At 36.4% G+C, this 70,601-nt stretch overlaps 4 protein-coding genes, 1 long non-coding RNA gene and 4 other non-coding genes across 10 annotated transcripts; 1 reads left to right on the top strand and 8 right to left on the bottom strand.

Annotated features, from left to right (window-relative positions):
- Window positions 1–3,681: 3,681 nt before the first annotated feature.
- Window positions 3,682–7,712, bottom strand: LOC130185279 (keratin, type I cytoskeletal 13-like). Its single transcript, XM_056401654.1, has 7 exons — window positions 7,203–7,712; window positions 6,286–6,368; window positions 5,516–5,672; window positions 5,221–5,382; window positions 5,003–5,128; window positions 4,700–4,923; window positions 3,682–3,932 (listed from the first exon to the last, which is right to left on the bottom strand). The coding sequence occupies exons 1-7, from the start codon at window positions 7,653–7,655 to the stop codon at window positions 3,755–3,757; spliced, it is 1,383 nt and encodes a 460-aa protein (XP_056257629.1). The 5' UTR covers window positions 7,656–7,712; the 3' UTR covers window positions 3,682–3,754.
- Window positions 7,713–19,091: 11,379 nt separating this feature from the next.
- Window positions 19,092–20,756, bottom strand: LOC130185659 (keratin, type I cytoskeletal 9-like). Its single transcript, XM_056402244.1, has 2 exons — window positions 19,301–20,756; window positions 19,092–19,208 (listed from the first exon to the last, which is right to left on the bottom strand). The coding sequence occupies exons 1-2, from the start codon at window positions 20,673–20,675 to the stop codon at window positions 19,117–19,119; spliced, it is 1,467 nt and encodes a 488-aa protein (XP_056258219.1). The 5' UTR covers window positions 20,676–20,756; the 3' UTR covers window positions 19,092–19,116.
- Window positions 20,757–21,586: 830 nt separating this feature from the next.
- On the bottom strand, window positions 21,587–28,123 carry LOC130184784 (keratin, type I cytoskeletal 18-like). Its single transcript, XM_056400807.1, has 9 exons — window positions 27,917–28,123; window positions 26,675–26,803; window positions 26,460–26,542; window positions 26,212–26,371; window positions 25,980–26,135; window positions 25,748–25,870; window positions 22,993–23,216; window positions 21,723–22,815; window positions 21,587–21,595 (listed from the first exon to the last, which is right to left on the bottom strand). Exons 1-9 carry the CDS (start codon window positions 28,121–28,123, stop codon window positions 21,587–21,589), a joined length of 2,184 nt encoding a protein of 727 aa, XP_056256782.1.
- trnas-cga (transfer RNA serine (anticodon CGA)) lies at window positions 23,598–23,679 on the bottom strand. The gene has a single exon. It is a non-coding gene; the product is annotated as a tRNA-Ser (tRNA).
- trnas-uga (transfer RNA serine (anticodon UGA)) lies at window positions 23,950–24,031 on the bottom strand. Its single transcript has one exon. It is a non-coding gene; the product is annotated as a tRNA-Ser (tRNA).
- Window positions 24,416–24,497, bottom strand: trnas-uga (transfer RNA serine (anticodon UGA)). The gene has a single exon. It is a non-coding gene; the product is annotated as a tRNA-Ser (tRNA).
- trnas-uga (transfer RNA serine (anticodon UGA)) lies at window positions 24,857–24,938 on the bottom strand. The gene has a single exon. It is a non-coding gene; the product is annotated as a tRNA-Ser (tRNA).
- A 2,240-nt stretch (window positions 28,124–30,363) lies between the features above and the next one.
- Window positions 30,364–42,302, top strand: LOC130185537 (MBT domain-containing protein 1-like). Of its 2 annotated transcripts, XM_056402054.1 has the most exons (19): window positions 30,364–30,502; window positions 32,237–32,519; window positions 33,160–33,293; window positions 33,971–34,082; window positions 35,036–35,115; window positions 35,367–35,484; window positions 36,258–36,392; window positions 36,492–36,580; window positions 36,729–36,827; window positions 36,921–37,056; window positions 37,263–37,318; window positions 37,810–37,914; window positions 38,093–38,240; window positions 38,459–38,541; window positions 38,917–39,154; window positions 40,120–40,191; window positions 40,644–40,832; window positions 41,192–41,236; window positions 42,082–42,302. In XM_056402054.1, the coding sequence occupies exons 1-19, from the start codon at window positions 30,482–30,484 to the stop codon at window positions 42,189–42,191; spliced, it is 2,253 nt and encodes a 750-aa protein (XP_056258029.1). In that variant the 5' UTR covers window positions 30,364–30,481; the 3' UTR covers window positions 42,192–42,302. The 2 variants fall into 2 exon arrangements, with proteins under 2 accessions (XP_056258029.1, XP_056258031.1); XM_056402056.1 differs by lacking the exon at window positions 41,192–41,236.
- A 1,597-nt stretch (window positions 42,303–43,899) lies between these two features.
- LOC130185538 (uncharacterized) lies at window positions 43,900–49,048 on the bottom strand. The gene is made up of 2 exons (XR_008830172.1): window positions 47,996–49,048; window positions 43,900–47,953 (listed from the first exon to the last, which is right to left on the bottom strand). It is a non-coding gene; the product is annotated as an uncharacterized LOC130185538 (long non-coding RNA).
- Window positions 49,049–70,601: the final 21,553 nt, after the last annotated feature.

Below are 70,601 nucleotides of genomic sequence, written 5' to 3'. Positions count from 1 at the left end.
TTTTGAAAATTGTGCAAAATAAATAAAACTATAAATTAAAAAAAAATTACATGAAAATATAAATTGTCTGTATCATGGGAAAAAAAACACTTACACTTATAAAAGCTTTCTGATAAAAGTTTGAAAGACAGTAATGATGCAGACATTGGGGCCCGCTCACCTTTAGCCACCAACACATACAGGAATAATCAGCCCACATACATATATTGAATTTCCATTTATGAAATTTAAGGTTTTATTTTATATGTACATATATGTAAAGATATACATGGATCCCAGGGTTCGAATTAGGGGGGTTTTGGGGGGGGGGGTGACCACCACCGATTTAGACATGGATCCCCCCCCAAAGGAGGTAAAAGCAACAGAGGGGTTTGCAGCATCTATATATATTTCTTGCAGGTAATTATAACTATTACAATATATTTTCCGTATTCATGCTTGACAGAATCTTGTGATATGATTTCCGACACCCCCAAAGTGGACCGTACCATTTCCTGCGTTACGTCTTGTTTACGTTCCTGACTCGCGTCAGTGGCTCGTGCTGCGTCTATTCAAGTGACGGTAAATGAAAGTGTCAGTATCAAACTGTCCGGTTGGTTTAATACACTTCACTGTCTTACACACAGTTTCTCAGTCAGATTGTGTGAAGTATCTAAAGATGAACGCTGACGCCATCTTGTTTCTAACTTTAGCCTCGAGTTACAGGTTAGCTAACTAATGTTAGCTAGTTAGCTAACTAATGTTAGCTAGCTGAGCGCGCCAGTGTTAGCTTGTCATTTCATTACCAACATCTAATGTTAGCTAACACTGGTGCTCAGTCAGGAGCAGTGGGACGGTGAGGATTAGTTGTTGTAGAGAAGTTTTAACATCAATATAGAGTTTATTATTCATGTTAATAGTCTGTGGTGGTTTATTTAGTCTTTTACCTTTTTGCTTTTAGGTTTTGAAGAAACAGACTCTTTGTTTTCACTCAGGAATTCAGGAGTTTTATCTGGTTTGGTGATTGAAGAATATTAAAATACACATGAGATGAAGGCTCAGTAATTGTATCAGCAGTGGTGGAAAGTAATTAAATACATTTCAACTTCTTTGGCTCCTTACATCTTACAAAAAGCAGCGTTTGACTGGTGGTCACATGTCAGATATTTGAGTTGTTCACAGTCCAACAAATAGTGATGTTTCCCTCTAAACTTCTCACATGGTTTCATTTCCATAAATGTTGAAATTATCAAATATCTCACCACAAGTCAAAGATTATAGAATGAGAACTGAAAACAGACGTTTGTTTTTTCTTCGTTCCTTTCTGATGAATCATGTGATGACCCTTCAGATTCACCTGCTGACACGGTCAGTTGTTGTTTTTCTGTTATGGATTTGATTCGTCATCATCTACAGACTGTAGACATTAAGTTAAACACTACTGTACTTATCATTGTACAACTCTCACTCTGATGAAACATATACAAGCATATACATTTATGTATGTATTTTAGACATAGGTCACATAAATATATATCTATCCCTCCGCCTGAAATTCTTCACAGATATTTTTAATATATATACATATACTAATTTCACTATAGGTATTTCATATATGTTATAAACTTATATCTTCATATATCCAGAGGATGTATATATGTTATAATAATATGTCCTCTTATAGGTGACACATATGGCAACATCACTCTTGATATAGGGACATATATGTCATATAAAAATGAAACGCAGATATTAAAACTACAATCTTATTATCTTATTTAGCTTCGATATTCTTTGTATATTGATGCGTTTTCAATCTGCAGATTTTTTCCAGTGACAGTTTTTTTTATACTGTCATTATTTTTCAGTCTGACTGGTTTTCAGTTTCTGTCACTGTTTTTGGCGCAGAGAGGGAGGGGGAGGGGGAGGGGAAGAGCCAGGGGCATGTTACCTGTGGTTCAGGGGTCACAGGTGAACTTGTGTGTGCAGTGATAGGTATGTGGTCCTGTCAGGCGTCTGAAAGTAAATAAATCACGCACACTCGGCCTCTGTCTTTGTGTTTTTACGAGCTGCTGTTTCACACACACAACACAGGCAAATCTTCAGTGGCGTCGCCATGGTTACCTGTCCTCCTGTAATGTTGATGTAAAGCCTGTGGAAGATTAACTCCAACTGACTGCAGCTTCAGGACGGAAGAATTTTATAAGTCTGTGAAACCAGTTTTACACGTGGACAGAGAAACGAGAACAGGATATTCTTCGTAACTGACGCCGTTTTTGGGAAGTGAGAGATTTTTTTTTTTTTAAGTTGAGAAATTTTTTGAAACAAATCTAACAAGTCAACATTTTTGAAAAATTTAGACTTTTTTTTAAGTGAAGATATTTTTGAAAAATGAGAATAAATCAGAATCGGGAAGAAAGAAAAACTAATTTTTCCCGCCTCTCAAGGCTTCTTTATACAGATGAAAAAAAAACTATTGTTGAAAATCTGAATATTTTTAGAAAGTGAGGTAATTTTGGGAAAGTATTATTATTCCATATATGTTTGCTTCTCTCCTCCTCTCACCACCTTTTGGTCATTTTCATTTACATTTCATTAAATTTCCAGTTGTGTCCCGTTGAACTCGGTATGGTCCATGGTCACATTATAGCTAATTCATTTCAATTATTCATTTCAGAAACACTGAATTATGTAAATTTAAAAACAGTGCAGTCTCAGGATTAGAGGACGTGAGCTCAGTCTTGGTCCACAGTAACAACAGATACACTGCAGGCTCCTCCAGGATCTGATATTGTTTTGATGAATATTCATGGTTTTCATGCTTTCAGCTGTAAGTGAAGTTATGTGGGTGTGAACCAGCTGCAGGGGGCGAAACTGAATGTTGAGTTATTGTTTGGCATGTTTTAGGGTCAGAGGTGAAACCTGGGCTGTTCAGGTGACCCTCATGTGTAAAATCAGATTGAAAGTGCAGAGGAGCTTTTGGCAGCTGGGTCTTAGTGTCCTCTGTTTTTGGGTGTAAATCATTGAAAGCGACAAAGATCTTAGGAATTGATTCAGTATTGAGGAAGAACAGAATACAGCTGCTGCAGTGTAAACATCAGGGCAGCTGTTTGTGCCGCCGACAGGCTCTGGATTATAGTCAGATTCCTACAGTTTGTTTAACCAGCGACAGTCGTTATAATGCTGCCAGACTACAATGACAAAAACAGCAGTTTTACCTTGCAGACCACAGCCCACAGAGAAATGTGATATATGACATATGTCCCTATAACAAGAGTGATGTTGCCATATATGTCACCTATAAGAGGATATATTATTATCACATATACACATACATAAATGTATATATTTGTACAGGATAGATATATGTCAGTTTATGAAATTGTTCCTATTTCTAATAGGTTGTATATATAATTTTTACATATATGTACTTATAAAATAAAAATGTATTGTACATATATTTCATACCGCTGCCACGACGGGTTCGTTTGTGTCACGTTCAGCAGAAGAAGAAGTGTTCAGACACGTTTATTTCTATATAAATATATCTTCACTTACTCTGAATGAACCTCAGCTCATCAGATAAAGGGAAATTATCTGGGGAGATTTTAATGGTTAAAATAAACAGACTTTTTAATCTGTGGTGCAGCACCTAGTGGCCACTAGAGGAACTGCAGCCTCCTTGGATTTAAAAAAAACAACTGACAAGCTTTTATTTTGAAGCACCTCAGCAGACTTTTATTTTTTGTGAGAGTGCAGTGAGAGCAGTTGGTGCTCACTCGCTGGAGCTGACGGTCTCTGTGGAGCTCACCACCTTTCCGTCCACGATCTCCTCTATGACTGTGATGACTTTCTGTTTGGTGGTGGTGGTGGAGGAGGCGGAGTTGGAGGCGGAGTTGGAGGTGGAGTTGGAGGTGGCGGAGGAGGAGAAGGAGGAGGAGGAGGCGGAGATGCTGCAGGAGACAAACAGAACAGTCAGGTCTTTAATCAGATGTTCATCAGCTGTAACCCACTGATATTCTGTCACCGTTGTTAGGATCAATAATAATAATAATAATAATAATAATAATTTTGAGATGATTAAATAATGATCAGAAATAATCTGTAATCTTTGTAAAACTGTATGAGAAGTTGGAGTTGATTCATTTAATAAATAAATAAATAAAAATAAAATCAATAATGTTATAAAAATATTTTATATGATGGATCCAAACATTTTTTATTATTATTTAATTTGTGTTTTAATTCATTTCTTCACATATTTCAGACATTGATTCTCAGTTTTTTTCTGGAAATAATTCTAAACATCAATAAATAAATCTTCATTGGATGTTTCGGGGCATTTTTATGAATTATAAATTCAAATTCTGTATTTTCATTGACTATTTACAGTTCAGCCTCTGTCAGTCATTTCTGTCGTTATCAGATTAAAAAAGTTCAACTCACCCTGTTTTTAAAACAAACAAATGAATTTTCCTGTTTCAACACGAAACAGACCTGCATGTCCGTCAGTCAGTCTAATGTCAGGGTTTTCAAAATAATCAATACTTGTATTTACAGGTAAATAAAACCTGAGAGTTCTAGTTTCCTGTGATGCAGAAATGGCTCTTATAATGTGTTTATAGATATTTATATTATTATATGATATGAAATATGATTGTTTTTGCTCGTCTGGTCCCGGGCCAGTAGCGGCCTCCTGGACCTGGACCCGTCCTCTCACCTGCCGCCGCCCTCTCCGTCCAGCAGCCTCCTGTACTCGGCGATCTCCATCTCCAGTCTGGTCTTGATGTCCAGCAGCATCTGGTACTCCTGTCCCTGCCTCTCCAGGTCGGCCCTCAGCTGCACCAGCTGCTCCTCCAGCATGGCTACCTGGTTCTGGTAACCGGCCAGCTGCATGGCGTACCGGCTCTGAGTCTCAGCCAGGGTTCCCTCCAGACCGGCTTTCTGCAGGGGGACAGAGGAGACGGCTCAGCCGGCTTCAGAGAAACTGGAAGTGAAACGTGCTCTGAGATGTGATGCTCACCATGCTGAGCTGTGACTGCAGCTCGATCTCCAGGCCCTGCAGCGTCCGTTTGATCTCTGTGAGCTCTGACTTGGACGTCTGGATGGTTTCTGTGCTGGCGGCGACTTCTTTGTTTAGTGTTTCTGACTGGAGGGAAAACACAGCAGCAAGGTCACAACATGTCCCTCTACATCAGACATTAGAGTCTGGACACACTGACGGGACAGTCACTTCCTCACCTTGGCCTGGAACCAGGCCTCCAGGTCTTTGCGGCTCTTGGCGGTGACGGACTCGTAGTACTCTCTCATCTCCTCCAGGACTTTGTTGAGGTCCTCCTGAGGAGCGGCGTCCACCTCCACGTTCACCTGTCCGCTCATCTGAGCTCGCATGGCCAGCAGCTCCTGCAGAGAGACGAGACACCGGTGGAGGTGAGGATTCAGGACAGCAAACCTAGTTCCAGCGAGACCTTCCTAGAGTCTCGGCAGACTGGATTTATTTATCTATCCGTTCAAACGGATCTGACAGGCCTCTGACCTCCTCGTGGTTCTTCTTGAGGAAGATCAGCTCCTCCCTCAGACCCTCGATCTGCATCTCCAGGTCGGTCCTGGCCAGAGTCAGCTCGTCCAGAACCCTCCTCAGCCCGGCGATGTCGGCCTCCACCGACTGACGCATGGCCAGCTCGTTCTCGAACCTGAACAACGAACATGAGCTTCATCTCTACATCTGTTTCATAACAATGAATGTCGTCAATGAGAAGAAGGTCGCTGCCACTGATCATAAAATCCTGAAATGATTGAATATTTGGTCGTTATGATCAGGACTGATGTTGGTTAAAGATCCAACTCTGTGAAAGTGGAAAATAATATTAATATGTGATATTTTTATTGCAGTCTTTTGAGGACATTCTTGTCCTTAAGGTCACGAGTGTGAGTTTTGCTTTTAAAAAATAATAATGCATCAAAATATCAGTTTCACATCTCCTCTCAGGTTTCTCTCTGGAGCTCGAGTAACAACAGGTTGGTGAGCCAATCAGAAGAGAGGAGGCTCTGAGCCTCAGCCAATCAAAAGAGAGGAGGCTCTGAGCCTCAGCCAATCAGAAGAGAGGAGGCTCTGAACCACAGCCAATCAGAAGAGAGGAGGCTCTGAGCCTCAGCCAATCAGAAGAGAGGAGGCTCTGAACCACAGCCAATCAGAAGAGAGCAGGCTCTGAGCCTCAGCCAATCAAAAGAGAGGAGGCTCTGAGCCTCAGCCAATCAGAAGAGAGGAGGCTCTGAGCCTGTCACCTAATGAACGAATTCACTCACTTGAGCCTGAAGTCGTCGGCGGCCAGCTTGGCGTTGTCAATGGCGAGGTAGATGCCACCGTTGACTTTGGTGGCGTCCTGGATCTGGAGGATGAGAGAGATTTTCATGATCAGTGTTTTTTACTGATATGTAGGAAGATGGAGAAATAACCAGGACGCCATCATGAGACTAAAGCATATGAAATATTCATTTCTCCCTTTTGAATTCTGCTCTTATTTACAGAGCAGACATGTACGGTGTCCTGGAGCAGACAAATAACAACCTTTGATTTCAGCTGGACTTAAAGAGTCAAGGTTAAAGGTGCTGACAGTAGATCTGCATCGTTACACTCGACTCGTTTTTATTGGTTTCACGTTCAATTCACATCCTGCCCTTTAAAGTCTGCTCCGTTCTACTCTGCTGCTTCCTGCTCAACACGCTCTGAAAGACAGACAGTCAGACAGACAGTCAGACAGACAGACAGTCAGACAGACAGACAGTCAGACAGACGGTCAGACAGACAGTCAGACAGACAGTCAGACAGACAGACAGACGGTCAGACAGACAGACAGACGGTCAGACAGACAGTCAACAGTTCATCAGTCACAGTTACTCTGACAATGAAGGATCAAGAAACATGCTGATGTTAACAGGTAAATACTTTCACCTGTGGAGGCGGTGACAGTGCTACAGATGATCCGTCACTTAATCACAGTTTAATATTTATAAACTCTGATCTTAAAAGTGTTGCTACCATCACCTGTCGACAGCAGCAGAAGTGAAGCTGCAGGTAAGAAACTGAACCTGTGAATACTGAAGACAGAATAATAAACTAACTCATCAGCAGTTTCTCTGTATAGATGATTCTTTGTGTTTACACTGACAGGTATGTCCACACCTTCATGACCATGATGTCATGTGACTAAACGTGTGCCTACCTTTCCCTGCAGCTCTGCGATGGTGACGTAGAAGACGCTGTAGTCTCTGGAGGAGGGGGCGGTCTTGCTCTCCAGGAACTGCCTGATCTTCAGCTCCAGCTCGGCGTTGGCCGCCTCCAGCTTGCGGACCTTCTCCAGGTACGTGGCCAGACGGTCGTTCAGGTTCTGCATGGTGGCCTTCTCGTTGGCCGAGATGTCCATGCTGTCGGCGCCGCCGCCGCCGCCAGCGCCGAACCCGCCAAACCCGCCGCCGCCACCACCTCCACCGCCGTAGCTGAAGCTGTAGGACGCTCCACCGCTTCCACCGCCGCCGCCACCATACATGGACATGGAGGAGCCGCCAGAGGAGATACGGACACTGCTGCCACCAGCACCTCCGTGCATGGAGCCGGCGCTGGCCCTGTAGGCGCCGCCACCCATGGACCTGGAGCTTCGCATCATCATGGACGTCATGATGTCTGGTGATGAGGGTGAAGAAGACTGTCTTTCTGCTTCAGCTGGAGGAGAAAGTGGAGAGCTCAGAGAGACGCTGGTGTTTTATACTGTTAGATGAGTTTGTGAGGAGGAGGAGGGGGAGGAGGGGGAGGAGGAGGGGGAGGAGGGGGAGGAGGAGGGGGAGGGGGAGGGGGAGGGAAGGATGGAGAACTGGTGCCAAGGCTGGGAGGAGACTCTTCACTCACCAACAGCCTCTCGGGCTTGTAGCATGGAGGTTAATGGGTCGTGGGTGTGTGTGAGAAATGTGGACTCCACCCATCACCTGTACAACCACCTGCTGGTCCATGCCAGCTCTCTCTTCACATTAAAGAGGGCGAGTTCAGACCTGGATGACATTTAATTGAAACCTCTAACTCCCAGCCTGAAGAATCACGTCCAATCAATCACACAGCCAAACTCTGAGCGCAGTGCTGGAGAACGGCTGGCAGCGAGCGGAGACTTAAAGACTCTGTGAAGGGTTTAAAGCATATAAAATCATCAGCAGGTCCAGGTACAGAGAAGGATGGATGGTAACGGTGTTTCTGTTTCTAAGTCCAGTGCGTTGATCTGAGGCGGACTGGGGGCGTTTGAACCGATGAGCCCCCTGATTAAGACTTGGACCCAGTAACTAGTTTAACACACTTTGTCAAGAATCTATGGATGAACGCTAATTTTAGCTAGTTTCTAGCTTTAGCCTTAAGTTACAGTTTAGCTTTGTTAGCTAGCTGATAGCGCTCCCTTTCATCTCCAGTGTTAGCTTGTCATTTCATGATGCTAATGTTACAAACACTGGAGCTCAGTCAGGAGCAGTGAAGGATCAGTTGTTTTTACATCATTATAGAGTTTATTATTTCATGTTAATAGTCTCTGTGTGTCTGTGGTGGGTTATTTTTACCTTTTTTCTAGCTTCTATAATAGACACCATCTTTATTTTCACTCAGCAGGAGTTTTATGCTTCTTTATACTTCGACTCAACTACATGTATTTGACAGTTTTAGTTAAACAAGCAAGATACTGTAAGGACTGCAACACGTCAGTTCACTGATGTACTGCACTGAAAAGTTCACCCCCCCTGATTGTTACTGTATAATTTGCAGTCTGAGTGAAAAGCATCTGAGTATTAAGAAATTACTCAAGCACTGTACTTCAGTACAATTTAAGGTAGATGGTTCTTGCGTCTTTATACTAAAACATATCATAACACGTACTTAAATATAAAACCAACTATTCATTGTCTCTATTTCCTGTCCAAACTCATCACATGTTCATTTCAACAACTCAAAAACAAACGATCCAAAGCCAAAAGTCCAGAAACTGAATCCAGATCAACGAATCTGAACTTCTTGTTTTTTCTTCTCTCTTCTCTGATGACCCTGTAGATTTGCCTGGCGACTCTTTGGAGGGGCCCGACCCATATTTTGAGAACCAGTGAACTGAACTATGGAAGTGTATCAGTCTGTGACGGTTGTATCTCCTGCTTCAAACAGCAGAACAAAGACAAATACATGAGTGAGAAAACATCTGCTTCTTTGATTAAAGGTCAAAGCTACAAGAAGATGTGAACATGAAAACTGAGGGGGGGGGCTCAGCTACTACTCCCAGGGTGCATTTCACTGCCAACATTTCGCACGGTCTGCAGCATCTCATTCACTTGGAGTCAGTTTTTTATGAGTCGTGGTCTTTAGTCGTAGCTGAAGACACTTTAACTGTCTTTAAAAAGCACAGCTGTCATTTCCAAATAAGCATCAGTGTAAAAGTGTCACCAGATGTAACGTCAGTGATTGAATGAGAAGCACTAACTGGGACAGCTGCCTCAGCGAGTTCACTCATTTATTTTTAATAGTTTTCCTGTGAAGGTTTTTCTTTCTGTGCAGCGTGGGCGTAGCTGCTTCTGTGCTGCAGGCGTGTTCCCATCACCTGCAGCTGCCGCAGGGGAAACCGACAGGTATGTACAACACCCATAAACTCATTAAAGGCAATCGTTTGATTTCAGCTTGATGTCGTAAATGTTTGCTTAAGAGGCGTATAAACTTTTGTTTGGTTTTGACAGGAGGAAAAATGATTGTTGGAGAAGATAAAGATGAAGGGAATGTTTTAACTGTGACGACCTCCCGCAGGTTAACGGACGCTGCAGTCGTGAGAATAACAGGTGACTCTATCTACATCCTCACCGTACTGCAACTGAAGAAAAACATGTAAATACAAACAACACAAGCAAATATGTCTATTTCATTGTGTTTTTATCAACCTTGTGCGTTGTGTTACTGCACATTTACAATTTCAACGCACTAGAAACTTAAGAAAACACAAGCAGAAATGCTCTGCAAGTAGCACATCCATTGTCGTGTGTGCTACTTGCAGCCTGTTTCTTTATTTCATCATGCTTTTATAAACTTTGTGACTTGTGTGACTTCACGTTCACATGTTCAACGCACTGCAGCTTAAGAAAACACACAAACACACACAACACAATCAAATACTGAAAGTAGCACAGGCGTCTGTTGTCGTTTGTGCTACTTACAGCGTTTTGATTGTGTGTTGTGTTACTTCACATTTCCATCTTCAACTCACTGCAGCTTAAGAAAACACATGCAGAGAAACACGCTGCAAGTAGCACCGTGTGCCTTTATTTTCTTGTGCTGTGTGTTCTCAAGTTGCAATGCATCGAGCCTTCAGGGCCACCGTAGGAAGGCAGCGTTACTTTGTGCAGGTATGAACACAAAGTAGAACAGAATCAACTGTGCTCACTCAGTTTAAACAGTCGGCCAGTGAAGGCTGTCATTAGCGGCGAGTCTGTTCCTCTGAAGAAGTGAGTTTCTATCATGAACTAAAGAAAATATGTTTTGTAGGAAACATGTTTGTTGTTAATGTTGTTAATTTATCTGACAAGTCACAGACACTTTGATACTGAATGTCTCAGTTTTCCAGCTCAGTGTCTGATCGGTCAGTTAACGCTCCACCTGTACCGACTCCAACTTCATTAAAGTGTGTCGTGGTTCTGTTCACACTCTCAGATCCTGCTTCAGGTTCAGGAAAGATCCTGGTCTGGTTTAATACTGAAGTGGTTCTCAACCTGTCTATTTGCATTTAACCTGAACCTCCATCTTCCACTGACCTGAACCACAGACCGGACTCCGGAAGTATGAGAATGTTTCCTAGGCAACGGAGTCACATATTCACACAAACATTCATTCATTCATTTATTCTTTCACATTTTCTCTGTGTCTGGATGAAACCTGACGCAGAAGCATCAACACTGTGTGGAGACCAGGCCGGGACACATGGACGCATGGACACATGGACACATGGAGACATGGAGACATGGACGCTTGGAGACATGGAGACATGGAGACGTGGAGACATGGAGACATGGACGCTTGGAGACATGGAGACATGGAGACATGGACGCTTGGAGACATGGAGACATGGAGACATGGAGACATGGACGCTTGGAGACATGGAGACATGGACACGTGGACACATGGACGCATTGGACACATGGACACATGGAGACATGGAGACATGGACACGTGGAGACGTGGACATGAACCCGTCCTGCAGAGCTGCTTGTTCAGAAAACATTCAGAGTCACATCGTATGTAGCAGCTCCAGAGGTTGAACACACAGTGACAGGCAGCTATCTGCCACACACACACACACACACACACCACACACACACACACACACACACACACACACACACACACACACACACACACACACACACACACGCACACACCCACACCTTGCCTCAGGCCCACTGAAACTGCTTCAGCTCGCCTCATCAACCTGTCAGCCTTCACCTGAATCCTCCGCCTGCAGCTCCAACCTTACATAACACAGGTAACCCGATTCTGGGGGCGGGGCTTACATAAGCCGCTGTCGCCTGCAGGCACATACAGGTGTGTCTCTCTGACACTCTGCAAGTTAAATTTAAAAGAAATGCAGGTCAACACATGAGAAGCAGAAGAACGTGATGAAAAGTTTTATTTTTGGTAAATTTTTGCTCCATGATTCTAAAACTTGAGTTTGTCGTTTCATGACGTCTGTTAAAGCTTGTTCCTGTTTGTGTCTCTCACTCAGACAGAAACCACGTTAACATTCATCACAACTCACTGAATTTCAAATTGCAAACTAAACACGGACCGTTCACTGTTGTTTTACAATAAAAAATGCTTCTGTTTTGTGCTGAACTGCAACAGAAACACGTCTACAGGTTTATTTTTCCCCTCCGCACAACAGAAAAATCATCATCATCATCATCATCATCATCATCATCATCGTCATTATTTCTGATGCAAGACTGTGGATTTCACTAAAGAATGAAAACACATGGCGTGACACATGCAGGAACATAAGGGACATAATGATCATCACATTCACTCCATCATCAGGAACATCAAGTTTTCTCTCACATGACATTTAAATCTGTTTACATAATAAATTCATGAGGCAGAATGTGTCAGTGAACTTCAAAATAAAAGTATCAATATAAGAAATTATGAAAATAAAAATAATGGAAATAAGAGGATATAAAAAACAACTACAGTACAATAAAACTGACATATCTATTTACCCTATTATTCCTCTTAAAACAGCTCATTATAAAGTTTGACAATTAAGTCGAGAGTTTTGATTTATTCTTTAAATTCCATTAAAATCCAATAAAATTGGGGGTAAATTTTGTTACTCTTAAATTTACCATAAATATGTTCATAATATGTCATGATATTTCTATATTTGATATTGAAATCACATTATATTTCAGAATGAGTCGAGGGAACAGCGTGTGAAAATGTTTCAAAGATTCTGGTTCATTATTACAAAAGAAAAATTTGTTGGATCTTTATTGTGTAAATTTTCACGTTAGTGTTTGTTCAGTGTGACGGCTTCAGTGGAGGACCTGGTTCCTGCTGCAGGTGGAGGTGATGGAGGAGGTGGTGGAGGTGATGGAGATGATGGAGGAGGTGATGGAGGTGATGGAGGAGGTGATGGAGGAGGAGGTGATGGAGGTGATGGAGGAGGTGATGGAGGAGGTGATGGAGGAGGAGGTGATGGAGGAGGTGATGGTGGAGGTGATGGAGGTGATGGAGGAGGTGATGGAGGAGGAGGTGATGGAGGTGGAGGTGATGGTGGAGGTGGTGGAGGTGATGGAGGAGGTGGTGGAGGTGATGGAGATGATGGAGGAGGAGGTGATGGAGGAGGTGATGGAGGAGGTGATGGAGGTGATGGAGATGATGGAGGAGGTGATGGAGGAGGTGATGGAGGAGGAGGTGATGGAGGTGGAGGTGATGGTGGAGGTGGTGGAGGTGATGGAGATGATGGAGGAGGTGATGGAGGAGGTGATGGAGGAGGTGATGGAGGTGATGGAGGAGGTGATGGAGGAGGTGGTGGAGGTGGAGGTGATGGTGGAGGTGATGGAGGAGGAGGTGATGGAGGTGATGGAGGAGGTGATGGAGGAAGTGATGGAGGAGGTGATGGAGGAGGAGGTGATGGAGGAGGTGATGGTGGAGGTGATGGAGGTGATGGAGGAGGTGATGGAGGAGGAGGTGAGCTACATTTTGACAGGAGGCCTCTGAAGAAGAGTTTGTGGTGTGAACTTCCTGTGTCCGAGCAGGTGCTCGTTGTATCGTTGCATCGCAGTTTGGCTTCATTTCATGTTTCTTCATAAATAAAGACATGAAGCGCTGCAGTCGGATCATTCAGCCCACATCAGGAAGTCAAACCTTCACATATCAGGATGTGAAACCTGTAGATTAAAACCTGTTGTGTCTGAGCCATGCAGGTGTACACACCGTGGTGGGCGTGGTCTCCCCAGGTGAAAGCTGCTGTTGGTGGATAAACTTCTTCTTCTCAGTAAAACCTGATGTTTACTGTTTGAAGTTTTGCTCTTTAAAGCAAGTTTTCATTTTCTGGACGTAATTTCTTGAAGAATCTGAAGATTCTCAGGGAACGTATAGATTTACTTTCCTGATTTATATATAACATAACCAGATTCCTCCTCCTCCTCCTCAGGGTGTGACCCAACCTGAATTCTTCCTCCACTCACCTCTGGGCTTTCTCGTAAATTATCCGACCGTCAATCATTCGCTCACCTGTCATTGCTCATTCTCGTCAATCTGTCCGTCAGCACTCTGCAGAGAAACCCTGCTGCTGCTGCTCAGCTTCCCTTCAGCTCTGCAGACACACAGCTGCAGTTCACACGTGAATCCAGTTTTTGTTGATAAAGCTCAGTATGTAAAACATTCTTCAGTCTTCATTAAGCCTTGATTTGCATCAGTTTTAACCGACTTCATCATGTTTTCTTTCATTTTGCGTGTTGAACTCAGATGTTTTAAATGTCACTTAGTCTGTGTGCAGCTCTGACACTCGACACTCGACATCCTGCAGATGAACTTGTTCCAGCCTGCCGTCTGCTCCGACCTCCTGATGCACATCTTTACTATAAAAGGAAATGTCGAGCTGATTCTTACCTGTGACTGGTGCTTTTCTTTGGCCTCGAGCTCAGATCCAAAGTCTTTAAGGTGCTGTGTGCATTACTAAACCAGATGATCGTTGTAATTATGTTGAAAACTGCACTTTATTCTTTTCTATCTGTTTATTTGTTATTCATCTTATTGTAGCTTTTTCCATCTATTTTATTGTATTTCACCCTCGGCTTTCTCACTTGATTTGTCCTTTTGCTTTTTAGCTCATCAGTGTGTGAAGCTCTTTGACCTGCACTCACCTGTATGAAAAGTGCTGTACGAATAAAGTTTGATAGATTGATTAATTAAGTAACCAAGCACAAATTGGAACTCTTATGCTAACCGTTCCTACAATCACTTAGTTAAATAACCTAGCATAATGTAGTAACTGTTATGCTAACTAACCGTTTGTAGTTACTGACATGCTAACTAACTGTAGTAACTGATATGCTAACTAACTGTAGTTACTGATATGCTAACTAACCGTTTGTAGTAACTGATATGCTAACTAACTGTAGTAACTGATATGCTAACTAACTGTAGTAACTGACATGTTAACTAACTGTAGTAACTGACATGCTAACTAACTGTAGTAACTGATATGCTAACTAACTGTAGTAACTGACATGTTAACTAACTGTAGTTACTGACATGCTAACTAACTGTAGTAACTGACATGTTAACTAACTGTAGTTACTGACATGCTAACTAACTGTAGTAACTGACATGTTAACTAACTGTAGTAACTGACATGCTAACTAACTGTAGTAACTGATATGCTAACTAACTGTAGTAACTGACATGTTAACTAACTGTAGTTACTGACATGCTAACTAACTGTAGTAACTGACATGTTAACTAACTGTAGTAACTGACATGCTAACTAACTGTAGTAACTGATATGCTAACTAACTGTAGTAACTGACATGTTAACTAACTGTAGTTACTGACATGTTAACTAACTGTAGTAACTGATATGCTAACTAACTGTAGTAACTGATATGCTAACTAACTGTTTGTAGTAACTGATATGCTAACTAACTGTAGTAACTGACATGCTAACTAACCGTTTGTAGTTACTGACATGCTAACTAACTGTAGTAACTGATATGCTAACTAACTGTAGTAACTGATATGCTAACTAACTGTAGTAACTGACATGCTAACTAACCGTTTGTAGTTACTGACATGCTAACTAACCGTTTGTAGTTACTGACATGCTAACTAACTGTAGTAACTGATATGCTAACTAACTGTAGTAACTGACATGCTAACTAACCGTTTGTAGTTACTGACATGCTAACTAACCGTTTGTAGTTACTGACATGCTAACTAACTGTAGTAACTGATATGCTAACTAACTGTAGTAACTGATATGTTAACTAACTGTAGTAACTGATATGCTAACTAACTGTAGTTACTGACATGCTAACTAACCGTTTGTAGTTACTGACATGCTAACTAACTGTAGTAACTGATATGCTAACTAACTGTAGTAACTGATATGTTAACTAACTGTAGTAACTGATATGCTAACTAACTGTAGTTACTGACATGCTAACTAACTGTAGTAACTGACATGCTAACTAACTGTAGTAACTGATATGCTAACAGTTCCTCCGTCACTCGTCAGGCTTCGTATATTATACAACATTCAGAAGAAGAATATTGAAAAAAATGTGTAGGAAAGTACAATTGGTAAATGTTGCACCATCAAACACTTCTACACCTGACACACACACACACACACACACACACACACACACACACGAGTGAATCTTCCGTTTTGTTTCTGATGCTGAAAACAATTCAATATTATACTCAGGTTTCAGGAAAGTTGTTCAGGTGTAACTGTTTTACAACTGGTTATGGTTGTCAGCGTGAGGTGTGTCGTTGGCACGGCAACAGCCTCCTTCTGCCAAGATTAAAACAAACGGTGAAGCAATTCACTGGAATCAGATCAGTGCAGAGATTAAAGACAGATACGAGATTTATTGTTTCATGATAACGTGTGTGTGTGTGTGTGTGTGTGTGTGTGTGTGTGTGTGTTCATTCATGTGTTCAGCATGTATGAACCTGACTGTGTGTTGTCGTTGGTATTTCCCAGAGGCCTGTTGGAACAGAGCCTTCGATATGTGAGGTATGGAGGGAAACAACAAGAACATACTTTCCTTTGCACACACACACACACACACACACACACACACACACACACACACACACACACACACACACACACACACACACACACACACACACACACACACACACACACACACACACACACACACACACACACACACACACACAGATATAGTATATGGTTTAACCTCCACTTTGTATTATGTTGGTAGAGCAGGTAAACGACCACATTTCAGTTTGTTTCCATCAGTGTCTGAACTGGACGTTTCACTCAGCTGTTGCCAGTGTTGAAATTATGGGATGTCGAGGCTAAGCTGCAAATCAGGAGTGAAGAAGTTCGACACAGTAACTCGAACTTGTTAAACTATAATTATTACACAATATAATAATGTATATTATATATTACAATATAAAGTGTTTAGAACTATTATTAACTATAATTATTATTATATACATAATATATACTCATACTACCACCACACTATTATCATATTATTATACAATTTCAGTTTTATAATATCATACTAGCATATTCAGCAGATCGGTTTCCTGCTGTGATAATGAAGTTAAACAAACACATGTCCACATACTTTTTACCACATAGTGAGTTCTGTGTTAAAGACAGACACACATTGTTTCTGTTGATGTGTTTATCTCAGCAGACTGTGTGTGACCTTTGACCTTTACATGTCTAAGGAAGGAGAGGCTGCAGCCGAGGGTCGTAAATCATTGATCGGTGATTGATTGATCCATTGTGACAGGTTTAACATGGGTGGAGCCTGGTTTGTGATCATTTAAATTCCAGCTGTGAAACATGTGTCAGATGAATTTAAAGATGTGATAACCATCTTGTGGAAGCTTGTTTTAGCACCATGTAAATCATTTCTTCTTCCAGTGAAACACTGTTCATGTGTAAAACACTAGTGTAAGTCCAGCTGCACGTCTGCTTCCTGCTAACACCAGAACCTGCTCTCCTTATCCTGGAAACATGGAGCTCACATAAAGACACTGTGCTTTACTGCCCCCTGCAGACCGTCTGTAGAAGGCACACGTCCTGTTTATTATCACTTCAGATCAACTGAACCCTGATCGATGTAACAACAACATTTATGTGGTTTTATTCATTGTTTTGTTGCGGCCTGTAATTTTGTCTTAATCTCAGACTAGAGGAATGAAAACACCAGTGATGTCACAGGAAAAGTAATCAAGCACTTCTTTAATTTCATATTTTAAAAGGTATTAAAAACAGGAATTGTAAAAAGATTTTACAAATTAATGAATTAATGAATCAATAAATACTTATAAAAAGAATTGATTAATGAACGAATAATCCATCAATAAATACTTCGGATTTTAAAATGGATTTACAAAAACAGCATAAAACTCTCATTAAATAAACCAGTTATAAATACATTAATTAATTATTTCTGTTATTTATTCTATTCTATTTTTATGCTGCTTTTTGTAAATGCATTTTTAAATCTGAAGTATTTATTGATGGATTATTCGTTCATTAATCAATTCTTTTTACAATTCCTGTTTTTAATGCCTATTAAAATATGAAATTGAGGAATTGCTTTATAGCTTTTCTTGTGACGTCCCTGGTCCTCCACACATTTGACCTTTTGTCTTTTTAATCAATCACAGGAATGATTGGTGGCCTAATATTGGCTTTATCAGCTGCTGCCCCCTGCTGGTCAAACAGTCCTCCTTTAAAAACACACACCATGATGTTTTTCAGATATTTATCAAACATTTTCAGAATCTCAGTTTTCTTGCATTGAACAAAAGAATTATTTAATGAAGTTTGGTTTCACTGACACAGCTGCTGGTTTTATAGGAGGTTGATGTGAGAGCGTAACTGGTGAGGATGATGACTTCATGACTGAAGAGTTTTTAAGGTTGTTCTCATTCCTTCACTGAAACAGATCTTTAGGCCTTTTATCATTTTAAAATGAAAAATGTGGCAAACAGGTTTATTTATCAGCTTTATTATCAGTTTAAAATTCACATATCAGATATGATATTTAAGACAGAGACCGACAGCACAATGAGGGAAGCAGATAATCATATTTGAACCTACATGACCAGATATATATATACGTGAACATTTCCAACAAAAGTAAATCTCCTGACCTGTGTAATATAAACTGGAATATCAGTCAAACAGAAGGATATAAACCACCTATACAACCAGGAACATTTTAACCCTCTTAGGCCCACGATTCCACTCTTTTATTTTTTAATACCCTTGTGTTTTTCCAAATAAAATTGTTTTTTTTAAAGGTTTCACCAAGTACTGCACATATTCAGAATCTGCACAACCTCAGCTAATAATAAATGTAACTTCTGTACAGTATAATAGAGGTTAATAGCCCAGAAAAGAAACAAACAAACAACTAAAGACAACGTGATATTTGGAAGTGTATATAGCTCCTAGGCCTAAACCATATAAGTTGTCAACATATGTAGACACCTCAGAAATACTTTGAATGAAACCTGAATATTTGTAAAACATTTTATCTTCAAATACAACATTGATTCCTAAAATTTAAAGTAAAACTGAATATAACCAGCTCTCAGCACGATAATGTTCTACTGTATTTACTGTCTGTTTATTCAAAAGAAGGTGTTTGGGGATTAATCTGCTTCTCCTTGTTGTTGCTTGTGTGTGTGTGTGTGTGTGTGTGTGTGTGTGTGTGTGTGTGTGTGTGTGTGTGTGTGTTGTGTGTGTGTATTGTGTGTGTGTGTGTGTGTGTGTGTGTGTGTGTGTGTGCGGGTGTTTTTAAGGCCTTTTAAGGCAGTTTTAAAGCATGATGTCAGTTAGCCAATCAGAGATGCATGATGTCATCAACGCTATCAGGCTCGGTGCTTGTGACCCCGATGCCTGTGGTCAACCAACGCTGGACGAGAGGAGAGGCACCTGCAAGGGAAGACGGAGAGCCGATTAAACCAAAACCCAAACTGTATGTACTGATTGGTTTTGTTGTTGTTGTTATTGTTGTTTGTCCTCACCTGCAGCCTCTTGTTGATGTTGTTGTCTTTGAGCTTGTGTTTGTCTATCCTGACTTCTCTCCCTTCCTGCCGCTGATATCGACAGCGCTGCCATCTTACAAACACTGATTCGCTGCTTGTTGCCTCCAGTTCCGCTGCCGGTGCTCCTGATTGGCCGGTCGCTGCTGCTGATGACCCTCCCCCCCATGCTATTGGTTCTTCCTGACCCAGAGGAGCTGCTGATCCTTCCTCCAGCTCGGCCACTGATTTTGTCGCTGCTACCTGGGCCACTGAGTTTAGACCCACTCCCAGCACTGCTAATGCGATTCCCACCCGCTGTTGAGGTGTTCAGCCATCCACCGCTGCCCCCGCTGAGATTCATCCTCCCCCCTGGGCTCGGGGCTCTTTGGCTGCTTGTTGTCCTCCCTCCAACTGTTCGTCCTATGCTCCCTGCACTGCTCCTCCGTCCGCTAGCTGAGCTGTAAACAGGTTTCCATTCACCACTACCAGTGCTAGTCGGTCTTCCAGAGCTGCTAATCCGGCTGCCAGGTGAGCTACTGAGTTTGCCACCGCTACCTGAGCTACTTAACTTCCCACCACTTCCTACACTGTTACTGCGCCTAACAACACTACTTGAGCTGAGCCTGCCGCCACTCCCGGCACTACTAAGTCTTGGCCCACTACTTGTGTAGCTACTTGGTGGACTGATCACTAGGCCATCATTAGTGCTGGCTCTGTCTTTGCTACCAACACTACTCAAACGTCCACTACTCCCACCATAAACTCTCCACTCCCCACTCCCTCCACTGCCAAACCTTCCTCCTTGAGCAACTGGTGGGCTTGTGGCTAGATGTGTGACCACTGACGGGCTATCTTTGCTCTCTGCATTGGGTAAGCTGACAGCTATACTGCTCATATGTCCAGTATTCCCACCATAAAATTTCCACTCCCCACTTCCTCTGCTGCCAAACCGCCCAGCCCCTGGTTGACTTTTTGCAGGGAGCATAGCCACTGAGTGGCTTTCTTCACTCCTTGTGCTGGGTAAGCTAACACGGTTATCCACACTGCTCTTATGTTCAAGACTGCCTCCATAAACCACCCGCTCTCCGCTCCCTCTGCTGCCGAATCTTCCTGTTTCTGGTGGGCTTGTCACAGAGTCTGTGGCCACTGATGGGCTATCTTTGTTCCCTTCACTGGGTAAGGTAGTGCCAGCATCTACACTACTTTTACGTCTAAGACTACCTCCATAAATTGTCCACTCTCCACTCCCTCTACTACCAAACCTCCCTGTTTTTGCTTGGCTTGTCACGGGGTCTGTGGCCACTGACGAGCTTTCTTCACTCCCTGTGCTGGATAAGCTCAGTCTTCTATGTCCAAAGCTGCTGCCATAAACCATCCAATCTCCACTGCCATGCCTAAATCTTCCCTGTACTCCTGCTGTAGCAGCTTCAGCAGTAGTGCTGACTGTACCTGATGAATTCGGAGCTGTGCCACTAAAACTAGCTGCAACATCACTAGCCATACCACTGTTGCTAGCAACCATACCTCCTGAATTACTAGCCACAGTGCTACCTGTACTTGCAGTCCCTTTTTGGTCTTCTGAGCCAGCTGGACTGACATTTGAACTCTGAATATCCTTGTTATCTGCAATGCTGCTCATATCTTTGCACATGTCTCTGGGACTTCTTGCATCTCTTACACTTTTCTGATACAGGCCTCCAAAACCAAGCTGCTCTTCTTTATCTGCTATGATACTACTATGAAACTCCAACCTTCCAGTACTGTTGCTCAGCTGAAGGTCACTACCAGTACTAGCAAGAGTATCTGTACTTCCTTCTTTACCTTTAAATGATCCACAAGACAAACTCTCCCCATCTTTCATTGAGATGGTGACTGTTCTATTTCTGTCCTCGTCTAGCAAAGCTTGCTCTCCACTGAATGACAAGGACTGGCCTTCCTCTTTTGTTGAAAGGATGTATTTCTCGACTGGTCTTATGTGTGTATTTGCCTCAGTTAGACTCAGGCATGAGTCCTCGTCATCTTCTTCGTCATTTGGACTCAGGCACCCCTTAGTCTCGGCTGGACTCAAACATGTGTCTGACTCATTTGGGCTGAGATACATTTCTGGGTCGTTTGGACTCAGAAGTGAATCAGGACTTTTAATGCGGTCTTCGATATCAACTGGGCAAAATACATGGCCTGACATGCTCATTAACACCTCTGTCTCGACTGGACTTAGACATACTTCTGGACTCAAGCATGCAACTGTATTTGTTGGACTCAGGAATACATCTGTTATTGTTGGACTTAGAAGCTCTTCAGGGTCAGATGAGCTCAAAGCCACACCAGAATCTGTTAGACTTGCAGATATTTTTGACTCTGTGGTACTCAACAATGCTTCTTGAATTTCTAGATTCAGTGACTCAGTAGGAGCCACCTTTACCTCATTGGTATCGGTATTAGTATCATGGAAACTGTTGACTACCTTCTCCTTATTCATTTCTAACTCTATTGTCTTCAAAATATCTGTACTTGCAGTTTTACTCTCAAGGTTGTTGTTGCTGACTGGGCTACTTAATGAAGCAGTTGCAATGGTGGACCCTGTATCTGCATCCTCCTTGACTTTGTCTTGTTTGTTGTTCGACGTATTGGACAATGCCGAATTCTCGACAGGCAAAGCACCTTCTTCTATTATTTCTTTGTCTTCCTTCTTTACTTGCCCTTGTACATCCTTGTCATTCATCAGCGTGACTTCACTGGAGACCTCCTCCTGAACCCCCTTGAGGGCAACTTCATCACTATCCCTGTCATTTTCGGATGTAGTCTCCAACATTAAAGGCATAACCTGTACAGAATCTGGTTTCTTAGCTTGGATGTAGTCATCTGTTTGAGGTAAGATCATTGTTTCTTCTGTTTTCTTGCTGGGATCAGATGCAGCTGTCTGCTTTATTTCTGTTTCTGCAACAGGAATGGTTTTGGTGATCTCTGTTTGAATATGTGTACCTGTTTTATTAACCTGTGAACTTGCTTCTTTGGTAGATTGATTGGAAGTAAATGTCTCTGGTTTAGTTTGAACACCAGCTCTCATGGTGGATTGTATATCAGGAACCATTGTGATTCCTGTTGTTGCCGGATTTATCTCCACTTTAGAAATCTTGACAACAGCTCCTTTGTCTGAATCTTGGCTAATCTGACCCACATTGATGGATTTCCTAGTGGTTATTTCAGGAACAGCTCCTGTTCTCAGGTTTTCAGGGTTGTAGAATGTATTGGCCAGATTTGAAGTGTTGATCGATGTCAGTGGTGAGTTCTTTGCATCTTTACTGTGGACCCTGATTGACTGGTTTGTGATCACTGTTTCTGAAAGCGGGGTACCTACAGGCATTTGTCTGACAGTCCAGGTGTCTGTCATCTGAAGATTTCCTCCCTGAACACTGACTACTCTGCTTGGCATGACTTTTCCAGAGGTGGTGGGGCTTGTTGAAGCATACGATGACATGATGGTAGATTTGGAGTTTAAGTGAAGACTTGAGACTCTGTCGCGAAATATAAAGACAAGAAGGAAGGTGAGAACAGAGTGGAAACTATTGTTCAAACCACAAAAGCATGAAACAAATCTGGGTAATGATTCAATTTATGGGTCCTTTTATAATTTCATAGGAAGTTTTCTAGAAAGGAAAGGAAAGTGTCAGACACTGAAAAGGTCTTCGTACCCCTCTCGACCCAGTCCATCCAGCAGCCTCTTGTAGTCTAGTATCTCAGTCTCCAGCTTGTTCTTGATATCCAGCAGGACGTGATGGTCTGCAGCCTGTTGAGCTGCAGCCTGTAGCGCTGAGTCCAAGTCTCCGCACAGACTGTCTGCTCTCTGCTGCAGGACCACCAGCTGCAGGACGAAGGACTCAGCCTGCTCCTGACCAGAGTCCTCCAACAGGATGTTCTACACAGGCAGAAAGATATATGATGCTGCATGTTAATGTTGTATGGAGGATAGTCTGTCTGTCACAGCTTTATTGAGAACTTTAAAACATCAAGATCTGTATTTAAGAAGTAGATTTGCACCGGTACACCAGCTTCCTCCCAAAGTCCAAATAACACTTGCCGGTTAAGGTTAAATGACGACTCTAAATTGCCCGTACATGTGAGCATTAACGATTATGTGTCTCCATATGTCAACCCTGTGATAGACTGGCGATCTGTTCGGGGTTCACCCCGCCCCCACCCAAAGTCAGCTGGGATTGGCTACAGCAGGATAAGCGCTGTGGATAATGAATGAATGGTGGATATAACTGCACAATAATGAGTCTTCTGTGTGAACAGTCGCTGTGAGCAGGGTTTGAACCTGCGCGGGGAAACCCCATTGGATTTCGAGTCCAACGCCTTAACCACTCGGCCATCACAGCCCACACCCTGTAGTTTAGTCAAGACAATATCACATTGAATTATGAACTCCCCTTTCACATAAACATTTTCAAAAATTTTATCTGAGTTGCTGAGTAAATGTCTGACTTATGTTTTTAAATCCAGAATCTGTAGAAGTAGTTTATCCTTACTTTGGCACCATCTGGTGGTAGAATCAAGGAATGGCCGAATATAAGCATGTAGCAGCATTAATTTAGAGGTCTGTAGAAATATAAGAGGGGGGGAAGTAAAGGACACTAAGATCACTTGTACGCTGCGAGCAGGGTTCGAACCTGCGCGGGGAAACCCCATTGGATTTCAAGTCCAACGCCTTAACCACTCGGCCATCACAGCTCTCTCCATGTGCATTAGAAAATGATTGGTCCTCGACTTTAGACCTGGACTGGGCCGTCAAATTTATATCTTTATATATTTTTAAGTTTTAAACCAATCATAATCAGTAGTGAACATTATTGGACACTCAGGTCCTTCAGTGTATAAATTACATTAAAACAGACAATATCAGCGAAAGTAGGAGTTCAAGTCTGGACTAAATAAATCCTACGTGGGTTGGTGAGAATGACTGTAATATTCCTTCATTTTTGATCCAATCCAATGGTACATAGGAATGCATGCACCTGTTGAACATACACAGCATTGGTTTATGAATAATAAACAGCCTGTTGAGTAATCTGCATGGAAGATCGGCTCCACTGGGACATCTAAACATCAGCTGAGCGCTGTGAGCAGGGTTCGAACCTGCGCGGGGAAACCCCATTGGATTTCAAGTCCAACGCCTTAACCACTCGGCCATCACAGCTCCATCCATAGGCTGTGGAAAATGATTGGTCCTGGACTTTAGACCTGGACCGGCCCATCAAAGAGCTCCCAGCAAAAAAACCTATTATTATCAATTCTTTAATTTATTTGTTTTAAACCAATCATTAACAGTAGTGAACATTAATGGTCCTTCGCCTATCAGGTCTTTTTCTTAAAATAGACAATAACAGCTTTTCAAGAAATAAAATCCAAGGAGTTCAAGTCTGGACTGAATAAATCCAATGTTAAATATTTGGTGCCATCTAGTGGTAAATAGCCACTTGGAATGACAAACATTGGTTTGCAGATATTTAAATGCCTGTTCAGAATCCTGGATGAAACCAAAGGATGAAGATGTGACGCTGCGAGCAGGGTTCGAACCTGCGCGGGGAAACCCCATTGGATTTCAAGTCCAACGCCTTAACCACTCGGCCATCACAGCTGCTCCTGCTCCTGCTACATCAGGTCAGCAAAATCAAACCAGCAACTACAGTTTGGGGAATAATAATCATGGTTAATATACTACAGTGTCAGACGGAAAGAAGCAACCATACCAACGCTGACATCTTTCCATGAGCTCAGCATGAAGTTTCTCATCTAATGCTCTGCCTCTTACTAAAAAGACTCTTAGGACTCTCAGCTGTTTTTCATTTGAATGTGAAATAATTCATGAAAAACTTCAAACTTGCAGCCAAAAACAGATCATTTGTTCTTTGGCTCAGTACCTAACGTACCACATAACTAAATCTCAGTGAATCGATACCAAGGATCATACAGCAGCTGTTTTTCATGCATTTAAAGTTTATTTATTTCAGTTTTGGACATTTTTATTTTATTTATTTATTAGTGGATATTGTAGGATTACTTAGGGTTGTAGAAGAACCAAGTACCAGATCCCCAGCATGCACTGGGTCCTCATAAAGCCTGAGTTTAATCTGCAATTGGTTTATGAAATGTTTAAAAGATGAAGATGCATCACAGACTTCAAGGAGACGTCTTCAAATGTCTCGTTTAGTCCAATCAACACCTGAAGATATTCACACATCCTGATGTTTGAGAAGCTGAAACCTGAGAAATTGTACATTTTTCTTTCACTGTTTTTTTTTCTTTCACGTTTTTGCTTTAAAAAAAAAAATCTGAATATGTGCCAATAATTTTTGTGTTTAACGAATGTTTGTGTTTGTTGTAAAGTGTGTTGTTCATTCAGGACAGTAATAATAAAGTTGAAGTGCAGCAGTAGTTGTATCTAACCAAGGTCTGCAGCTGTGTCAGCTCTTCCTCCAGACCGGCTGCTGTTCTCCTCAGCTCCACCAGCTCGGCCTGGACGACTCCTGCAGGGTCAAAGGTCACCTCCGGAGAACCCAACACAGACACCTGAACACAACACACCTAATGAAATGCTGTTTTACTTTGTAAAAATCCACTTCTATAATTTCCTCTCTTTCCTTTATTTCAAAATAAGAGCGTGCTGATGTTCTTCTACCTGGGAGTTGAACCAGCGCTCGTTCTGGTTCTTGTCGAGCACCATCACGCTTGCCTGTCTCAGGTCGTCCAGCTGCTGGATCAAGTCTGATGATTCAGCTCTCTGCATCTCTACAGTGACGGCCCCTGAGACCTGGGCCAGGAGACCCTGCCGATCCTGTACAGGTAGACAGGAAACATGACGTAGCTACAGGTGCTTTGAGTAATCCAGGTGAGTGGTTTTATTGTTTTACCTGTTGGTGTTGTCTCTGCAGCTCCATCAGTTGTCCTGTTTGATCCCTCAGCAGACTCTGCAGCTCCGGCAGTTTGTGGACACTTAGCTCCTCCTCCAGCAGCCTCAGGTTGCTGAGCTCCGCCTCCAGGCGGCCACGATGCTCATGCTCCTTTTCACACCTGTTCACACAGCAGGGGGTGATGGGATATGTCTGCACATGCTCTGTAAGAATGTTGCTCTGTCTGTTAAAGCTGTTTGTGGATCTACCTGGTGTTGAAGTCAAAGATGGTGAGCTCTGCACCGAGCAGCAGCAGCTTCACCTGAGCCTGGGCCGAGAGACAGTCATTGATCTGTGAGTGAGAGAGAGAGAGAGCGAGAGAGAGAGACTTTTATATTGTTTCATTTTGTTGTATTTATTTAATCATTCACATTTTGTTTACTGTATCAGAAGTCTCTGTGGTCTCTGGTGTCAGTGAGCTCACCTGGTCCTGCAGCAGGGACACTGTCCTCAGGTGTCCGTCCAGCTCTCTCAGGTCTCTGGGACACTTTCTGTCCAGCTCCTCCTGGATCTGACGCTCCAGCCTCTGATTGGCTGCTTCAAGACACTGAACCTGCATCCACCAATCAAAGGAGACGGGCAATACATTTGATTGCTTAATGTCTAGGCCTCTTAATGCCAGTGAGGGGAAACTTTAATGCTTAAAGCATCTTAAAATTAAACAGTGTCAAGTTGTAAATCCCTCGTTGTTGTTTTCTTTTTGTATTTTTATTTATTAAAATTAGTACCACATAATTTCTTTACAGGAAATTACCAAGGAATTTACCAGAAAATAAAAGTCCATTATTATTTGTTAATTTAAAGGAGGTATTTTTGAGTTTTGCTATTGCTACATAGCTAACGTTAGCATTAGCAGCAGTTTACTTCCAGTGTAGAAGAAATGAAATTTCTTAACACAACAAATGCTAAAGCTTTCAGCAGAACTGGTAAGTAAATAGCTGTTGATGCTAATGTAAGCTATATAGCAATAGCAAAAGTTAATAGGTCCTTTAAAGTGTTGACATAAGAATAGTGAACTTAAAGTAAGACTAAGAAATACTGGAATCAGCCAAGAACAACTGTAAAACTGTAACTGTAGATTATATATCTCCTCACAGGTACTGAATCAGATCAAATGCAGATGACATGTCGTCAGTGTCTCTAACCCTCTCCACTGGGAAAACTGCTGTTATGTCCTCTTGCTCTTTAAACAATAATTACATATCATGTGTTGCAGGATCATCACAGAATAAAAAGGAGATTAGAAAATTAACCCTGTACTTGATTCAGTAGATACAACTCCACTGAGAAATCTGCATCAGTAAATAATCTCTGTCTCAGTCTAATCTTTGATTCATAAAACCAACATTGTTCTCAGTCAAGGCAAAACTTTATGGAGAAATCTGATAACTAATATTTCAGTCTCTTTTTTGTGCTGCTGCTGGATTCATAGGAGAGTAAGAAGGTTTTCACGTTGTCTTGCATCAAAGGATTAAAAACACAAGTACAAGTACAAACAGGAAGTGGAATCCTAAAACACTTCTCAGTCCATACAAAACTCCATTGGAACAAGTGCTACTTTTATGTCCTCTTGCTCTTTTCACAATAATTAATCATCATTCTAAAATCTCATTTTGATTTTGGAATCATGTAACAAACACTGTGCTATAACTCATGCACGTCCTACCTGCTGCAGGTACGACGCCAGCCTCCCGTTCAGCTGCTGCAGGGTGAGTTTCTCTCTGGACAAACAGAAGCTCCTGCTGCCGTCTGCAGCTGCATGAGCTGCAGCAGCTGTGCTGTAATGCACCGAGACCCCGGGTCCATGATGAAAACGGTAACCCAGAGCCACCTGGGAAGCTCTGCCTGAACGAAGAACTTGCCACGGAGTCATCTCATCCTCTACAGTTTGACTTTCTTCAAACAATAAAATACAAATTCAGCTTTTTCTGTCTTATTCTGCTGCTGCATGTCTTAATCCCTTCATTCAACTCCCTGCTGTGGAGCTGAAGCCTTCAGATGTCCCAGAGGGAGCTTCCATCATAGGTGTGTCAGGACTTGATGGAGCTCATGTTTAATCTGCATTAACCTTTAAATCATGATTTCCAGAGCAAGTTTCGACAGGACGGCCCTGCCCTGTAGAGAGATTTAGTGTAGAGTTCACAGAGCACATTAAAATCAGGTTTTCACTTGTTCTGCATTCTGGATCACTGAGTTCTGTGACCGGAGGCCAAGTGACAAGGGTTCAATTAGAAAAGCTGACGATCAGTTGGAAAATAAAAGCTTTTGTGTGACTTAATGCCCATGAATGTCAGAGGTGAGTTTAGTAGCATAAGTAAAGTACATCCAGGACATAGTGACGCATGGATGGATTACTGTACGGGCTGAGAGGTCAGGGGCCCCGGGGGCCACAGCCTGTTAACGAAGTGACTGTCAAGATTTCTTGTTTGACAGCAACTGAACTCAGTTAAAAGACACAAAGTGAAGATTATGTTGTTGTAGATTTGTAGCCTGTTTGAGCCTCGTTCAGTCTGGGGTCTTGTCAAAGTGGGGCCCATTTATACAGAAATCCATACACACACACATATATATATATATGTATATATATATATATATATATGTGTGTGTGTGTTTTTTCACACGGAAGTGGAATGTAAATAATACAAAGTAAATTTAAGGTTCTTGTGCTTTACTTGAGTACTTTCTTTTCAAGCAGCTTTATACTTCTCCTCTTTTAGATTTCAGAGAAATATTTATTCCATATATTATTTCCGCTACATTTACTTGACAGCTGTAGTTAAGTTAGTTTAGTAATTAAGAGTTTCACACATAGAATCACCTTTGAACTTATGATGTATTTGTTCCTGCAAAAGAAAGAAAAACAAAAAAACAAAACAAAACAAAACAAAACAAAACAAAACAAAACAAAACAAAACAAACAAAAAACATATCAAGTCATTTTAATCATATAAAATATTAACTAATTGCTGTGAAGTCTTGAGTTTTGGCTAAAAAGTGCTTTGTGAGGTCACACTGACCTTGACCTTTGACCTTTGACCACCAAAGTCTAATCAGTTCATCCTGGAGTCCAGGTGAAGATGTGTACCGAATGTGAAGGGATTTCTTTGAGGAGTTCTGGAGATATCACATTCACAAGGCCAAAACCATGTTTTGTGAGGTCACCGAGACCTTGACCTTTGACCTTTGACCACCAAAGTCTAATCAATTCATCATTGAGTCCTAGTGAATGTTTGTGACAAATTTGAAGAAGTTCCATCAAGGTTTTACTGAGATATCAGACAGATAGATAGATAGATAGATAGATAGATAGATAGATAGATAGATAGATAGATAGATAGATAGATAGATAGATAGATAGATAGATAGATAGATAGATAGATCAATCGATAGATATCAGATAGATAGATAGATAGATAGATAGATAGATAGATAGATAGATGGATAGATAGATAGATAGATGATAGATAGATAGATAGATAGATAGATGATAGATAGATAGATCAATCGATAGATATCAGATAGATAGATAGATAGATAGATAGATAGATAGAACAATCGATAGATATCAGATAGGTAGATAGATAGATAGATAGATAGATACGTAGATCAATCGATAGATAGATAGATAGATAGATAGATAGATAGATAGATAGATAGATAGATAGATAGATAGATACATAGATACATAGATAAATAGATAAATCGATAGATAGATCAATCGATAGATATCAGATAGATAGATATCAGATAGATAGATAGATAGATAGATAGATCAATCGATAGATCAATCGATAGATAGATAGATAGATAGATAGATAGATAGATAGATAGATAGATAGATAGATAGATAGATAGATAGATAGATAGATAGATAGATAGATAGATAGATAGATAGATAGATAGATAGATAGATAGATAGATAGATAGATAGATAGATAGATAGATAGATACTTTATTTATCCACTAGAATGAGACGGATCAGATAACCAGCTCATTTATCATCGCTGAGGTTCCCGCTCTGTCCAGCAGGGGTCGATGGAGGGCTCACCGTCTCATCTGGACTCAACACACGAAGCAGAACCATCAGCCAATGAGAGGTCCGTGTTTGCCGTCCTCGCGCCTGCGCACTGCAGCTATGATAATTTTGTTGATATGTCTGCCGCTGGGTTTTAATGATTATTTCTGCGGGTTTTAGTGTTTCAGAGAGACTGTCCTCCCGCGGTCCGGCCTGATGGAAAACCCCAGAGACCTGGTGAGTGCTGAGGCGTGTCTGTGTGGCGGGAATCCGCATTTGACTTCTTTGTTGTGGTTGTGATAGCGGTTCACAGCGGCGTTAAAGGTTGCTTCAGAGACAGAAAATCAACACCAAACTCCATTGAGAAATCTGGTATTTTTAGGTTCTCTTGCTGTTCGATTAAAATTGTATCCCAAATTAAATATACATTTTAACTGTTCATTAAACCGTCCGTGGTACGTCTTTATTCGGCATATACATGTTGTCCATAGTAGCTTTTAAATCAGTCAAAACTTAGACATTTATAACAGTCTCCTTCCGAAACTCCACTGAAAAATCCTGCGATATTTTCTTGCTTGTTGACAAAGGCACATTTCTCACTGAGCAGCTTTTTTTAATCGTTTACGGAAAAAAGACAATTTTATTCGGCACGTACGAACTTCACCAAGCAACTTTTCATTCAGTGAAATTTCACTTTTGTTATCGTTCCGCTGCTTTCCCTCTATATCCTCATCTCCGGTCACCACGGTGCCCGGTGCAGAGCTGCGCCCGGCGAGGTGAACCCGCCACTCAGCTGTTGTTCCGCCAACGGACCGTGTTGCTAGGTGCATTTAAAATTAGCCGAATTGAACGGAGGCGTGAGCCGGTCCACAAACACCCTCGGGTTGTGTTCTGTGGACTTCGTGTCGTTGTCTGCAAGCGAAGAAACTTTAAATGGACAGATTCCTGGAGGGCATCTGGTGTCTCTTGTTGTGGCCGCTGAGTCTCTCTCTCTCTCCGTGTTCACTGTCAGCCTCTCTCTCTCACCGCACTGCAGTGGTGCTGACAGCAGGTTACACGGCTCCAAACTCACTCATACTCAACAGTGCAACAGCTGACAGGTTGTGTGTGTGTGTGTGTGTGCGTGCGTGTGTGTGCGCGCGTGTGTGTGTGTTTATAAGGATACAGGTGATTCTGTTGAAGGATAAACTACATGTTAGCATATGCACGGTCATGTATGTATGAGATGAGGACAGAAACACCTGAGGAGCTGCAAAGAAACTCCATGCACCTGCACCTGGAGGCGTTCTTGTTTCAAGAATTTGACCCAGTTCTTTCTAAAGCCCGAGTCCAGATGAACTGGGACCTGTGTGGACCAGTTCATCCTGGTCCTGTTGGAGGGAATGTGGATCAGAGATACTGGACTTTGATATTGATGTGTCATCCCTCTATTTGTACTAATATTGTCGTTTTATTAAGTAAAGAGGACGGGAGCCACAGTCCATCAGATGGAGCCTGTGGGGGAAGTTGTTGACCTTTGACCTCTGAATTGTAATTGATTGATTAGGTGAAATCGTGAACGATCGATTTCATTATTGATTAACCTGCAAATATTCACATTGAAAAAGCTACAACTAGTGAATATTTTTCACATTTACTTCATAAAAGACTCAGTTCAGAAACTTTAGTTCCTTTAGCTCCAGTTTAATTTTCACGCTGCAACTTGAAATCGTTCACTTATCAATAGACTGCAGAAAAATTATTTTGTTCAAGCTGTTAATTATTTGATTAATAAAATGTCAGGTAATAGTGAACAGTGTTTTTGACTGATCAATCTAAACTCATTGATTTACTGTCTGATGAGATGAAGAAAAGCAACAGATTACAACTTGAGAAATAAACAGTAGAATAGTTCCTGATTTATTATCTGTTGATTATTTGTCATCTACAAACTATACTGATGTTGAGACTCCGCCCCTCCTCCGCCCTCAGGTGGAGCGTCCGTCCAGGAAGCGCCGGGACTCCTTTGGGATGTTGGACGGTTTGGAGGAGGACCGGAGCAGCTGCAGCACCGAGTCCAGCGGGGGGAGCGGAGCCTCCAGTCCAGAGGACAGCGAGGATGAAGAGTTAGGAGGAGGGGGAGGAGGAGGAGGAGGAGGAGGAGGGGGAGGGGGAGGGGTGACTCAACTCACCCCCACCTCCTCCTCCTCCTCCTTGACACTCATCAAGACGAATGGACAGGTGTACACCTATCCTGACGGGAAGGCGGGCATGGGTCAGTATGAGAGTCACAGTTTCAGAGACGGCTCAGGGTTGTGAGGATGGATAAATCAAACGCACACACAGTTCAACAGATCAGCTCAGGAAAAATTATACTTTAAATCTTTGTGTACAGATGAAAGTTAGATTCTCACAGCTCACACAAAATGTTTTTAAATCTGTGAACTTGTGATGTGTTGAGTCTCTGTCATCTTTTGTGTCTCTCTGTCGTTGTTTCGTTGACTTTCCAACAGGAAATATTGAACGTCACATGGTACCGAGACTCTGTTCAGTCTGTTCAGTAATCCGTCCGTTATGATCGAGGGTCAAAGCTTGGACTTTCTTTTCTATTTTTGTTTTATCGTGTAAAATCACACATTTTTTTTATCTGCTGCTGCTTCACAATAAAAGTCCCTCTGCTTCCTGCCTTTCTGTCATCAGACGTTTTACTGTGAATCAGCTTCAGGTTGTTTCTGCATCTCTTTGACTCTGCTGCTGTGATGGGATTTATTTATGCACCATGTAAAAGAGAAAACAACATAAAACTAAACATTATGATCCAGACGCAAACAAGAATTCACCACTACTGAAATAAAGAGCAGCCACAGTTTGCACCTTGTGTCTCAGTTTCCTCGTCTCTCTCTGTGTTTCATCAGCGACCTGTGAGATGTGTGGTATGGTGGGAGTCAGAGATGCTTTCTACAGTAAAACCAAACGTTTCTGCAGCGTCTCCTGCTCCAGGAGTTACTCCTCCAACTCCAAGAAGGCCAGCATCCTCGCCAGACTGCAGGTACAAACTCCAACCATCATGTGTTGTTACTGTAAACCTGTAGAACTGAGGCCATGACCTGTGTCTGTACATGAAAAAGCTTGGTGACGTCCAGTGGTTTAACCTTTCAGGTGTCAATCAGCTGATCCAGATGTGTGTTTGATGTGTGAACAGATATCTGAAATGAAAACCAGGGACAATATATCCAAAAAGAAAAGGTTGGACAGTCTTGGTTTCACGTATTTTGACCATGGAAACTGTTGTACTGTAATAAACTATGGTGAAGGCTGACTGATCAAAAGACAACTCCCTACCTTTGCAGCAGTCGTGAAGTCCTGTTGTCTGTCTGTTCCTCAATTATTTATATTCTTTTAGTTTGTAAGAATCCACAGATCAAAAGAATGAAAGGCATTTTTCATAAAAAGGTCATGATTGTCGTGTGAAGTCTATCGCAGAGGGTTGGGCAACTTCTTCTTCTTATTATCCTTCCAACATAAAATCTGTTTTTGTTAGTTTACTCCGCGGTTATGATCTCCTAACCAATGAGTGAGCCGGCTGACCTTTCCTCTGCCTAGAGTCAACAAATAAAAGGGGACAGGCCACCGAAAACAGGGACGTCTGGTCACTCTATTAAAGAGTGCGTGTGTGTGTGTGTGTGTGTGCTTGTGTGTGTGTGTGTGTGCGTGTGTGTGTTGAAGGGGAAGCCTCCCACTAAAAAGGCCAAGGTTCTTCAGAAACAGCCTCTGATGACTAAGCTGGCGGCCTACGCTCAGCATCAAGCCAACCAGCACAGCGGCGTGAAGAAGAGCGGTGAGTCCGGTTCCGCCGGTTCTCTCCAGACTTTTATTGAATTAAATTCACTTTTTCTATTTTTTTTTAAATCTGTTTTTATTGAGAATGATTTTCACATGTCACATATCGTCTCTTATACATTTTCCTGTATTCATATTAAAGGTAAAAGTGAAACTCACACCTGTGACTGATTAAACAAACAACTAAAACTCTACATACGTCATCACTCATAGTCATCTGTACACCACCATCCATTCCCCTGTGTACATGTACACAAGTACTTCAGTCTTTGGTAATCAAAATATTAAAAATGTATAATTATTATACTAATAGATGAACTAATAATGAATAAAGAATAAAGTGAAATTACAATAAAGTTGATTAATTAAGTAAATAAGAAAAGAAGGAAATAATAATAACAACAATAGAAATAATACCAATAATAAAAAGGACCAAACTCACTCTTAAAGCTCCATGTTTCTTCTTCTTCTGTGTTTTATTTGAAGTGTTGATCCATCAGAAGATATAAAAACCATCTCAGTGTAGTTTCACATCTCCTCTCTCAGGCTTCTCTCTGCAGCTCTAGTAACAACAGGTCCGGGAGGAAATGACTGAAGCTTTTAATGAAACTTAATGTTTGTCAATGATTTTTATTTAAATTCTTTTACTTCTTTATGTGTTGAACTAAAGGTTTGGTGGTTGACTTCACAGCAGCAGCAATAAAGTGTGATCCTCTCTGTAGAAGTCACGTGTGTGTGTGTGTGTGTGTGTGTGTGTGTGTGTGTGTGTGTGTGTGTGTGTGTGTGTGTGTGTGTGTGTGTGTGTGTGTGTGTGTGTGTTGTGTGTGTGTGTGTTGTGTTGTGTTGTGTTGTGTTGTGTGTGTGTGTGTGTGTGTGTGTGTGTGTGTGTGTGTGTGTGTGTGTGTGTGTGTGTGTGTTGTGTTGTGTTGTGTTGTGTTGTGTTTGCTGTAGTTCCCGTGGAGATGTTTGACTGGGGTCGTTACCTTGGAGATGGAGATGTGATGGGAGCGCCAGTCAGCTGCTTCAAACATGTGAGTGACAGACACACACACACACACACAGGTGTGTTGTGTTCGCTCCTGCTCCTACAGGCTGGTTGTGAGGTCAAAGGTTATAAGCTCAAAAAAAATCAATATGTGAGTTTGTAATAAACATTATTAAATAACTGAAGGTATAAAAATGATCAGAAAATAATGAAGCATAAAAAGTACCGATGAGGATTCTGACCAACCAGGTCGTCAGTCGTGTTGTTTGGTTGAAACGTGGTTTCTCTGTCGTCGAGGTCCCGATGGGGAGGTCGTGGGGTGACATCAGCGAAGGCGTTAGGGTCGAAGTCCCAAACACTGACAGTGGTCTGCCCATGAAGGTTTACTGGATCGCTGGCATCATTAAACTGGCTGGTACACACACACACACACACACACACACACACACACACACACACACACACACACACACACACTCCTACACCTCCTGAGTCTCAGCCTCACTGTACTAATGAAATGTTATTGACACAGACCGTAAATAAAGATGGACGTCACCCACAGGTTTCTGAAGCTGCACCGTCGCCATCTTGGCCAGTGTCTGGCTCCACCCCTAACTCTCAAGTAATCCAAATATGGTCAAAGAGGAGGGGCTTGTGTGGAGCTGAGACTTTGGTGCATGTTGGTTTGTGTCAAGCATACGGTCACCCACCTGTCACTCCAAGAGGCCACGCCCTCAATCCTCTATAACTGTAGTCCTTAATAAAATGTAAACAGGTGAGTTATATAAACAGGTGAGTTATATGAACAGGTGAGTTCTATAAACAGGTGAGTTATATAAACAGGTGTCATGAAGGAGGAAATTAGCTCTAGAGACCAGAACAGTTTTTGTACCAGGCTGTAAACATGTTTATTTCTGCTGTAAAGTTGGACATTTTAACATGGGAGTCTGTGGGGACTGACTCACTGCTGGAGCCAGACTCTAGTGGTCGTTAGAGGAACTGCAGGTTCTGGTTCTTCATGTTGATGCTTCATTATTGATCATTGACAATACTTGAGAACAAAAGGCAAGTCTGCAGTTTTTTTTGAAACAAAACAAGACTGTGTGTGTGTGTGTGTGTGTGTGTGTGTGTGTGTGTGTGTGTGTGTGTGTGGTGTGTGTGTGTGTGTGTGTGTGTGTGTGTGTGTAGGTTTTAAAGCTCTGCTGCGATACGAAGGTTTCGACAGCGACTCCAACAGAGACTTCTGGTTGAACCTGTGCGTGCCGGACATCCACCCGGTGGGCTGGTGTGCAGCTGGAGGAAAACCTCTGGTCCCCCCCCAGAGTAAGTTCAGTATCAGAGCAGACAGGCTGTGAGGTACCAGTCAGTGGGGGTGGGGAGGGGTGTCTTCTGATTGGCTGATGGCGTCCGTCTGTGTTGCAGCTATCCTTCACAGGTTCACCAACTGGAAAACCTTCTTGATTAAAAGACTGACGGGATCCAAAACACTGCCGCCAGACTTCTCCTCCAAGGTCACACACGCACGCACACACACACACACACACATATGATTATCAATTTCAATTCTAATTTCAATTTCTTCTAGTCTGATCACTTTATGACAGCACAATACCAGCATGAGAAGCCTGTTCATACTGTCACTGTCTCCTCGTGCTCCAGGTGCAGGAGAGCATGCAGTTTCCCTTTAAGAAGCAGATGAGGGTGGAGGTGGTGGATAAGACTCACCTGTGTCGGACTCGGGTCGCTCTGGTGGAACAGGTGGGACACGCTGCGCTGCAGGGGTCAGAGGTCGCCGTCCTCAGCCCAGAGAGCGGAAATGACATCATAACCTCTGTGTGTGTGTCTGTGCAGGTGATCGGCGGCCGTCTCCGACTGGTGTACGAGGAGTGCGACGACGGGACGGACGACTTCTGGTGTCACATGTACAGTCCTCTGATCCACAGCATCGGCTGGTCTCGATCCATCGGACACCGCTTCAAACGCTCTGGTGAGTCAGCTGATTGATGAGTCACAGCTGATCTGTGAGTCAGCTGATCTGTGAGTCAGCTGATCAGTGAGTCACAGCTGATCTGTTAGTCACAGCTGATCAGTGAGTCACAGCTGATCGGCTCGGACTGAACCAGACAGGAAATGTTTGACCCATAAAGTTTAAAGCAGCTGCAGGTGACTCAGTGTCTGTGTGTTCCTTTCCAGATGTGTCGAAGAAGCTGGATGGGCAGCTGGACGCTCCTGGACAGCTGTTTGCCAAGGTGAGAACGACACACAGCTGGACTTTGAGTTTTTAGTTTTATTACCAGCACAACTACACAGACCTGAGATCAGGTGTGATCAGCCAGAACAGGTGAGAACACCTGGAGCATGGAGGTCCATCCATCCAGACGTCCCTCTCCCCAGCAACGTTTTCCGGCTCCTCCTGAGGCGTTCCCAGACCAGATGAGATAATAATCTCTCCAGCGTGTTCTGGTTCTGTCCTGGGACTTGGACCCAGTTGGATCAGATCCTGAACCACCTCAACTGGCGTCTTTCCAGATGTCTGTCTCCTCAGCCTCCGAGACTGAGCTCAGACATCTTACAGAGGAAACTCATTTCAGCCAGTCGTACTCACAATCCCACTGTTTCAGTCACCGCCCACAGGTGAGGAGTGAAACACAGACTGACCAATCAGAAGCAGCGATCCGCCCGTCAGTGCTGGAGGTGTCGAGCTTTATTGGTTTGAATGCTGATAGCTTCTGTGTTTCAGGTGAAGGAGGTGGATCAGACCGGCTCGTGGTTCGAGGACGGGATGAAGCTGGAGGCCATCGACCCTCTGAACCTGTCGGCCATCTGTGTGGCCACGGTCAGGAAGGTGAGGACCCGCCTCTGTGGACAGCTGTCAGCCAATCAAATCAAAGCAGCCTGAAACTGTCACGCTGTCATTAAATAACAAATACTCTGCTACTCCTTTAGCTCATCATGCTAATAGCCATTACAGTTGCAGAAACCTTCTTCCTCAGTGATGAAGACTCCTCCTCCTCCTCCCGCAGGTCCTGGCTGACGGGTATCTGATGATCGGCATCGATGGTTCAGAGGCGGCGGACGGTTCAGACTGGTTCTGTTATCACTCCATGTCTCCCTCCATCTTCCCCGCCGGCTTTTGTGAGATCAACAACATCGAGCTGACTCCCCCCAGAGGTGACAGCTGTAGACACACCACTCCTCCATCTACAGAAAAACATATAAACTGATTTAAAAAACTCTTAAAGCTCCTCCAGTGTAAAGGTCTGTGTCCATGTGTAGTGTGATTATAGATCAGCTCTAGCTTCTATATTAATACTGTGAAAGTATCAAAGCCTCAGTCCACAGAGAAATGCACACAGCCTGTATTCAGAAACTGACTCCCTGTCTCTCAGGTTACACCAACCTCCCCTTCAGATGGTTTGAGTATCTGAAGGAAACCAAGTCTGTGGCTGCTCCGGTGACCCTCTTCAACAAGGTGAGACCGAACACGAGAGGCGAGGCAGTCCGTTAATCCGTTAGTCAGTCAGGACAGGACGTTAGTTTCACCAATATTAATACTTCCAGCCCAGTCTTCAAAGTTCACGGCAGGTTTACAGCCCCAGACTTCATAAGATGTTTTCATTGGGGCTGAACGATAAGCACAAAGAATCATATTGTGATTATTTTGGCAGATGTGAGAGTCGTGCTTCAGTTGTTGTGACGTATTCTACCTTTATCAGAGAAATTGCAGCTCCTTTGATTTTGATATTGAACTTAATGAGATTTTGATAATATTTTGATTAATTGTTCAGCTCTAGTTTAAAGTACTTTAAAATGTAAATATTCAAGCCCCCCCCCCTTCCTCCATCAGGACGTCCCCAACCACGGTTTCTGCCCCGGTATGAAGCTGGAGGCTGTGGACCTCATGGAGCCCCGGCTGGTGTGCGTCGCCACGGTGACCCGCATCGTCCACCGGTTGCTACGGATACACTTTGACGGCTGGGAGGACGAGTACGACCAGTGGGTGGACTGCGAGTCACCCGACCTGTATCCGGTCGGCTGGTGTCAGCTGACTGGATACCAGCTGCAGCCTCCTGCTGTTAACGCAGGTAAAACACACACGCAGTACGACTCAGCTCGGGTCAGACCAGACGCATCTTCATGGCGTCATGTGACAGGAAGTGTTAAAGGAACACTTCAGCCTTTTAGGAACAACTCTTATTTGCTTTCTTGAAGATTGACATTGACCTGCAGAAAGACGCTGAGGCAGCGGGTCATCAGCTGTTTCCTCATTTGTCCTCCTGGCGTCACCGTTTATAGAAACCGCAAACTCTCCGAGACTGAACATACTTCAGCCGAGATAAGTTTCCTGGACTCCCGTCCGCCTGCTCGTCTCACCCTCACATTCCTTCTGACACCAGAAGCTCATGAGCTTCATGGAAACTCTGCTGTAACGTTCATGAAAATCCAAACTGAAGCTGCTGAGACCAAGTCTGTTAATGAGAAGAATCAAATCTAAACGACCTCTCAGAGCCATGATGATGATGATGATGATGATGATGATATGACTGATTTGAATTTGAATTTCAGTATGTTTAATTTTAAATTCATTCAGATTAAGCCGCTATAATGAAAGAGTGTTTTCCACCTGTGAAGAGAAGCCAGAACTAAACAGTAAACATGATAAGAATCCACCTTCAGAGACTCTGCATGAGTTATATGAGGCTGGACAGAACAGGGATGGATTCCTGTGTAAGCCTCTGTTTTAGAGCAGAGAATGGATGAACTGATTTTTTATCCGGGTGTGAAGATATAAAATGTATAAATAAATCACGTGGTGTCGGATTGTGCAGAGACTTGCGTACCTGCCGATACCCGACACTGTTTTTTAGGCAGCATCAGAGACATTTCCGATTCTTTATCGGAACAACTCCAATTCTAGTTCTAAAAGTCATTAAGAGGATGTTTTCCACTGGTCACCTACACAGAAATGTAATATATGACATAAATGTCCCCATGTCAACAGTGATGTTTCCATATATCTAGCTAAAATAAATTGTATGTGTTTGTTCAGGTTCCAGAGAACTGCAGTCAGCAGCGTCCAAACAGAGGAAGAAGTCCCAACAGTACAAGGGGCAAAAGAAAAGTGAGTCTCTGTGTCTGAAACTGAACATTTCTGGGTTTGAGACTGTTGGTCAGAAAAAATAAGACATTTAATTTCCTGACACTCTAGGAAATGATATATATAAATATTTGACTGTTTTCTGATGTTTTATAGACCAATTGATTAATTGAGAAAATAATTGGCAGATTAGTTGATTTTAAGAATATTTGTCAGTTGCAGCTGTAAAGTTATATATTTGGTAGACGATGTAATGATTCAAAGTCCTGGAAACATGTTTTGCTTCCTCTGAATAAAATCATTTCTAGTGTTTTTTATGGATATATTTGGTTTCTTTACAAAAAGCAGCGAAACTGACATTTGTAAGAAAACATCACATATTATAACTTTCAGAAAGAGCCACAGCTGAATATCTCCAGCTGTCAGAAACCAGAAACTGAAAACGCTGTTTAACCGAATTTACCTCTGTCTCTCAGAGAGGAAGTTGCCCGTCGCCAAGCGACCTGTCAGTCTCTCTGGTGCCGTGGTGACAGGCGTCCCCAGGAACCTATCAGGAGATGAGAACGAGACTCCGCCAGATTACCCATCACCCCCTACTCCTGCTTCAGCAGCCCAACCCCTCTCTGCAGACCTAGAGAGCAGCCCTAATACGGAGGGGGGGGCAGGTATTTATATATGTGTTATATATGTTTATATTGTTGTGAGGACCCTCATTCACATGAACCTTAACCAACTCAAAGCCTGAACTCAACCTGATTCTAACCTGAACCATAAAACCTTCAGACAGATCTGAAATAGTAGGAACTGCCCAAAATGTTCTCAATGCAGAAAGGTAGAAAACTAATATAGAATTTAGCATGTTAGCATGTTGCAGTGGGCGATATATGGAATATACTCCATGTGTGGGATGTAGTAAATCACAATATCACAAACATCGATTTATAAATTGTCACATAACTGTTTTAAGATGCTGGCATGAAATAATTTTTGGCGTTTTGCTCTTTCCGCTCTCTCGCTCTCACAGACACACTCCCTCGCCCATCCAGAAAACTCTCCATGTGTGACGTAGGTGAGGAGGCATGTCGGTTTGTATCTGGAGTGGAGGGCGCCACAGAGAGTTTATCTGGGTTTAGAAACTGTAACTGAAGATGGAGGCAGAGCAGCTGGTTCAGAGACGGCATCAGACACACCGTCTGCCTTACGGGTGCGCGGCAGCTGCGTCGCGCTTGTGCGGCAGCTGCGTCGCGCTTGTGCGGCAGCTGCGTCGCGCTTGTGCGGCAGCTGCGTCGCTAAAATGCTGCCCTACACATGTTAAATCATTAGCCAGTTATAACCAACATTAAGTTCCTGCTGTGACCATCTAGTTCATGTGTCTCCTCTGTCTCTACATGCAGCTGCTAAAATGGTTAAAAACATAAGTTATATATTTTTTGTGTCGTATTCACATAAAGTGCAGACGTTGAAACAGTCGTATATAATGTGGCTGGTCTCATATCAGTGCGACTCTCTGTTCTGTCGCTCGTCACAGTGAGAAACGGGCGAGATGTTGAATCTGTAGATCACTCAGAGCAGCAGCATGAGAGTCAGTCTCTTTATGCATCAAAGGGTTAAATCATCATTTATAAGGTTCTATAGAGGAGAATTTAAAATAATGCGACATATCGTGTATCGCGATATAGCCTAAAAATATTGCAATATTATAGTAGTTTTGGCATCAGCATGAGATCGCCTTTTTTGGATGGAACTGAATTCAGTGTTTTATTGTAAAGATTTTCTGTTTTTTGTCGTTGTGTCACAGAATTACATTTTGAACGGTGTATATTTTAACATGTGGTTGATTTATGGAAACACTGTTCACAGGTCAATGAAAGTGAGATCTCAGCAGCACTCCTGATGTCCTCTCTGTTTCTGCAGGTTCACAGATTAAAGAGGAGAACGCTGAAGGGACAGATTTATGTTCTGAAAGGACTGAAACAGAAACCAACGGATCCTCTGGAGATTTCTTCACCAACCAGGACCAGTAGTAGGCCTCATCCATCCCTCACCGCCTTTTACACTCCAGCCATCCATCCCTCTTTTCTAGAGTTTCAACCCTCGTGAAATCATCTGCTGTGATTAAATCAGTTATTTATTTATTTCTTGGACACACTTTAAACACATCACACCTTCTGATGTTGTCAGCAGTAACAACTTCAGCTGACCGCCCTCCTCACACTGTAGAGATACCACTTCTCTTTAGTCAGAAACCCACTTGTAGCCTGTATGAACACGAGTGTCCAGTCCTACCGACCGTTCTCCATCTGTCCATCCACAGTTTTTAATCCTCAGTGTTTCCCTCTTTCTCTTGGTGCCCGGTCAGATTGAAATTCATCCGCACACATTCACGAAATTCTAGGTTGTGTTGGAAACTTGCTGATGTTAGTGTAGCTACCAGTTAGGACAATGAGCCCTTTACAACCGTGCTAGGGGGATTGGGTCAATGATATCTTGTGTTTTTTATTTATTCTTTATTTTAAGGCCAGCAATATTTCTAAAAAACTGAATCAGTTCAAAAAATCTGTTTAATCAGAGCTACAGGACTCTACCTGGGAACATGCTAGTGCTATCCAGCCAAAATAGTCTACTAGCTAGCTAGCTGCCTTGCTAAGTTCCAGTTAAAGCTAGTTAGCTCTAAACTCCAGAGGATTAACACCAGCCAAAATTAATAAAAGTTGGCTTAAGGTGTTATATTAAAATATCTTACTCTACTTAAGCCTCTGTTTAGCCACATGACTGTATAAATTGACAGTAAATATTGAAAATCTACAGTCCAAGGTGACGTCTCCAGATGTCTCGTTTTCTCCGACCGGCAGTCCAAATCCTATAGATATTCAGTTTACCAGCGTAACAAAGAAAAACATCAAACCGTCACATGAGAAGTTAGAAACGGCAAATACTTGACATCCGGTTAACATCTATTTAATCAGAGCTACACAGCTGTAGCTGGGAACATGCTAGCTCTAACCAGCCAACTAATTAGCTAATCAGGCTAATCAGGATGCTAGCTCACTAACAGCATGAAATGTAAATACTGTTTATTCAAGAAATAATGTTTTTATAAAGATTATTTATGAGCAATTAAAAAAAAAAATAATAATGAATTGATGTTGAGCTGAAGATTCACTCATTAATTTGACTGAGCCATCATTCTCATTTCAAAAACTGTCCTGTCATCTCCCTGGTTTTGGTTTTCCCAGGAACAAAGTAACTTTACTACACTGATTTCATTGGCATGTGGGGGAAAATGGCGCTACTGCCGTCTGAAGTATCACTACTCACACTTACACGCTTCTGGTTGAGCAAACTGGGCAAAGAAGACCAGAATACAGAAGCAAATGAAGTAGAAAAAGAATGTAAAGGAGGACAGGTGCAGTAGCATTACTCATCAGGACAAAAGGGATCAATGGAGGAAAAAAAGAACACAATGGTAAAACTTTTGTATAATGATTTTTTCACCGCCAAGATCTTTGTTGTTTGTACGTGTTCGTGTGGTGTGTTCGAGGGTCACGACTCCTGACGTAATAGTAATGATACCGGATGCTTCGTAACGTCATGTTGAGATTAGCAGTCATTTAAAAACAGTGTAGGAGTGTGTTAAAGTGTGTGTGAATGCTGGGGTTTGGATTCTGGATCGACGAGCTGTCAGGGCGCCGCAAAACAAGAAACCAGCCAACAAGGACTCGTGGTAGCTACTGGTTTTTTTTTATCACTGCCAAAAGTCTGCAGCAATCAACATTCAATGACATAATCAATCAGATACAGTATATTGTGACTGTTCAGCATCAGTCCGGCTGAAAGTTTAAAACCAGTTAAATGTGTTTTGTCTATAGAAACATCATCTTTATTGGGAAAATACTTTTTTTTCCTTCCAAAAATCACTTTGACTTCAGCCACGTGACTATAGTATATGCAATAAGTCAATTAACCAATAATCAAATAAATAATTTTCAATACTGGTGCCAATTTGATAAGCTACCTTCCAGGATTAATACCAAAATGTTCTAACTGCTAACAGGCTAACTGCTAGCCGGATCATGCTTCACTCCCCCCTCTGGTTAAAAAGGTAACTGTCAGTAAGCTAGCTTGTTAGCTCAGTTACTAACAGAGAAATAAATTCACAGATTATTCAGGAGACATGTTTCTACCGTGTGCGTCCTAACTGCGTGTGAATCGTGTCTTGGTTGTGCAGCAGTTTATTTTCCGACAGAGGAGAGTTTTAAAACTGATCTTAGCAACACAGCTAAGTTACGTTAGCTTCCATATCTGCGTCACCAAAGCTGAAAATAACAGAAAAGTTTAACCAGGATTTAATCTACCTACCCCTAACCCTAACTACTGGCACCACCACATTAAACTAGAAAGCTGCTGTGAACAACAGCTTTTGTTTACACAACATTTATTTGGCTGTTTTTTGTAAAATAATCAAAGGGATTGATTAAAAAACTGATCCGCTGAAACTTATTGATTTTATCTTTACTAATATGAAAAAATAAAAGTAAAAGTCATGCTCAAATCCAACACAATCACTTACCACTCAAATAATGTATGTTTTTATTTGACTTTTTATGTTCAAACGTGGGTCACATTTAAAATCCCTGTACAATTTATTTTAATGAATGAAACAAGAATCAAACAGATAATATCTGCTCAGTGACCAGCAGAGGAGGAATGTGGTTATACTGGGACATTCCCAGTATCTCCAGTATAAACACCAGTGTTTTTATACTGGGTGTCTTGGTGGTGGAAGGTGGAGAGCTGTGTGAATGTGAAGCAGGGTCCGACTTCCCTCGATACAGAAAAACAGTTCCTACGAGTTAACAGTAGACGAGCAGCTAAAAAAGTTTTATATCGACTTCACTCACTAACTAATAATACCTCACAAAGATTAAAGATTAAATAGGGATTAAAATAATCTTTAGCATTTAAAAGATGGTAAACAAAAGGATATAATAGAGATTATTTCAAAAACACAGATTGTAAGAGTATATTTGATTAAAAGAAAATGATCACATTCTAAAATACTTGATGGTAAACGTATAACACAAAATATAATTTAACAAAAAATATGTGTAACAAAGAAATAGTTAATTTGATTAACTGTTTTTATCCAAGGTTCTGTACCTGGTAGCATCATTGAGCTGTAGGTTCACAAAGAAAAGAGAAATGTATTTCAAATGCTACTACAATGTTAGTATACAAACAAATACTTTGTTTTATTAAATCATTTATGATCTATGAAAGGGCACTGCATTCACCAAAAGCAGTAATTTTGTAATTATAATTATAATTATTTTAACGTGCTAAAGTTATAAAGTTGACATGAATCGTAAACAAATGTTAGATGTTAATGTGCTCACCTAACATATCAGGATGCAAATCACAATTATTTTGATTATAGATTAAGCTGCAGAAGATGAAAATAAAAAGAAAAGATGCATTTTAAAGATTTTTATTTGTGTGGCTGAAGAAAGAGCCATAAAATAAACATGACCGACCCAAATTCTATTCTGTTGTTGGTGCTGACAGTGAGAGCTCAGTTTCACATGATGAGTTTAACTTTTTCTCTCGTTCAGTGTTAGTTTTGTCTCTTTGTGTAAATCTGAATGTGTCAAAAAGAATGTGTAGAGACAGTAAGATGGCAGTAATGTAATTCATAAATGCTGTGAGTGATTTTTTTTATAACAAATTTGAATGTGAATATTCCCTAGTTTATGTGCATTTGATTCAAATCACAGCCCCATCCTTTGTGTGTCTGTGGACAACTTGTCAGTATTCTGTAGTAATGTTAACCACAATCAAAGTCCAACATCATATGTAGTCAAAAAAGGTCCAAGAGCCAAGGGGGTCCATGAAGGTCCCCTTAAGTTTAGCTAATGCCTTTGCTAGTTGATATAGAGTAATGCAGATACATAAAACTGAAGCAACTACAGTGTAAGCGACAATCTAATTTAATTAGTAGTGCTAATTTCGTCAATGAAATCTTTGACAAAAAATCTTTTTCCACAAAAAAACAAATCTGAAACTGAATAAAAACCTTCAACAAAAAGAGCTGATGAAATTTATACAAACAAAAACTAAATCATTATGTGAAAGACAGACAAGTGGACAAATTAACTAATTAGTTATAATGCATTAAGTAAGTATTTTTTAAATACATCCATCTGTGAAAACACATAAAAAAATGTCTTTTAGTTTTTGATTAAAATGAAAAATAACTAAATAACTAAAATGTGAATAAATCTTTCTGACAGTAATTTAAAAATACTTAAATTAATAGAAATAGAAATGCCAAAATTAACACTGCTAATTAGTTTGCAATGTAAACTTAATCTGTTTTAATCTAGTTAAATCTAATTTAATCTATGGACGCCCATTTCTGCCAGGAAAAGAAAAAAAAAGATAAAAATCTAGACAGGATGAATATGAAAATAAGTCAAAACTTTGACTCATGTCACATTATTCTTAGATGGTAAATACAATTTTTACTTGTATCTCATAATTTTGACCTAATGTCTTATTAATTTATTAATGTTTTATTTTGATGTCCACGTTTTTATTTATTTATTTTCTCTGGTGGAAATGGGCCTCCATACTTATCTAATCTTGGTGTATGTTCTCTAGGAGAGAAAGGCTTTATGCCAACGCACAAATCAAGTGTTATAGGGCTCTTAGTGAAAAACATAAGCAACTTGTGAGTCTGTGTGAGCATGTATCGGTCTCAGCATCTTGCACACTAAACTAGTAGCTGTTTTTTAAATTCATTACTTGTTAGTCGCACTACTGTGTGTATGTTGTCCGTTGGTGTTTGTTGCCTTTTTGTACGTGAATCTCCAATAACGTCAAACTGTCTCATTTGTATTATGGTGCTATCTATAGATGATATATACACATTTGATAATGTTTCTATGGAATGATTTTGACAAACCGTCTTGTGACCCTGGTGAAGAAGTTGTTCCTGTATTTTGAACGCAGCTGTTTGCAATAGATTTTTGTACAAGGAGAAAATGATTGATGTGTGTTTAAAGGGGAAAACTGTTCAATTTAAAGGATTAAAGGTGATAGATTGAATCCTTAAATTCAGCGGTCTTCTCTGTCAGTTTGAAATGTTTTATGTGTGTGTCAGCAGCAGGAAGGAGGATTTTATGGGTTTTATAGGATTTTTGTGGGGTTCAAAATGACTTATTAAATGGCAGCGTTTTCTTAGACCCTGGTTTGGGACCCAAAGACAAAAATGTTTTCAACAGTCGAGAAGCCGAGACTGTCAGTGGTTGCTTTTTTTCATACTTGTTAATCTTGTGACAGTTTTTTTTATTACAACCGAAAACATATCTGATGATTGAATTAGAAAGTGTATGAGAGTTAAAGAAGTATATTTTTCAAACATAGTTTAGTGGTGATCAGGAGGCTGTTATCATGGAGTCGTTCCACCAAGTCTAGAGAAGATTTGTTATCTCCAGATGATGAGATACTTAGATTATAATCAGGACTTAATCACTTGAAGCTTGGAGATCTTGAATTGGGTTGGAGGTTCCAACCCTTTGGAGATATTTTAATTTTGCACCCAAACCAAGACTAAAACCAAGACTGGTCACAAAATTGGCTTGGGAACAAAATTTTGGACCTGAACCATGACTGAAACCAAAATGGAATCAGACTCAAAATTGGAATGGGCACAAATTCCAAAATTCCTAGACCGGATCAGGTACAAAATTTTGAAGACTCAGGGTCATGAGTTGTCTTGAAGTAACTGGTACAAAATTTTGTACCCGAACCAAAACTGAGACAGGACCTGGTACAAAATTTTGTAAAGTTCCAAGATTGAATTGGGTACAAGATTTTGAAGATAATTTACTTTATTATCTTTAGTTTAGAGGTCTTGGATCAGGTTCTAATAGACCCATGGAAAACCTACTGAGTCTGACAAAAAGACAGATAAAAGACCTGATATGACAGAGACCTGAGGATATTCAGATACTGTAAAGACATAACACAGTTTTCAAGAATCATCCAATGTCAAAGTTTTTATCTTATAGTACGATTGTGTCACACTGACCACAGACCTGCAGCAATAGATCAGAACTGTACCAGACCTGTTCAGACTAAATATGATTCAGACCCTGACATAAATCAGGTCCTGAATTGTTCCCTATTCCTAGGAACTAAGTAGACCTGTACATTTTCGAGTAAAAAACAAGATTTTTCATCTCAGGAATACAAAATATTGAAACTTTTAAGATGAGATAACAAGGTAAATAACAGGCCTGAAAAAACTATTAGCAACCCCAGATGCTCCCGACTTCAGATGGCGACCTGGGCTGCTTTTACAAAGACTTCTTCCTTGTGATATACAACTCACTTCAAAACAGACAAATAAGCTTTTGTCTTGTTCTCTTTCCCTGCAAAACCTTCAGGACAGAGCCAGAAACCAGAAGAGAGATTTTCTTAAAGCTGAAGTCTGCAGACCCAAAACAAGACTGACAGATTTTTTACAATGGATAAAAATGTGACATTTGAATAATCTGTGTGTGTCCCAAACTGATGAGGTTTATGAAAACCTGTCGAAACTGTTAATGTCCATGTTGTTCACATGTTCATGCTGGGAACATGACGTTTACCGAGCTGTTATTAAAACATGCAAATGATTTAAAAATATATATAGATATAGATCTATATACTGTAAATGTATCACAAAAAATGTAGTTATGTACTGATGTTAACTTTCATGAAGCTTTTTTTAATACATTGTGCAATTTTTTGGCAGCATGATTGTGAAGAAATTATTACATTTAGATGTAAAATGAACGACTCACTTTACATTTTTTATGCAATAAAAAGAAACAGAAAATAATGGTTTGAAGTTATTTGTTCTTCATCTGAAAGTAATAATGTTCAATTATGAATAATTTACTTGTTGGTTAAACAAATTAAAAATTAGTTTTTATTCAAACCAAGTTTTTTTTAATGTAACAAAAGTAATATTTTTTCTGTGATGTTTGTTTTTTCCAGATGTAGTCCTCTTGTTTTTTTTCTGGGTTTTTTTTGTATTTCAACACTAAATGCAGCAGAGAATGATGCGTGAAAGATGTTTGCTGAACACTTTAGCCAAGTTTGTGAAGTTTTTCCCTCTATAACAGCTTTAACTGTCAGCTTGATAAATGTGAAAATAGTATATTAAGGAAAAAAGTCATACTATAGTAAGGCATAAAAGTCAAATTATAATATGGTATAAAAAGACATAGTATAGTAGGCATAAAAAGTCGTAAATTAAGTCATAAAACATCAGAGTATCATAAGGCATGGAAATACGTAGTATAGTAAGGTATAAAAAGTCATATATTAAGTCATAAAAAGTCAGAGTATACTTAGGCAAAAAAGTCATAGTACAATAAGGTATAAAAAGTAATAGTATACTAACGCATAAAAAATTATAGTATTGTAAGTTATAAAACGTCATAGTATAAGAAGGCAAAAAAGTCATAGTATAGTAAGGTACAGAAAGTCATGGTATAGTAAGGCATAAAAAGTCATAGTATAGTAAGACGTAAAAAGTCATAGTATACTAAGTCAAAAAAGTCATAGTATAGTAGGGGCATAAAAAGTCATTGAAAGTCATAGTATAGTAGGAATAAAAAGTCATAGTATAGTATGGCATAAAAAATTATAGTATAGTAAGTTACAAAAAGTCATATTATAGGAAGGCAATAAAAGTCATAGTATATTAAGGCAAAAAGAATTATAGTATAGTAAGGTATAAAAAGTCATAGTGTAGTATGGCATAAAAAATTATAGTATAGTAAGTTACAAAAAGTAATATTATAGGAAGGCAAAAAAGTCATAGTATATTAGGGCGTAAAAAGTAATAGTATACTAAGGCAAAAAAGTCATAAAATAGTCATTGTATACTACGGCATAAAAAGTCATACGATAATAAGGCATGAAAAGTCATAAAAAAGTAATTGTTTACTAAGGCATGAAAAGTCATAAAGTCATAGTATAGTAAGGCATAAAACGTCATAAAAAAGTCATAGTATAATAAGGCAAAAAAAGTCATAAAAAAGTCATAGTATAGTAAGGCATAAAAAGTCATAAAAAAAGTCATAATATAGTAAGCCATAAAAAGTCATAAAAAGTCAAAATATAGTAAGGCATAAAAAGTTATAATATAGTAAGGCATAAAAAGTCATAAAAAAGTCATAGTATAGTAAGGCATAAAAAGTCAATATAGTGAGGCATAAAAAGTCATAAAAAAGTCATAATATAGTAAGGCATAAAAAGTCATAAAAAGTCATCGTATAGTAAGGCATAAAAAGTCATAAAAAAGTCATAGTATAGTAAGGCATAAAAAGTCATAATATAGTAAGGCATAAAAAGTCATAAAAAGTCATAGTATAGTAAGGCAAAAAAAGTCATAATATAGTAAGGCATAAAAAGTCATAAAAAGTCATAATATACTAAGGCATAAAAAGTCATAAAAAAAGTCATAGTATAGTAAGGCATAAAAAGTCATAATATAGTAAGGCATAAAAAGTCATAAAAAAGTCATAATATATTAAGGCATAAAAAGTCATGAAAAAGTCATAGTACAGTAAGGCATAAAAAGTCATAAAAAGTCATAATATTCTAAGGCATAAAAAGTCATAAAAAGTCATAGCATAGTAAGGCATAAAAAGTCACAATATAGTAAGGCATAAAAAGTCATAAAACAGTCATAGTATGGTAAGGCATAAAAAGTCATTGTATACTACGGCATAAAAAGTCATACGATAATAAGGCATGAAAAGTCATAAAAAAGTAATTGTTTACTAAGGCATGAAAAGTAATAATAAAGTCATAATATAGTAAGGCATAAAAAGTCATAAAAAAGTCATAATATACCAAGGCATAAAAAGTCATAAAAAAGTCATAGTATAGTAAGGCATAAAAAGTCATAAAAAGTCATAAAAAAGTCATAGTATAGTAAGGCATAAAAAGTCATAGTATAGTAAGGCATAAAAAGTCATAATATAGTAAGGCATAAAAAGTCATAAAAAAGTCATAATATACTAAGGCATAAAAAGTCATAAAAAAGTCATAGTATAGTAAGGCAAAAAAAGTCATAATATAGTAAGGCATAAAAAGTAAAAAAAAAGTCATAATATTCTAAGGCATAAAAAGTCATAAAAAGTCATAGTATAGTAAGGGAAAAAAGTCATAATATACTAAGGCATAAAAAGTCATAAAAAGTCATAGTATATTAAGGCAAAAAAAGTCATAATATAGTAAGGCATAAAAAGTCATAAAAAGTCATAGTATAGTAAGGCATAAAAAGTCATAAAAAGTCATAGTATAGTAAGGCATAAAAAGTCATAGTATAGTAAGGCATAAAAAGTCATAAAAAGTCATAATATTCTAAGGCATAAAAAGTCATAAAAAGTCATAGTATAGTAAGGCAAAAAAAGTCATAATATAGTAAGGCATAAAAAGTCATAAAAAGTCATAGTATAGTAAGGCAAAAAAAGTCATAATATAGTAAGGCATAAAAAGTCATAAAAAGTCATTATATACTAAGGCATAAAAAGTCATAAAAAAGTCATAATATACTAAGGCATAAAAAGTCATAAAAAGTCATAGTATAGTAAGGCAAAAAAAGTCATAATATAGTAAGGCATAAAAAGTCATTAAAAAGTCATAGTATAGTAAGGCAAAAAAAGTCATAATATAGTAAGGCATGAAAAGTCATAAAAAAGTGATAATATAGTAAGGCAAAAAAAGTCATAATATAGTAAGGCATAAAAAGTGATAAAAAAGTCATTATATACTAAGGCATAAAAAGTCATAAAAAAAGTCATAATATACTAAGGCATAAAAAGTCATAAAAAAGTCATAGTATAGTAAGGCAAAAAAAGTCATTATATAGTAAGGCATAAAAAGTCATTAAAAAGTCATAGTATAGTAAGGCAAAAAAAAGTCATAATATAGTAAGGCATGAAAAGTCATAAAAAAGTGATAATATAGTAAGGCATGAAAAGTCATAAAAAAGTCATAATATTCTAAGGCATAAAAAGTCATAAAAAAGTCATAGCATAGTAAGGCATAAAAAGTCACAATATAGTAAGGCATAAAAAGTCATAAAACAGTCATAGTATGGTAAGGCATAAAAAGTCATTGTATACTACGGCATAAAAAGTCATACGATAATAAGGCATGAAAAGTCATAAAAAAAGTAATTGTTTACTAAGGCATGAAAAGTAATAATAAAGTCATAATATAGTAAGGCATAAAAAGTCATAAAAAAGTCATAATATACCAAGGCATAAAAAGTCATAAAAAAGTCACAGTATAGTAAGGCATAAAAAGTCATAATATAGTAAGGCATAAAAAGTCATAAAAAAGTCAATATACTAAGGCATAAAAAGTCATAAAAAAGTCATAGTATAGTAAGGCCAAAAAAGTCATAAAAAAGTCATAGTATAGTAAGGCATAAAAAGTCATAATATAGTAAGGCATAAAAAGTCATAAAAAAGTCATAGTATAGTAAGGCATAAAAAGTCATAAAAAGTCATAATATAGTAAGGCATAAAAAGTCATAAAAAAGTCATAATATACTAAGGCATAAAAAGTCATAAAAAAGTCATAGTATAGCAAGGCATAAAAAGTCATAAAAAAGTCATAGTATAATAAGGCATAACAAGTCATAGAAAAGTCATAGTATAGTAAGGCATAAAAAGTCATAAAAAAGTCATAATATAGTAAGGCATAAAAAGTCATAATATAGTAAGGCATAGTAAGGCAAAAAAAGTCATAATATACTAAGGCATAAAAAGTCATAAAAAAGTCATAGTATAGTAAGGCAAAAAAAGTCATAATATACTAAGGCATAAAAAGTCATAAAAAAGTCATAGTATAGTAAGGTTAAAAAAGTCATAAAAAAGTCATAGTATAGTAAGCCATAAAAAGTCATAAAAAAGTCATAGTATAGCAAGGCAAAAAAAGTCATAATATAGTAAGGCATAAAAAGTCATAAAAAAGTCATAGTATAGTAAGGCATAAAAAGTCATAAAAAAGTCATAGTATAGTAAGCCATAAAAAGTCATAAAAAAGTCAAAGTATAGTAAGGCAAAAAAAGTCATAATATAGTAAGGCATAAAAAGTCATAAAAAAGTCATAGTATAGTAAGGCATAAAAAGTCATAATATAGTAAGGCATAAAAAGTCATAAAAAAGTCATAATACACTAAGGCATAAAAAGTCATAAAAAAGTCATAGTATAGTAAGGCAAAAAAAAGTCATAATATAGTAAGGCATAAAAAGTAAAAAAAAAGTCATAATATTCTAAGGAATAAAAACTCATAAAAAGTCATAGTATAGTAAGGGAAAAAAGTCATAAAGTCATAGTATACTAAGGCATAAAAAGTCATAAAAAAGTCATAGTATAGTAAGGCAAAAAAAAGTCATAATATAGTAAGGCATAAAAAGTCATAAAAAAGTCATAGTATAGTAAGGCATAAAAAGTCATAAAAAGTCATAGTATAGTAAGGCATAAAAAGTCATAGTATAGTAAGGCATAAAAAGTCATAAAAAGTCATAATATTCTAAGGCATAAAAAGTCATAAAAAGTCATAGTATAGTAAGGCAAAAAAAGTCATAATATAGTAAGGCATAAAAAGTCATAAAAAAGTCATAGTATAGTATGGCATAAAAAGTCATATATAGTAAGGCATAAAAAGTCAGAAAAAGTCATAGTATAGTAAGGCATAAAAAGTCATAAAAAAGTCATAATATACTAAGGCATAAAAAGTCATAAAAAAAAAGTCATAGTATAGTAAGGCAAAAAAAGTCATTATATAGTAAGGCATAAAAAGTCATTAAAAAGTCATAGTATAGTAAGGCAAAAAAAGTCATAATATAGTAAGGCATGAAAAGTCATAAAAAAGTCATAATATAGTAAGGCATGAAAAGTCATAAAAAGTCATAATATTCTAAGGCATAAAAAGTCATAAAAAGTCATAGCATAGTAAGGCATAAAAAAGTCACAATATAGTAAGGCATAAAAAGTCATAAAACAGTCATAGTATAGTAAGGCATAAAAAGTCATTGTATACTACGGCATAAAAAGTCATACGATAATAAGGCATGAAAAGTCATAAAAAAAGTAATTGTTTACTAAGGCATGAAAAGTAATAATAAAGTCATAATATAGTAAGGCATAAAAAGTCATAAAAAAGTCATAATATACTAAGGCATAAAAAGTCATAAAAAAGTCATAGTATAGTAAGGCAAAAAAAGTCATAAAATATTAAGTCATAAAAAGTCATAAAAAAGTCATAGTATAGTAAGGCATAAAAAGTCATAATATAGTAAGGCATAAAAAGTCATAAAAAAATCATAATACACTAAGGCATAAAAAGTCATAAAAAAGTCATAGTATAGTAAGGCAAAAAAAAGTCATAATATAGTAAGGCATAAGAAGTAAAAAAAAAGTCATAATATTCTAAGGAATAAAAACTCATAAAAAAGTCATAGTATAGTAAGGGAAAAAAGTCATAATATACTAAGGCATAAAAAGTCATAAAAAAGTCATAGTATATTAAGGCAAAAAAAAAGTCATAATATAGTAAGGCATAAAAAGTCATAAAAAAGTCATAGTATAGTAAGGCATAAAAAGTCATAAAAAAGTCATAGTATAGTAAGGCATAAAAAGTCATAGTATAGTAAGGCATAAAAAGTCATAAAAAAGTCATAATATTCTAAGGCATAAAAAGTCATAAAAAAGTCATAGCATAGTAAGGCATAAAAAGTCATAATATAGTAAGGCATAAAAAGTCATAAAAAAGTCATAGTATAGTAAGGCAAAAAAAGTCATAATATAGTAAGGCATCAAAAGTCATAAAAAAGTCATAATATAGTAAGGCATAAAAAGTCATAAAAAAGTCATACTATACTAAGGCATAAAAAGTCATAAAAAAGTCATAGTATAGTAAGGCATAAAAAGTCATAAAAAAGTCATAGTATAGTATGGCATAAAAAGTCATAATATACTAAGGCATAAAAAGTCATAAAAAAGTCATAGTATAGTAAGGCAAAAAAAAAGTCATAATATAGTAAGGAATAAGAAGTCATAAAAAAGTCATAGTATAGTAAGGCATAAAAAGTCATAAAAAGTCATACTATAGTAAGGCATAAAAAGTCATAAAAAAGTCATAGTATAGTAAGGCATAAAAAGTCATAATATAGTAAGGCATAAAAAGTCATAATATAGTAAGGCATAAAAAGTCATAAAAAAGTCATAATATTCTAAGGCATAAAAAGTCATAAAAAAGTCATAGTATAGTAAGGCAAAAAAAGTCATAATATAGTAAGGCATAAAAAGTCATAAAAAAGTCATAGTATAGTAAGGCAAAAAAAGTCATAATATAGTAAGGCATAAAAAGTCATAAAAAAGTCATTATATACTAAGGCATAAAAAGTCATAAAAAAAGTCATAATATACTAAGGCATAAAAAGTCATAAAAAAGTCATAGTATAGTAAGGCAAAAAAAGTCATTATATAGTAAGGCATAAAAAGTCATTAAAAAGTCATAGTATAGTAAGGCAAAAAAAAGTCATAATATAGTAAGGCATGAAAAGTCATAAAAAAGTGATAATATAGTAAGGCATGAAAAGTCATAAAAAAGTCATAATATTCTAAGGCATAAAAAGTCATAAAAAAGTCATAGCATAGTAAGGCATAAAAAGTCACAATATAGTAAGGCATAAAAAGTCATAAAAAAGTCATAGTATAGTAAGGCATAAAAAGTCATTGTATACTACGGCATAAAAAGTCATACGATAATAAGGCATGAAAAGTCATAAAAAAAGTAATTGTTTACTAAGGCATGAAAAGTAATAATAAAGTCATAATATAGTAAGGCATAAAAAGTCATTAAAAAGTCATAATATACTAAGTCATAAAAAGTCATAAAAAAGTCATAGTATAGTAAGGCAAAAAAAGTCATAAAATATTAAGTCATAAAAAGTCATAAAAAAGTCATAGTATAGTAAGGCATAAAAAGTCATAATATAGTAAGGCATAAAAAGTCATAAAAAAATCATAATACACTAAGGCATAAAAAGTCATAAAAAAGTCATAGTATAGTAAGGCAAAAAAAAGTCATAATATAGTAAGGCATAAGAAGTAAAAAAAAAGTCATAATATTCTAAGGAATAAAAACTCATAAAAAAGTCATAGTATAGTAAGGGAAAAAAGTCATAATATACTAAGGCATAAAAAGTCATAAAAAAGTCATAGTATATTAAGGCAAAAAAAAAGTCATAATATAGTAAGGCATAAAAAGTCATAAAAAAGTCATAGTATAGTAAGGCATAAAAAGTCATAAAAAAGTCATAGTATAGTAAGCATAAAAAGTCATAGTATAGTAAGGCATAAAAAGTCATAAAAAGTCATAATATTCTAAGGCATAAAAAGTCATAAAAAAGTCATAGCATAGTAAGGCATAAAAAGTCATAATATAGTAAGGCATAAAAAGTCATAAAAAAGTCATAGTATAGTAAGGCATAAAAAGTCATAATATAGTAAGGCATCAAAAGTCATAAAAAAGTCATAATATAGTAAGGCATAAAAAGTCATAAAAAAGTCATACTATACTAAGGCATAAAAAGTCATAAAAAAGTCATAGTATAGTAAGGCATAAAAAGTCATAAAAAAGTCATAGTATAGTATGGCATAAAAAGTCATAATATACTAAGGCATAAAAAGTCATAAAAAAGTCATAGTATAGTAAGGCAAAAAAAAAGTCATAATATAGTAAGGAATAAGAAGTCATAAAAAAGTCATAGTATAGTAAGGCATAAAAAGTCATAAAAAGTCATACTATAGTAAGGCATAAAAAGTCATAAAAAAGTCATAGTATAGTAATGAAAAAAAGGTCATAATATAGTAAGGCATAAAAAGTCATAAAAAAGTCATAGTATAGTAAGGCATAAAAAGTCATTGTATACTACGGCATAAAAAGTCATAAAAAAGTTATAATATACTAAGGCATAAAAAGTCATAAAAAAGTCATAGTATAGTAAGGCATAAAAAGTCATAATATAGTAAGGCATAAAAAGTCATAAAAAAGTCATAGTATAGTAAGGCATAAAAAGTCATAAAAAAGTCATAATATACCAAGGCATAAAAAGTCATAAAAAAATCATAGTATAGTAAGGCATAAAAAGTCATAATATAGTAAGGCATAAAAAGTCATAAAAAAGTCATAATATACTTAAGTATAAAAAGTCATAAAAAAGTCATAGTATAGTAAGGCAAAAAAAAGTCATAGTATATTAAGGCATAAAAAATCATAAAAAAGTCATAATATACTAAGGCATAGTAAGGCAAAAAAAAAGTCATAATATAGTAAGGCAAAAAAAAAGTCATAATATAGTAAGGCATAAAAATCTATAAAAAAGTCATAATAGACTAAGGCATAAAAAGTCCTAAAAAAGTCATAATATACTAAGGCATAAAAAGTCATAAAAAAGTCATAGTATAATAAGGCAAAAAAAGTCATAGTAAGGCATAAAAAGTCCTAAAAAAGTCATAGTATAGTAAGGCATAAAAAGTCATAATATAGCAAGGCATAAAAAGTCATAAAAAGTCAATATATATTAAGGCATAAAAAGTCATAAAAAAGTCATAATATAGTAAGGCATAAAAAGTCATAAAAAAGTCATAGTATAGTAAGGCAAAAAAAGTCATAATATAGTAAGGCATAAAAAGTCATAAAAAAGTCATAGTATAGTAAGGCATAAAAAGTCATAAAAAGTCATAATATAGTAAGGCATAAAAAGTCATAAAAAAGTCATAATATAGTAAGGCATAAAAAGTCATAAAAAAGTCATAATATAGTAAGGCATAAAAAGTCATAAAAAAGTCATATATAGTAAGGCATAAAAAGTCATAAAAAAGTCATAGTATAGTAAGGCATAAAAAGTCATAGTATAGTAAGGTATAAAAAGTCATAAAAAAGTCATAATATACTAAGGCATAAAAAGTCATAAAAAAGTCATAGTATAGTAAGGCATAAAAAGTTCATAATATAGTAAGGCATAAAAAGTTCATAATATAGTAAGGCATAAAAAGTCATAAAAAAGTCATAATATAGTAAGGCATAAAAAGTCATAAAAAAGTCATAGTATAGTAAGGCATAAAAAGTCATAGTATAGTAAGGCATAAAAAGTCATAAAAAAGTCATAATATACTAAAGTATAAAAAGTCATAAAAAAGTCATAGTATAGTAAGGCAAAAAAAGTCATAGTATATTAAGGCATAAAAAGTCATAAAAAAGTCATAATATAGTAAGGCATAAAAAGTCATACAAAAGTCATAATAGACTACTAAGGCATAAAAAGTCATAAAAAGTCATAGTATAGTAAGGCAAAAAAAAGTCATAGTATAGTAAGGCATAAAGAGTCATAAAAAAGTCATAGTATATTAAGGCATAAAAAGTCATAAAAAAGTCATAGTATAGTAAGGCAAAAAAAGTCATAATATAGTAAGGCATAAAAAATCATAAAAAAGTCATAATATACTAAGGCATAGTAAGGCAAAAAAAAGTCATAATATAATAGGGCAAAAAAAAAGTCATAATATAGTAAGGCATAAAAATCTATAAAAAAGTCATAATAGACTAAGGCATAAAAAGTCCTAAAAAAGTCATAATATACTAAGGCATAAAAAGTCATAAAAAAGTCATAGTATAATAAGGCAAAAAAAGTCATAGTAAGGCATAAAAAGTCCTAAAAAAGTCATAGTATAGTAAGGCATAAAAAGTCATAATATAGCAAGGCATAAAAAGTCATAAAAAGTCAATATATATTAAGGCATAAAAAGTCATAAAAAAGTCATAATATAGTAAGGCATAAAAAATCATAAAAAAGTCATAGTATAGTAAGGCAAAAAAAGTCATAATATAGTAAGGCATAAAAAGTCATAAAAAAGTCATAGTATAGTAAGGCATAAAAAGTCATAAAAAGTCATAATATAGTAAGGCATAAAAAGTCATATAAAAGTCATAGTATAGTAAGGCAAAAAAAGTCATAATATAGTAAGGCATAAAAAGTCATAAAAAAGTCATAATATAGTAAGGCATAAAAAGTCATAAAAAAGTCATAATATAGTAAGGCATGAAAAGTCATAAAAAAGTCATAATATAGTAAGGCATAAAAAGTCATAAAAAAGTCATAGTATAATAAGGCATAAAAAGTCATAGTATAGTAAGGTATAAAAAGTCATAAAAAAGTCATAATATACTAAGGCATAAAAAGTCATAAAAAAGTCATAGTATAGTAAGGCATAAAAAGTCCTAAAAAAGTCATAGTATAGTAAGGCATAAAAAGTCCTAAAAAAGTCATAGTATAGTAAGGCATAAAAAGTCATAATATAGCAAGGCATAAAAAGTCATAAAAAGTCAATATATATTAAGGCATAAAAAGTCATAAAAAAGTGATAGTATAGTAAGGCAAAAAAAGTCATAATATAGTAAGGCATAAAAAGTCATAAAAAAGTCATAATATAGTAAGGCATAAAAAGTCATAGTATAGTAAGGCATAAAAAGTCATAAAAAAGTCATAATATAGTAAGGCATAAAAAAGTCATAAAAAAGTCATAGTATAGTAAGGCAAAAAAAGTCATAGTATAGTAAGGCATAAAAAGTCATAAAAAGTCATAATATAGTAAGGCATAAAAAGTCATAAAAAAGTCATAGTATAGTAAGGCATAAAAAGTCATAGTATAGTAAGGTATAAAAAGTCATAAAAAAGTCATAGTATAGTAAGGCAAAAAAAGTCATAATATAGTAAGGAATAAAAAGTCATAAAAAAGTCATAATATACCAAGGCATAAAAAGTCATAAAAAAGTCAGAGTATAGAAAGGCATAAAAAGTCATAAAAAAGTCATAATATACTAAAGTATATAAAGTCATAAAAAAGTCATAGTATAGTAAGGCAAAAAAAGTCATAGTATATTAAGGCATAAAAAGTCATAAAAAAGTCATAATATAGTAAGGCATAAAAAGTCATAAAAAAGTCATAGTATAGTAAGGCATAAAAAGTCATAAAAAAGTCATAGTATAGTAAGGCAAAAAAAGTCATAAAAAAGTCATAGTATAGTAAGGCAAAAAAAGTCATAGTATATTAAGGCATAAAAAGTCATAAAAAAGTCATAATATAGTAAGGCATAAAAAGTCATACAAAAGTCATAATAGACTACTAAGGCATAAAAAGTCATAAAAAAGTCATAGTATAGTAAGGCAAAAAAAAAGTCATAGTATAGTAAGGCATAAAAAGTCATAAAAAAGTCATAATATACTAACGTATAAAAAGTCATAAAAAAGTCATAGTATAGTAAGGCAAAAAAAGTCATAGTATATTAAGGCATAAAAAGTCATAAAAAAGTCATAGTATAATAAGGCATAAAAAGTCATAATATAGTAAGGTATAAAAAGTCATAAAAAAGTCATAATATACTAACGTATAAAAAGTCATAAAAAAGTCATAGTATAGTAAGGCAAAAAAAGTCATAGTATATTAAGGCATAAAAAGTCATAAAAAAGTCACAATATACTAAGGCATAAAAAGTCATAAAAAAGTCATAGTATAGTAAGGCAAAAAAAGTCATAATATAGTAAGGCATAGAAAATCATAAAAAAGTCATAATAGACTAAGGCATAAAAAGTCATGAAAAAGTCATAATATACTAAGGCATAAAAAGTCATAAAAAAGTCATAGTATAATAAGGCAAAAAAAGTCATAGTAAGGCATAAAAAGTCATAATATAGTAAGGCATAAAAAGTCATAAAAAAGTCAATATATATTAAGGCATAAAAAGTCATAAAAAAGTCATAATATAGTAAGGCATAAAAAGTCATAAAAAAGTCATAGTATAGTAAGGCAAAAAAAGTCATAGTATAGTAAGGCATAAAAAGTCATAAAAAAGTCATAGTATAGTAAGGCAAAAAAAGTCATAGTATAGTAAGGCATAAAAAGTCATAAAAAAGTCATAGTATTGTATGGCAAAAAAAGTCATAATATAGTAAGGCATAAAAAGTCATAAAAAAGTCATAATAGACTAAGGCATAAAAAGTCCTAAAAAAGTCATAATATACTAAGGCATAAAAAGTCATAAAAAAGTCATAGTATAGTAAGGCATAAAAAGTCATAATATAGTAAGGCATAAAAAGTCACAAAAAAGTCATAGTATAGTAAGGCAAAAAAAGTCATAATATAGTAAGGCATAAAAAGTCATAAAAAAGTCATAATATACAAAGGCATAAAAAGTCATAAAAAAGTCATAGTATAGTAAGGCATAAAAAGTCATAGTATAGTAAGGCAAAAAAAGTCATAATATAGTAAGGCATAAAAAGTCATAGTATATTAAGGCATAAAAAGTCATAAAAAAGTCATAGTATAGTAAGGCATAAAAAGTCATAAAAAAGTCATAATATACTAAAGTATAAAAAGTCATAAAAAAGTCAAAGTATAGTAAGGCAAAAAAAGTCATAGTATATTAAGGCATAAAAAGTCATAAAAAAGTCATAATATAGTAAGGCATAAAAAGTCATAAAAAAGTCATAGTATAGTAAGGCAAAAAAAGTCATAATATAGTAAGGCATAAAAAATCATAAAAAAGTCATAATATACTAAGGCATAGTAAGGCAAAAAAAAAGTCATAATATAGTAAGACATGAAAAGTCATAAAAAAGTCATAATATAGTAAGGCATAAAAAGTCATAAAAAAGTCATAGTATAGTAAGGCATAAAAAGTCATAGTATAGTAAGGTATAAAAAGTCATAAAAAAGTCACAATATACTAAGGCATAAAAAGTCATAAAAAAGTCATAGTATAGTAAGGCATAAAAAGTTCATAATATAGTAAGGCATAAAAAGTCATAAAAAAGTCATAATATAGTAAGGCATAAAAAGTCATAAAAAAGTCATAGTATAGTAAGGCATAAAAAGTCATAGTATAGTAAGGCATAAAAAGTCATAAAAAAGTCATAATATACTAAGGCATAAAAAGTCATAAAAAAGTCATAGTATAGTAAGGCAAAAAAAGTCATAATATAGTAAGGCATAAAAAGTCATAAAAAAGTCATAATATACCAAGGCATAAAAAGTCATAAAAAAGTCATAGTATAGTAAGGCATAAAAAGTCATAAAAAAGTCATAATATACTAAAGTATAAAAAGTCATAAAAAAGTCATAGTATAGTAAGGCAAAAAAAGTCATAGTATATTAAGGCATAAAAAGTCATAAAAAAGTCATAATATAGTAAGGCATAAAAAGTCATACAAAAGTCATAATAGACTACTAAGGCATAAAAAGTCATAAAAAAGTCATAGTATAGTAAGGCAAAAAAAAAGTCATAGTATAGTAAGGCATAAAAAGTCATAAAAAAGTCATAGTATAATAAGTCATAAAAAAGTCATAATATAGTAAGGCATAAAAAGTCATACAAAAGTCATAATATACTAACGTATAAAAAGTCATAAAAAAGTCATAGTATAGTAAGGCAAAAAAAGTCATAGTATATTAAGGCATAAAAAGTCATAAAAAAGTCATAGTATAATAAGGCATAAAAAGTCATAATATAGTAAGGCATAAAAAGTCATAAAAAAGTCATAATATACTAACGTATAAAAAGTCATAAAAAAGTCATAGTATAGTAAGGCAAAAAAAGTCATAGTATATTAAGGCATAAAAAGTCATAAAAAAGTCACAATATACTAAGGCATAAAAAGTCATAAAAAAGTCACAATATACTAAGGCATAAAAAGTCATAAAAAAGTCATAATATAGTAAGGCATGAAAAGTCATAAAAAAGTCATAATATAGTAAGGCATAAAAAGTCATAAAAAAGTCATAATATAGTAAGGCATAAAAAGTCATAAAAAAGTCATAATATAGTAAGGCATAAAAAGTCATAAAAAAGTCATAGTATAGTAAGGCATAAAAAGTTCATAATATAGTAAGGCATAAAAAAGTCATAAAAAAGTCATAATATAGTAAGGCATAAAAAGTCATAAAAAAGTCATAGTATAGTAAGCATAAAAAAGTCATAGTATAGTAAGGCATAAAAAGTCATAAAAAAGTCATAATATACTAAGGCATAAAAAGTCATAAAAAAGTCATAGTATAGTAAGGCAAAAAAAGTCATAATATAGTAAGGCATAAAAAGTCATAAAAAAGTCATAATATACCAAGGCATAAAAAGTCATAAAAAAGTCATAGTATAGTAAGGCATAAAAAGTCATAAAAAAGTCATAATATACTAAAGCATAAAAAGTCATAAAAAGTCATAAAAAAGTCATAGTATAGTAAGGCAAAAAAAGTCATAAAAAAGTCATAATATAGTAAGGCATAAAAAGTCATACAAAAGTCATAATAGACTACTAAGGCATAAAAAGTCATAAAAAAGTCATAGTATAGTAAGGCAAAAAAAAAGTCATAGTATAGTAAGGCATAAAAAGTCATAAAAAAGTCATAGTATAATAAGGCATAAAAAGTCATAATATAGTAAGGCATAAAAAGTCATAAAAAAGTCATAATATACTAAGGTATAAAAAGTCATAAAAAAGTCATAGTATAGTAAGGCAAAAAAAGTCATAGTATATTAAGGCATAAAAAGTCATAAAAAAGTCATAGTATAATAAGGCATAAAAAGTCATAATATAGTAAGGCATAAAAAGTCATAAAAAAGTCATAATATACTAACGTATAAAAAGTCATAAAAAAGTCATAGTATAGTAAGGCAAAAAAAGTCATAGTATATTAAGGCATAAAAAGTCATAAAAAAGTCACAATATACTAAGGCATAAAAAGTAATAAAAAAGTCACAATATACTAAGGTATAAAAAGTCATAAAAAAGTCATAATATAGTAAGGCATGAAAAGTCATAAAAAAGTCATAATATAGTAAGGCATAAAAAGTCATAAAAAAGTCATAATATAGTAAGGCATAAAAAGTCATAAAAAAGTCATAATATAGTAAGGCATAAAAAGTCATAAAAAAGTCATAGTATAGTAAGGCATAAAAAGTTCATAATATAGTAAGGCATAAAAAGTCATAAAAAAGTCATAATATAGTAAGGCATAAAAAGTCATAAAAAAGTCATAGTATAGTAAGGCATAAAAAGTCATAGTATAGTAAGGCATAAAAAGTCATAAAAAAGTCATAATATACTAAAGCATAAAAAGTCATAAAAAAGTCATAGTATAGTAAGGCAAAAAAAGTCATAATATAGTAAGGCATAAAAAGTCATAAAAAAGTCATAATATACTAAAGTATAAAAAGTCATAAAAAAGTCATAGTACAGTAAGGCAAAAAAAGTCATAGTATATTAAGGCATAAAAAGTCATAAAAAAGTCATAATATAGTAAGGCATAAAAAGTCATACAAAAGTCATAATAGACTACTAAGGCATAAAAAGTCATAAAAAAGTCATAGTATAGTAAGGCAAAAAAAGTCATAGTATAGTAAGGCATAAAAAGTCATAAAAAAGTCATAGTATAATAAGGCATAAAAAGGCATAATATAGTAAGGCGTAAAAAGTCATAAAAAAGTCATAATATACTAACGTATAAAAAGTCATAAAAAAGTCATAGTATAGTAAGGCAAAAAAAGTCATACTATATTAAGGCATAAAAAGTCATAAAAAAGTCATAGTATAATAAGGCATAAAAAGTCATAATATAGTAAGGCATAAAAAGTCATAAAAAAGTCATAATATACTAACGTATAAAAAGTCATAAAAAAGTCATAGTATAGTAAGGCAAAAAAAGTCATAGTATATTAAGGCATAAAAAGTCATAAAAAAGTCATAATATACTAAGGCATAAAAAGTCATAAAAAAGTCATAATATAGTAAGGCATGAAAAGTCATAAAAAAGTCATAATATAGTAAGGCATAAAAAGTCATAAAAAAGTCATAGTATAGTAAGGCATAAAAAGTCATAGTATAGTAAGGTATAAAAAGTCATAAAAAAGTCATATATACTAAGGCATAAAAAGTCATAAAAAGTCATAATATAGTAAGGCATAAAAAGTCATAATATAGTAAGGCATAAAAAGTCATAAAAAAGTCATAATATAGTAAGGCATAAAAAAGTCATAAAAAAGTCATAGTATAGTAAGGCAAAAAAAGTCATAAAAAAGTCATAGTATAGTAAGGCAAAAAAAGTCATAGTATAGTAAGGCATAAAAAGTCATAAAAAAGTAATAATATACTAAGGCATAAAAAGTCATAAAAAAGTCATAGTATAGTAAGGCAAAAAAAGTCATAATATAGTAAGGCATAAAAAGTCATAAAAAAGTCATAGTATAGTAAGGCAAAAAAAGTCATAATATAGTAAGGCATAAAAAGTCATAAAAAAGTCATAATATAGTAAGGCATAAAAAGTCATAGTATAGTAAGGCATAAAAAGTCATAAAAAAGTCATAATATACTAAAGTATAAAAAGTCATAAAAAAGTCATAGTATAGTAAGGCAAAAAAAGTCATAGTATATTAAGGCATAAAAAGTCATAAAAAAGTCATAATATAGTAAGGCATAAAAAGTCATACAAAAGTCATAATAGACTACTAAGGCATAAAAAGTCATAAAAAAGTCATAGTATAGTAAGGCAAAAAAAAGTCATAGTATAGTAAGGCATAAAAAGTCATAAAAAAGTCATAGTATAATAAGGCATAAAAAGTCATAATATAGTAAGGCATAAAAAGTCATAAAAAAGTCATAATATACTAACGTATAAAAAGTCATAAAAAAGTCATAGTATAGTAAGGCAAAAAAAGTCATAGTATATTAAGGCATAAAAAGTCATAAAAAAGTCACAATATACTAAGGCATAAAAAGTCATGAAAAAGTCAAAGTATAGTAAGGCAAAAAAAAATCATAATATAGTAAGGCATAAAAAATCATAAAAAAGTCATAATATACTAAGGCATAGTAAGGCAAAAAAAAAGTCATAATATAGTAAGGCAAAAAAAAAGTCATAATATAGTAAGGCATAAAAATCTATAAAAAAGTCATAATAGACTAAGGCATAAAAAGTCATAAAAAAGTCATAATATACTAAGATATAAAAAGTCATAAAAAAGTCATAGTATAGTAAGGCATAAAAAGTCATAATATAGTAAGGCATAAAAAGTCATAAAAAAGTCATAGTATAGTAAGGCAAAAAAAGTCATAATATAGTAAGGCATAAAAAGTCATTAAAAAAGTCATAATATAGTAAGGCATAAAAAGTCATAAAAAAGTCATAGTATAGTAAGGCAAAAAAAGTCATAATATAGCAAGGCATAAAAAGTCATAAAAAAGTCATAGTATAGTAAGGCATGAAAAGTAATAAAAAAGTCATAATATAGTAAGGCATAAAAAGTCATAGTATAGTAAGGCAAAAAAAAGGCATGCAATAAATAGTAAGGCATGAAAAATCATAAAGTCATTAAAAAATCATAGTATAGTAATCTGTCACATTCTGTTTGGACCACACAATAGATTCATACACAGAAACAACCAGTGGTTTAGTAATAAAAGTTCTTTATTGGCAGCTGTTCAATGAGTGAGAGAAAGAGAGGTGGATGGTTGGAATGGAGCAGGCGACTTGTCTGAGTAGGAGCAGCAGGTGAGTGGCTTGGCTTGGAATGGCAGCACAGTAGTCAATTTCAGCAGGAGCAGCAGTAGCACTGGAGCAGGCATGAACATGAACTATGAAAAATTGATACGATAGCAAGGCAAAAAAAGTCATAAAATATCATAGTAAAGTAAGGCATAAAAAGTCATAAAAAAGTCATTAAAAAGTCAATATATATTAAGGCATAAAAAGTCATAAAAAAGTCATAGTATAGTAAGGCAAAAAAAGTCATAATATAGTAAGGCATAAAAAGTCATTAAAAAGTCAAAGTATAGTAAGGCATAAAAAGTCATAAAAAGTCATAATATAGTAAGGCATAAAAAGTCATAAAAAAGTCATAGTATAGTAAGGCAAAAAAAGTCATAATATAGTAAGGCATAAAAAGTCATAAAAAAGTCATAATATAGTAAGGCATAAAAAGTCATAGTATAGTAAGGCATAAAAAGTCATAAAAAAAAAAGTCATAATAATAGTAAGGCATAAAAAGTCATAAAAAAGTCATAGTATAGTAAGGCAAAAAAAGTCATAATATTGTAAGGCATAAAAAGTCATAAAAAAGTCATAATATAGTAAGGCATAAAAAGTCATAAAAAAGGTCATAATATAGTAAGGCATGAAAAGTCATAAAAAAGTCATAGTATAGTAAGGCATAAAAAGTTCATAATATAGTAAGCATAAAAAGTCATAAAAAAGTCATAATATACCAAGGCATAAAAAGTCATAAAAAAGTCATAGTATAGTAAGGCATAAAAAGTCATAAAAAAGTCATAATATACCAAGGCATAAAAAGTCATAAAAAAGTCATAGTATAGTAAGGCATAAAAAGTCATAAAAAAGTCATAATATACTAAAGCATAAAAAGTCATAAAAAAGTCATAGTATAGTAAGGCATAAAAAGTCATAATATAGTAAGGCATAAAAAGTCATAAAAAAGTCATAGTATAGTAAGGCATAAAAAGTCATAATATAGTAAGGCATAAAAAGTCATTAAAAAAGTCATAATATACTAAGGCATAAAAAGTCATAAAAAAGTCATAGTATAGTAAGGCAAAAAAAGTCATAATATAGCAAGGCATAAAAAGTCATAAAAAAGTCATAGTATAGTAAGGCATAAAAAGTCATAAAAAAGTCATAATATAGTAAGGCATAAAAAGTCATAGTATAGTAAGGCAAAAAAAAGGCATGCAATAAATAGTAAGGCATGAAAAATCATAAAGTCATTAAAAAATCATAGTATAGTAATCTGTCACATTCTGTTTGGACCACACAATAGATTCATACACAGAAACAACCAGTGGTTTAGTAATAAAAGTTCTTTATTGGCAGCTGTTCAATGAGTGAGAGAAAGAGAGGTGGATGGTTGGAATGGAGCAGGCGACTTGTCTGAGTAGGAGCAGCAGGTGAGTGGCTTGGCTTGGAATGGCAGCACAGTAGTCAATTTCAGCAGGAGCAGCAGTAGCACTGGAGCAGGCATGAACATGAACTATGAAAAATTGATACGATAGCAAGGCAAAAAAAAGTCATAAAATATCATAGTAAAGTAAGGCATAAAAAGTCATAAAAAAGTCATTGTATACTAAGGCATAAAAAGTCATACGATAATAAAGCATAAAAAGTCAAAAAAAGTCATAATATAATAAGGCATAAAAAAGTCATTAAAAAGTCATAATATAGTAAGGCATAAAAAGTCATAAAAAAGTCATAGTATAGTAAGGCAAAAAAAGTCATAATATAGTAAGCATAAAAAGTCATAAAAAAGTCATATATACAAAGGCATAAAAAGTCATAAAAAAGTCATAGTATAGTAGGCATAAAAAGTCATTAGTATAGTAAGGCAAAAAAAGTCATAATATAGTAAGGCATAAAAGGTCATAAAAAAGTCATATTATAGTAAGGCATAAAAAGTTCATAATATAGTAAGGCATAAAAAGTCATAAAAAAGTCATAATATACTAACGTATAAAAAGTCATAAAAAAGTCATAGTATAGTAAGGCAAAAAAAGTCATAGTAATAGTAAGGCATAAAAAGTCATAAAAAAGTCATAATATAGTAAGGCATAAAAAGTCATACAAAAGTCATAATAGACTACTAAGGCATAAAAAGTCATAAAAAAGTCATAGTATAGTAAGGCAAAAAAAAAGTCATAGTATAGTAAGGCATAAAAAGTCATAAAAAAGTCATAGTATAGTAAGGCATAAAAAGTCATGAAAAAGTCAAAGTATAGTAAGGCAAAAAAAAAATCATAATATAGTAAGGCATAAAAAATCATAAAAAAGTCATAATATACTAAGGCATAGTAAGGCAAAAAAAAAGTCATAATATAGTAAGGCAAAAAAAAAGTCATAATATAGTAAGGCATAAAAATCTATAAAAAAGTCATAATAGACTAAGGCATAAAAAGTCCTAAAAAAGTCATAGTATAGTAAGGCATAAAAAGTCATAATATAGCAAGGCATAAAAAGTCATAAAAAGTCAATATATATTAAGGCATAAAAAGTCATAAAAAAGTCATAGTATAGTAAGGCAAAAAAAGTCATAATATAGTAAGGCATAAAAAGTCATTAAAAAGTCAAAGTATAGTAAGGCATAAAAAGTCATTAAAAAGTCATATATAGTAAGGCATAAAAAGTCATAAAAAAGTCATAGTATAGTAAGGCACAAAAAGTCATATATAGTAAGGCATAAAAAGTCATAAAAAAGTCATAGTATAGTAAGGCATAAAAAAGTCATAATATAGTAAGGCATAAAAAGTCATAAAAAAGTCATAATATACTAAGGCATAAAAAGTCATAAAAAAGTCATAGTATAGTAAGGCCAAAAAAGTCATAATATAGTAAGGCATAAAAAGTCATAAAAAAGTCATAATATAGTAAGGCATAAAAAGTCATAAAAAAGTCATAATATAGTAAGGCATAAAAAGTCATAAAAAAGTCATAGTATAGTAAGGCATAAAAAAGTCATAATATAGTAAGGCATAAAAAGTCATAAAAAAGTCATATATACTAAGGCATAAAAAGTTCATAAAAAAGTCATAGTATAGTAAGGCATAAAAAGTCATAAAAAAGTCATAATATACCAAGGCATAAAAAGTCATAAAAAAGTCATAGTATAATAAGGCATAAAAAGTCATAAAAAAGTCATAATATACTAAAGTATAAAAAGTCATAAAAAGTCATATTATAGTAAGGCATAAAAGGTCATAAAAAAAGTCATAGTATATTAAGGCATAAAAAGTCATAAAAAAGTCACAATATACTAAGGCATAAAAAAGTCATAAAAAAGTCATAGTATAGTAAGGCATAAAAAGTCATTAAAAAGTCATTAGTATAGTAAGGCACAAAAAGTCATAAAAAGTCATAATATAGTAAGGCATAAAAAATCATAAAAAAGTCATAATAGACTAAGGCATAAAAAGTCATGAAAAAGTCAAAGTATAGTAAGGCAAAAAAAAAATCATAATATAGTAAGGCATAAAAAGTCATAAAAAAGTCATAATAGACTAAGGCATAAAAAGTCATAAAAAAGTCATAATATACTAAGGCATAAAAAGTCATAAAAAAAGTCATAGTATAATAAGGCAAAAAAAGTCATAGTAAGGCATAAAAAGTCATAATATAGTAAGGCATAAAAAGTCATAAAAAAGTCAATATATATTAAGGCATAAAAAGTCATAAAAAAGTCATAGTATAGTAAGGCATAAAAAGTCATAAAAAAGTCATAGTATAGTAAGGCAAAAAAAGTC

The sequence above is a fragment of the Seriola aureovittata genome, chromosome 17 (genome assembly GCF_021018895.1).
Source record: "Seriola aureovittata isolate HTS-2021-v1 ecotype China chromosome 17, ASM2101889v1, whole genome shotgun sequence".
Taxonomy (NCBI): Eukaryota; Metazoa; Chordata; class Actinopteri; order Carangiformes; family Carangidae; genus Seriola; species Seriola aureovittata.
This window is presented reverse-complemented; position numbering and strand designations above follow the sequence as displayed.

What these genes read in the sequence shown, in the direction of transcription:
- LOC130185279 (XM_056401654.1), bottom strand. Translation starts at nt 7,655, where the DNA reads ATGACGTCCATGATGATGCGAAGCTCCAGGTCCATGGGTGGCGGCGCC. An exon ending in TCAAGAAGAACCACGAGGAG is followed by an intron (nt 5,383 to 5,515) that starts GTCAGAGGCCTG and finishes GTCTCTCTGCAG; the next exon opens with GAGCTGCTGGCCATGCGAGC. An exon ending in GACGGAGAGGGCGGCGGCAG is followed by an intron (nt 3,933 to 4,699) that starts GTGAGAGGACGG and finishes TGTCTCCTGCAG; the next exon opens with CATCTCCGCCTCCTCCTCCT.
- LOC130185659 (XM_056402244.1), bottom strand. Translation starts at nt 20,675, where the DNA reads ATGGTTTATGGCAGCAGCTTTGGACATAGAAGACTGAGCTTATCCAGC. An exon ending in ACATCAACAAGAGGCTGCAG is followed by an intron (nt 19,209 to 19,300) that starts GTGAGGACAAAC and finishes CTTCCCTTGCAG; the next exon opens with GTGCCTCTCCTCTCGTCCAG.
- LOC130184784 (XM_056400807.1), bottom strand. Translation starts at nt 28,123, where the DNA reads ATGACTCCGTGGCAAGTTCTTCGTTCAGGCAGAGCTTCCCAGGTGGCT. An exon ending in ATCTTTGACTTCAACACCAG is followed by an intron (nt 26,372 to 26,459) that starts GTAGATCCACAA and finishes CTGTGTGAACAG; the next exon opens with GTGTGAAAAGGAGCATGAGC. An exon ending in AGCGCTGGTTCAACTCCCAG is followed by an intron (nt 25,871 to 25,979) that starts GTAGAAGAACAT and finishes TGTTGTGTTCAG; the next exon opens with GTGTCTGTGTTGGGTTCTCC.
- LOC130185537 (XM_056402054.1), top strand. Translation starts at nt 30,482, where the DNA reads ATGGAAAACCCCAGAGACCTG. An exon ending in ACACCGCTTCAAACGCTCTG is followed by an intron (nt 37,057 to 37,262) that starts GTGAGTCAGCTG and finishes GTTCCTTTCCAG; the next exon opens with ATGTGTCGAAGAAGCTGGAT. An exon ending in GTACAAGGGGCAAAAGAAAA is followed by an intron (nt 40,192 to 40,643) that starts GTGAGTCTCTGT and finishes TCTGTCTCTCAG; the next exon opens with AGAGGAAGTTGCCCGTCGCC.